Source organism: Colius striatus, chromosome 1, assembly GCF_028858725.1.
Source record: "Colius striatus isolate bColStr4 chromosome 1, bColStr4.1.hap1, whole genome shotgun sequence".
In the NCBI taxonomy this organism is placed as follows: Eukaryota; Metazoa; Chordata; class Aves; order Coliiformes; family Coliidae; genus Colius; species Colius striatus.
Genome location: NC_084759.1, coordinates 184,096,179 through 184,168,267, shown reverse-complemented (window position 1 = coordinate 184,168,267; position 72,089 = coordinate 184,096,179). Strand labels below are relative to the sequence as shown.

At 39.5% G+C, this 72,089-nt stretch overlaps 1 protein-coding gene across 1 annotated transcript; it reads left to right on the top strand.

The window, feature by feature from the left end:
* Positions 1 to 16,860: 16,860 nt before the first annotated feature.
* WASL (WASP like actin nucleation promoting factor) lies at positions 16,861 to 68,024 on the top strand. Its single transcript, XM_062017983.1, has 12 exons — positions 16,861 to 17,353; positions 43,006 to 43,140; positions 45,065 to 45,151; positions 45,700 to 45,796; positions 50,835 to 50,858; positions 55,409 to 55,577; positions 57,907 to 57,949; positions 58,941 to 59,094; positions 62,252 to 62,772; positions 63,822 to 63,930; positions 65,304 to 65,395; positions 66,481 to 68,024. The coding sequence occupies exons 1-11, from the start codon at positions 17,234 to 17,236 to the stop codon at positions 65,363 to 65,365; spliced, it is 1,521 nt and encodes a 506-aa protein (XP_061873967.1). The 5' UTR covers positions 16,861 to 17,233; the 3' UTR covers positions 65,366 to 65,395; positions 66,481 to 68,024.
* The last annotated feature ends 4,065 nt before the right edge of the window (positions 68,025 to 72,089 follow it).

Genomic DNA, 72,089 nt, shown 5'->3' with positions numbered 1-72,089 from the left:
AAAATAAGAGCAAAGAGGCAAATGTTTTTCCTGGCCCAAAGAACACAGTCTGGGTCATGTGCTCCAAAAGCTACCCAGATACGGAAACTATATTTTCCTGCCTTTGCTATTCCTTCCTCATTCCCCTTCCTACCAGAGGGCTTTGTTTTGCTTTACAAGGAAATAGGATTTAGTTTTAATTGTGAAACACAAAAGCCACTGTCTGAAATCAATATTCCTTTTTTCCACAGAAGAAGCATTAATTGTGACTTTAGACTACCAAATAAGAGGGGTTTTTAATCTAAGAATATGGTATAATATAAAAGATATTATATCATAAAAGGGAACCATTTAGAAATGTGGTATAATAAGGTTTCTAATAAGATCTAACCTAAATTATATACACTTCTTTGAAAACCTTAACCTTAATTTTGAAGTCTTTCTGTTTTCTTTCTCTCTTCTCTCTATTAATCTTCTCTTTTTTTGGCATTTTAATAACACTTAAACGTATTTTTCCCTCCTTATATAACTAGCAAAAACCAAGGGCCTTTCAATAGAACATCAAATCCAGATTTTTGTGCAAATCAAAGAAGCAGCACAATCATTTTCTGTAGGAGATTGTGTCTCATCTTTAAGCTAATTTTCATTTTTCAAGCACAGGCTGCATATGCATATGGGGAACTCCCATAAGGAAACAGATTACTTAGGTATCGGGGAAACATCCTGGGTATCTTAGGTCGGGACACATCCGTAGGCCTGCACCTTGCCTAAACAAACTCAGTGTGGAGCTGTCATACTACCCTGAGTCATGCAAAATCCAATACTTACACAATTTGAAGTAAACAATCTGACACCCATTGGTACAGTAACGCATTTCGGGCGGTGAATAACCAGCCCCCTCCAGAGTCAGGGTTTATCATAGGGATGACACTGTATCACCTGGGCCAGGCAGTGTCTGAGTGGGAAGCTACCTTGAGACAATGGCTTGCTTCACTGTTGGGAGGCTAATTCGTGCTTTGTCATCTAGACACTTGTGTTAGGTTTTTGGTAATTCAGAAGAGTTTGCTGAAAAAAATACCACTTAAAATTGTTTCAGTCATTCACCCTGCTGTTTCTAACCATGTGCATATACTCTCAAATGAAACTCATAAGAGTGACTGAGAGATGTAGGAGCCTATATGTTTTGACTTTCAGTAGGAATCGGGAAGAAAATTAATCTGAACAATAGGTTGACTTTTCCACCTTAAATACAGATTAGGATTTCCATGATAAAATGCAAAATTATGCTGCCACTCTTAGTAAATTAAAACATACTCTCATCATGTGTTGAACTGGCAATGAAGCACATGGTCAGATTTGACCCAATGATTTTGCATCACTAGACACCATTTTCAGAGTCCTTGAATCCCAAATAAAAGCAGATAAACCCTCTGTAGAGAGGGGAAGCAATTAGGGAAGCAAGTAGGAGACACTGCAGTACAGACAGGAGAAGAGGTCAAAGGCCAGGGTGTCTAGAGGGACTAGAAAGGGAAGAGCAAAGGGCAGCTGAGGATGGGGACAGACAGCTGCCAAGAGCTGGCTCTTCTGCCATCTCCTGCTATTTAACTATTTGTCTTGAAGATCTTTTTACAGACAAAGAGTTGTACAAAGGTAACTATACATTTCGTTTGAAAGTTAGCAGTGTTTTGTCTTCTTTTTCTAGTTGCCAACTTTGTAAATCCAGTAGCAATCTAAAGGAAAGCTGGTAGCCTTTAACCAGAGTAATCATTCCCAGCAACAAAGGCTGGGATGTGTTCTCAGTCACACATTGGCAACCCTGCTCTTTAAATAGCGGGTTTAGCTGAGCCAGTTGCCCATCTTCAGTACATTAGGTACAATGTTTTGAAATTTGTGAAACTTTTATTTTTACAATGTGCAGGAAGAAACAGAAACACAGGCTGCAAATAGCTGATAATATACCCTAAAAGGCGATTTCTGTCATGCAGATTAGCAAATATCTCCCTGAATAAATGCAGGATATATCTTACCGTTGTGCCAAGGGCCAGCACAAGGACACTATGTCATTTAAATCCCATTTTAAAGGCACTAGTAGGACTTCTGCCCTCCATCTCTTTTTTAATGGGGATTCATTTGACAAGTGTTTTACATCGTTTCGAAGGAAAATTGTACTTTAAGTTGAGGAAGTGGCACCATCTTGTGGGTGAAAATGAAAGTGGTTTTTTTCGTTAGTAAATGCAATTGGCTATCTCCGTTCCACTCCCCCTTTTGTTTTTTTGATCTCATAATTTTACAGAATAGCCTTTTAAGTCTAAAAATTAATCCTTGTTTCAAGAGACTCTAGAGCAGAGCCGTGTTCTGTTATGCAAAACGTGGATCGTTTTAATAACTTACCATGTTACACAGGTTTCTGAGATACCAGCTGATGTCTGTGAATGATTTTTGAAACACCCTTTTGAGGTCAGCCACAAAAAATGTATTAAAAATATCAAAAAAGCAAGCTAAAATATGTTTATCAAGAAAATAATGGTTACATCTGCAGTGTAAATGTCTTGTTCCAAGAAGAGGGTCAAAATTGTTCAAATCCACACATTGAGGATTTCAGTTTGCTTAAGAGTTGAGACCTGTGCCTTCACTCTGAAAATTACCAATCCAAAAGATCAAAAAGACTAATTTTCCTCAGACTTTTTTTTTTTTATTTATACCTCCATTTCTTCTGCTTTTAAAAGACTAGATAGATTTGTCAGGAACATACTGTGGAGACAGAAAAGGGAAGATCATTAATATCATTGACAATAGAGCATTACCAGCTTGCTTAATATGCAAACATCTGTAGGGCTAAGAGTAAAACGTGTAGTGTTTGAGGTAGTTTATTTGAAGACATGCCCATAATTAGTTTGTCACCTCAGTGGGATTCATTTCTTTTTTGATATCATCAGTACAAATATCTGTTCCTGAACTGGTCACCAAAGCTCCTTTTGAAGTCACTAGGGAGTAATAGTTAGTTTTAAGGTGCAATTCATCTCATGGTATATCAGATATCTAAAATAGATCAACTGACTCATATCCTTAAAGTGCTTTTTTTCTCTTTGGTAATAAAGGGAAAATTATGCGATTAGCATAGATGTAGATAGCTCCTGGAGCGATCTGCACACAGTCAAATGAATCCCACCCCTTGTGCCTCATACAAATGACATTATCAAGATTTTTTGAGCCCCATGGATGATATTTAATTCAGCACTCCAAATGACTATCTTAAATATGGATTTCAAGAACAAGCTGTAAAGATCAAAACTGAATTAAAAACCGTTAAAATAGCTTAATACAGGGCTGCACATGCTGTATCGAGAGGCTGGTGTGATGCTTTGTGGGGAACCTATGAGAAGAACTATTTGTTATAGCACTGCTAGCTTTACGGTTAGAGGTGTTTTTAGTTCTTTTTGTCTGTTGTAAATGTACATATAAAGTGGCATTCACCAATGTGCATTCACAATAACTGCTCTTTTTAATCACTGAAATACAAATTAACCCTAGCATATTTCTTGTTAATTGCAGCTATTTTCCGAAGTGCCAGAAAATGAACTGGGCTGTAAAGCAAGTCTTACCAGGAGAGTATTCTCCTTCCAAAATCAAATACTTGTGCAAAGAATATGGTCCTTCATTGGCATTACGCCTTGTAAGCAAAGCTCAGAGGCTTTTTGAGTAAGATACACTGTCTAGAAGTTATATGTCCACTGTTCAAGTAAAGAGGACAATTTCTAGCCCAACAAAAAAGATTCTGGCAAATTCAGGAGTTTACCTAGGCTCGTTGGCTTAACATTTATAGTAAGCATTTACACAGACCAAAATTATTATGGAAATACTGCTTCAGGTAAGTCAAGAAGTTGGTAGACCCTCTGGCCATTTTTTTTTACTGAATCTCTTACGACATTAGAAGGAATATGGCTCATTTAAATGCTAGCCACTGCACCCACCTTTTCATCTCCTGCTGTATTTCTTGGTCTGAAAATGTCACTGAGAGTAGAAGCTCCTCCTGCAGCACCCCAAGCCTGACAGCAAGCCTGATGCAGATGGAACTTTTCCTCAGATCTCTTCTCCTGCCATATGCAGTCCATCATTGCACAGAGTAAAAACTTTGCCTCAGCTTGAACAAAACTTGGAGTGAGACTGGAAGAACTCAGAGCCGGTTTTGTATTTGTGGAAAGCATGATCACCATCATTTGTCGCACCGATTGCCATGTTAAATACATCCTAATACTGGATGAGTATTGGGATGGGAAACACCTGAGTATAGCTTGTCTTAGAATCATAGAATTGTTTCAGCTGGAAGAGATCTTTAAGATCATCAAGTCCAGTCTTTGTTAGCCCTATCAACCACCAGCCCATTTCTTTAAGTGCAACATCCAACAGTCTCTTAAACACCTCTGGGGATGGTGACTCCACCACCTCCCTGGGCAGGCTGTTCCAAAGCCTGACAATCCTTTCAGGCAAGTTCCTCCTCATATCCTGCCTGAACCTCCCCTGGTACAATTTGAGGCCACTTCCTCTTGTTCTCTTCTTTCTTACCAGCGAGAACAGATTAACCCTCACTTCGCTACAGCTTCCATTTGTGATGGGACACAATGAGGGAGCATTAGAATGGAAATAAATTCATAATTATGAATTGGAAATCATTGAAAGATTTATCCAGATTTATCATAATCAAAATTTATCAATCAAAAAAGATATAATATTCAGATGATAACAGAAGACAAAACAATTTTGGAATTTCTCCATTCAATAATAGTATACTTTAAAAATTAAGTATTTATTATCAGTTCTCTGTACCTTCACTGTCTTCAATTCAGCTCAAGAGGAGCAGTAGTCTTCTGTGCAATATATCAGAAAGGGCTTTGATAGAAATAGTTTAGGATTTTACATCTTAAAACAAGCAGTGGCAGAAAAGAGAGGGCTGAGCATCAAGCTATGGCTGTCTCGAGGTCCAGGACTGTTCAAACATCTTTAATTAGTAAAAATATCATTTCCTTCACTGCAGATAAGACTACATACTGGAGCACCAGGCAGGTTCATTGTGCATTTAAGTTCTCATATACCTATTGATCTCAATTTGCACCGACTAGAGACCTTTCTGACTCATTGTAAATGTTTACCGTAGGAGGTGGTTTGTTGCCACTACCGGCAACATCACCAGGCCACCCGTACGGATCACTCAGCCCACCCCCACTGAGGGGACAAGATCACTACCTACACAGTATGGATGATGCTTTATTCCAACTAATTGTTTACACCATGTGCTTTTATCTGCTAACACAAGGACCTCCTTTCACTCCACCCCATGCCCACCTCTTCTGTACCCTCCACCTCTCGCATTACAACCCGAGATCTTCCAGATGCCTACAACAGTGGTTTACATGTTTACATTTACATGCCACACGTTTACAAAACCCACAAACACACCAGCACTTTGAGAGCAGGGTTTTTCATGTGATTTTTGTATTCAAACTGTCTTGGATCACCAGTAGCAACTTCAAAAATCCATGTGAGAAAGCAGAGCTATTCAAGGCTTTCTAAGAAAAAACTCTACCATCTTGGAACCTCTACTAGGGCTTTAGGGCTATAAAACCTCATCCAAACAACACATATATATTAAAGGTTCAGTTACAGCCTTAGCTGCTGCAAATGTTCAAGTATAACAGGCATTTGTGAGACCATTGAACACAAATGGTGCCTCTGTGGGAAAAGTTTTCTTCACTCAAGCGTCCCGGATGCGTCCCTGTTGGAACAGCAGTGCAGGACAAGAAAAATCAGCCATGATATATGCACTAATACATATACATACATATACACACACAAATGCTTTCAACTCTGCAATACATGGCAATTTTATTGACACCAATTCTGAATGAGCATTCTGCTTTCTGGACCATGGGCTATCATGAGATATGAAGTACTGATGCATTACAGACTTGTGATGCAGCCTGTTTTGCTTGAGGGAGAGGTGTTATCCCCTAGTGCAAAAGTACTGCTCTGTAGAGAATATGTTATGGCTGATTTACTTTATGGACTGCATTGGTTAATGGACAATTTTGTTTCCAAATATTTTAAATCTCTGATTGCTGGCTCAGAAGCATGTGTTGACACCCCTCACTTGTGTGGGCTGTTTACTGGGTTTTGTTTGTTTGCTTGTTAAAAATTTTGGCATAACTTTAGTTATTCAGTTTCACCAAGAGAAAAACAAGCAAAGCACAAACTTTGAAATCTTATTAGTAACTGTGTTTTTGAGGGAGAAGGGAAAGTAGGACCAACTAACCATTAACAGTAAGGAACTGTTTGCTTTAAATTAGCAAAGAAATAACACATAGATGTGAAGATGGTGAACAAAATCATTGCTAAAAGTCAGAAAGTGTCATTAATGGTACTCTAACAGCAGCAGGGCCTCACTACATTTCTCTTTTGGCATTTCTCTCTTCTGAAAAGCACAATGCTGAGCTGAAAAGGGTTTTAATCCACATATAAACCTCACAGTCACCCTGAGACGCCCTTCCCCGGGAAGTTAATACCAGTAACATATCTTAATCAATCTAGAGGTTGAGATGGGGAAGGGTGAAAACAATAAAAGACTTGCACAGCATTGTGTGTGTGACCAGCAGAAGGGATTATTGTTGGGAGTGGTGGGTTTTATGCTGTGGGTGTAGGCTTTGAGAATAGTACCGAGAATTGCAGGCCACCAGGGAGGGTCTGTGTCCAAAGACTTCACCACAGGCCCAGCCTAGCAACTAGGGGCAGCTTCACACAAGTAAGACTGTGCATTGGCACTTGTGTGTGCTGGGATTCAGTCACAACAGGAATCTCAATCATTCACAGCCTGCTTGTGTTGTCTTCTATGCTGTTCCAGAAAGATGGGTCCAACATCTATCTTCACATGTCCTTTCTTCAGCATTTTTCCTTTCCATCAGTACAACAGTGATCTCTCCGTTTGTCTCCTCAGTGTGTATACTCAGCATCCTGTGTGGGCTCACTGCCCTTACATTCACCAAACTATTCTTTTTAATATTAGAATTTTTAATATTTTAATCATTTTTAGCACATTTCCTTTTTTCACTTATAGGTTAGCCAGAGTTTATAGAGGTAAAACCTATGGCCAAATTTAGCAGTTGCATGACAGTGAACTCAAAGCCAAATTCACAGTTATAAGAGATGGAGCAAATGTTGATGAATACACAAATAAGTTTAGAGGAAAATTATCTTTCTAAATTTTGTATGCTTAAAATACATGCCAGGAAGTATTGCAATAGCCGTTTGCATTTTATTGATATACTTGTTTGAAATGATGCTTGCAAAAGCAATATCCAGCTCTAATGGGACACTGAAAGAAAACCCAGCTTCTTTTTTCTTTATGTGGCTTTTGCTTTATTGCTGTGGGCAAACACCATTTAGATAATTGCAGCTGGCTGGTGGGTCCTGTACCATTAGACCATTAGATAGCCTGTATTCCTGATAGGATCTTAGAGGTGTTCTAGCCTGGCAGTCCCTGGCATTACTGGTTTTGCATAGCTACACAAATTCTCTACAAGCTGTTCTCTCAGATACTGCAGCTTAGTGCCCCCGCAATCAGTGAAAGAAGTCTGTCCTTCAGCATTTACAGAAGTGTATTGTCTAATAGTATTGCATTTAAATTTCTATAAAGGCTGTCAATCCAATGCTCATAACTCAGAATGGAAACTTCCTCCTAGAGAGACTTTATTTAACCACTGACTTGTAGATACGGAGAGTGAGCAGTATACTGTAAACAGGAGTTATAAACTTTTTGTTTGTTTGCTTTAAACTGACCAGCAATTAAGTTCTGGCTTCAGCAGTTTTATGACTTTTTTATTAAATGAAGCAGAGATTGTCTATTATTGGAAAATGCTAAGCAGAATGAAAAAGCTTTCTGACATTAGACATATTTTATCAGATATTTTCTATTCGTAGCAATTTCACTGCTGCAGACTAAACAAGAGACTTAAATTAAGATTTGACAGATTTGTTTAGAAGCTACAGTTCTCCAACAGACCCCAAATAATTTCTTATTTTTAAACAACTTAAGACAGAAGGACTCTGAATTCCTTCCACAGCAGTAACTGGTTTTATTATTACTTTATTATTACTTTAGACAAATATGGACAGAAAAACTAAAGAGATTTTTTTAATTGCTGAGTCTTGTCTTTCGGTGTTAAAAGCAACACTTTATCACTTTGATAAATGGCTGAGCTCGAGCTTAAAAACAGTTCAATTTTTTGCACCCACTTAATTCTGATTGAGACATGTCACAGACTATCCTCACAACTAGGAACCTGTAAATTTCTGTCTAAATATATCCATAATTGATTTCTAAACAGTTTTCTTGGACCAATGTTGCCTTTTCCTTTAAAAAAAAAACTCTTCTCTGATGCGTTCCTCATAAAGTCCCTCATCACCTGACAAAAGAGGATGCAGTCACTGTGGCTTCTTTAGAAATTGCAAATAGGCAAAGAAATTATATCTATTCAACTGAACTTGTACCTGTTTAATGTTTAGGAAGTACAGTATATTTAAACAGTTACATCTTCTCAGGTCTTCTGTCACTGTGTTTTGCCTTGATACCTCACCTCTTCTTTCCTCTTTTCCCAGACATGTTCTCTTTCCTCTGAACCTGTTCCAATCTAAATTAATCTTCTAGAACGCTGGCAGAGAGAATCATACCCATTATTTCTGATGAAGTGCATTGCACAACAGCACTAATACCTCCCTGACTTTCGCAGGAAACATCTCTCTTGAAGCCCACGGGACTTGCATTCACCATTCCAAGGCCACATTGCCAGGGCAGCTCCCAGCCATTCTCAGGCCTCCCCTCAGTTGTTCTCAATGAGGACATATCAGCACAGGGCTTTTTACTACTGAATTTAATCTCATTCCTATGACTCATCTTTAAAGCCACTATGCACTTTCTGTCTAATGTTCTGATTCTCCTCATATTCAAATACAATAAATAATGGATAAAGACAGCTCATATTGCAAAATTAAGCAGGCTGCAGGTTATGGATTGCATCATATTTGAAATAAACCACAGAGGGTTATAGAGACTTTGGCAAACATTCTGTATATTCAAGAATGACATAAAAAACTGAGTGGGTTATTTTTAAAAGAAAACATTTTTTTCAGTGTAAATATAAATTGCTTTTTGTGTTCCCTTTTGAAAGTTCAGAGTTCGTGCATTTATTCCAGTTCATCTGCTTACCATTCCTTAGGCAACCAGCAATTCTGGAAGTCTCCATATGACACAAGCCCATGTAGTACTCTGTTTCAGCCTTGACCTAGCACAGCGAGATAGCCAGAGAAAGGAGAAGTATAGATAAAGCACAGCAGCTGAACACACTTAAACCTGCTTTGGAGATTGGAACTATGATTTGGTTAGAGATTTTGTAAGACCATGCACATTTTCGCAGTTATTCCATGGTTATAATCATGAGCAATCTAGAAAAGAAAGTGAATTTATTTCTTACAGTTACAGATTGTTGGCAATCTAGACAGCATTCACAAGCAGCAGAACATAGTAACTAAAGGCTGTCTCTTCTCCCACCAAGAACAGTTCTCGTGTTTTCCTGTTCTGAATTGATCACTGTAGCTAGTAGAAAACACACCACCTATACAAAATAATTGTCAGAATGTATCATTATAGGCATAATCATCTTTTGCCTATATATACTGGAATATATCTCATGTTATTTAAATGTGTAGGTAGTATCAAATTAGTACAAAAATCATTCTGAACCTTATTCAATCTGATTTGAACAAACTACTTTCTACCACAGTTAAAAATGGCTTAGCTTTTACCAAGTTTTAGTGAAAAATTAACCCCTCCTTAAGCAAACACTCTACAGGCTATGCTTATGGAAAATTATTCTCACAGTAATCAGCTGTACATGCTGACAAACTTGTTCTTTTCTGGTTGCCTTGCTGTCTACCAACCTCCTCTGGCTCCCCGCCATGACCTCTGTGAGAAAGCTGCTAGAGCAGTAGCAAACATTTTTCCCAGAAAGCTGTATTAACTGTGCTGTAGGTTTCTAGTTTTTTAATAGCAGCTCATCGTACTGTATTTATTGTGAGAAGAGTTTAAATTGAGATGTTTGGGTTTATCTTTTAAATAGACACAAGAATATTCAAGGCCAAGAAAACTAAGTGGACAAAGCAAGTCACCGTTATATGTTATGCCATTGCAGCAAACACTGCAAAATGAAGTCTAGAGTTCAAATACATCCAGATCTGGCTCTCTTAAATTCCACAAAAATATCATAGAATGGTAGGGTTGGAAGGGACCTTTAGAGATCATCTAGTCCAACTCCCCTGCAGAAGCAGGTCAGCCTAGATCAGGTCACACAGGAACATGTCCAGGTGGGTCTTGAAGACCTCCAAGGAAGGAGATTCCACAACCCCTCTGGGCAGCCTGTGCCAGGGCTCCGTCACCCTCACAGTGAAATAGTTTTTTCTTATGTTTAAATGGAACTTTTTGTGTTCCAGCTTCATCCCATTACCCCTTGTTCTCTTGCTAGGTAAATATCGTATCAGCTGAAAAATGTTAGGCCTGAAGCTGAGATATATATTGATATATATTTAATACATGGCTTGAAGAACCATGACATCTACAAAAAAAAAAAAACACCACATCTTGCAAAATTTGTCACAAGGAAGTATACATACAAAATTGACCATAGGAACTTAACAAAATTTCTCTACTTGAGATTGCAGCACTCAGGATCAATATTTATTCAAGGACAGTTAGTTTTAGGATATAGACTCCTGTGGATGTTCTGCAAATGTGACATTGCCTTCCTCTGGATCAGCCTCTGGGTTCTCACGTTTACAAGGCACCTGGGCACCAAACCTGTGTCGGGCTTTAGGCACTGCTGTGCCTAAAGTAGAGCTGTATTTTAGTTAGAAAATGAAATTAGAAAATGAAAAAAGAAAAAAAAAACAACCACATTGGTTTTCATAGGATGACTTCTTCTCCTTCAGGTTAAGTTGATGAACACGAGCAAAGCAGATATCCATATAAATGCAGTGAAACCATTTGTATGTGTCAACTTCACATACCATGGGAAGAGTCCTTAATTGAAAGTAATAATAGGGTGGCCAGGAATATATCAATTACAATAACTTGGCTGGCTGTGCTAAATTCTAGATATTCCTTAAGGAAATTTGATTATCTTTACTCACTAGGATGAAATAAAAATCAAAAGTTGGCTTTTAAACTTACTTATCTCTGAGGTGAAACAACTGGACAGACTGATTTGCATATGGAAGAATCGATTCACTGCACATATAGTTTTGAAAAAAAAAAAATAGATGGCTTACATCAATCTTCTCAAGCCAGTTTGCAACATGTTCCATTTCATTTTGTCTATATTTCAGCTCCTAGATTTGTTAAGCATATTCTCTTCTTCCTGTAAAAATGACATAGTTCACATAGTTCACCGCACCAATGGCTCTAGTTAGCCTGGAGCTAATATAAGTAAACTCTCTCAACATAAAAATCAGGCTGATCAAGATATGCATGTTCTCAATCTTGCTTTATGAGGTGGAGCCATATGCCTTCAAGAACACTGATGCATAAAGACTGTTCTTTTTATTCTTTTTCCCCTAAATATTTGCATCAACTACCAAAACCACACAGAAGCAAGATGATTAAAGAAATACTAAGACACCAGAGACAGTCTGACGCAACAGAGAAGCCCCAGGTCTGGACCCATCTGGCCAGATGAAGGCTGACCTCTGATGGAATCTCTCTCTTTGGCCTCCTGGAGGGCAGCAGCAGCAGCAGAACAGGACTGGCAGGACACAGCCAGCCCTAACACACCACAGGCCTTATGTAAGCATGAGTTCCAGCACAACCCCAACAAGAACCAAGGTGCAGTTCATGCCTGTTTCTTAGGGTTTCTATTTGCTGAACACAGAATTTAAAAAGGGGGAAAAAAAAAACAACAAAAGGAAGAAAGATTACATGAAAGTTATGAAGTCATCCATCGGGATCCAAATGGCAATAATTGCTGAGTTGCATTACATATTTGCCAGCTGTTCCCTGACCTATTGGGAGTAAACCTGATCTCAAGTCTGCTCTTTGCGGGTAAGCATGTACCTCATAATTAGTGCCTACATTACAGCAAAAAGGGGCATTTTGAATACACTTGCCTGTGCTCCCCTCTGCTCAGTAAAGATGAGGGTTCCTGGTCAGGACCAAGCTGAGCAGGGTAGAGGTCAGTCACGCTGCAAACAAGAACTGTCGTTTCAAAGCCAGAGCAAGATTTCTGTTGTTAAGGAAATGTGCTCTAACAACAGATTTGCAGACTGTAGTAAGGAAAGAACATGGGTTTATTTTTATCTTTTTTTTTTTTTAAACTGGTAAAGTTCTTGAGCTTTACAGTGGCTGATTAATGGCTGAAGGGAGATTTCATTACATTGAATTTAAAAACTGTCAGGAAACAGATGAAGGAATAAACATTCCTTTTAATATCTGTCAATAAATAAAAATGAACTTAATTACTCCATTTGTGGGTATTGCTGGGTGTACAATTCAGATGTCACACCTCTGCTGAAGTATAAATCAAGCAAAGAAAATAAAAATAATTTCAATAAACTCTGTTATACAACTTTGAAGACAAATTTTTACTCTAGATGCCAGCTGAGCTAGGAAAAGAAAAACGTTCTCCTGTAATTTGCAGAGCAGCTACAGAACTGTTCCACAGTTGCTGCAGGCAAGGACCACCACCAACAACAAAAAAGCAGTAAGAGAGAGGATGCCTTAAACTCCAGTATGTTGTTTCGTTCCTCTTCTCCACAGCCCTGAAGAGTGATATAGTCTGATGCTTCAGGCCACAAAGGAATTGTAGAGGAGCTCTTGAAAAGAGCTAGATCCCATTGTAAGTGATTCCAAAGCTAGAACAGAATTACTCCTATCTTACCCCAGCATACTAAAAGTACAATTCTGCATACAAAGCAAAATCAATGTTATCCTTTGCTGAGAAAAATGGAAGGAGACAGATTATTTTCTTTAAAGTAAACAGCCTGAGGTCAAAAATGAGAGCTAGAAAAGATACAGCAAACAGAAAGACATGCATAACAGGCACTACAGGGACAGAAAATGTGCTAGCTGGCACCCAAGACGGCATTCGTGCAGGAAATGAAAGAACTTATTGTCCCACAGCACTGGTTCTCAGGCTCCAGCCTGCTCACTCTCTTAGCGAGGACGCTCTGCTATGCGGCCAGCCCACAAAAGGGGAGCATTCTTCCTGCTGACACTATCCACACTTCCACATCCATATGGAATTAGCAGAGGCTTTCCTGACTAATTAAAATAAAACTTCATTGTCAACTTTGCATCTTCTGTGGCTACTTCATTTCTTTTGTAACTGAAATCTACAGGACATAAATTCAATACAGAGGGGAAAAAAAAAAAACACCATAGGCTCTAGATCTTTTCTTCCAGGCTATTAGCTACCTTAAACAGACAATATAAAATGTCTGTGAGAAAGGAAATGCAGTGGCTGAATCTGAAATAAGCCATAACCTAACAGATGATTCAGTTACCTTCAGAGTGGGTTGGGATTCCTAAATGTTTAAAAGTTCAATGCACAGAGTAGAAATGAATGAATCTCAACATTGAAATAACCAATACGTTGTTTATCATAGATTCAAGTAATGACACAAACCCAGTCCTCTTCAATGCGGTCTCTCTTGAGAAAAACAATGTGGTTTAATCAAAAAGAGGAACTTTTGTCTTCACAGATCAAAACCCATCTCCAGCCACAAAGACAGTTCCTTTTTCCAGGAAGGAAAAACCGCAAGTGGGTTTGCTGCAAGTTTTCTGCAGGCCCAAGCAAAAAGGGTGGTGAGGGAAACAAGCCCTTCATCCCTTTTGTTCATTCCTGGGCCACTCCGTTGATGTTCCCCGCCCATGTGGTGACAGTAATCACAGGCTCTCACTCTTCATCTCTCCCAGCCATGTTGATGTGGTTGCTGCAGCAAGATCTGCACTTGTCCCAGGCTGCTCTACTTGTCACCGAGAACAACATGAGATGGAGACAGTAGGAAAATTTCTGCCAGAGAGAACAGCATTCTCCTTTGAGCCTGTTTGTTCTTTGGTGTAATCAAGTGTCTCTTCATTTTACGGAAAACAAGAAAACCACACCATGTGACCTACATTCAGCACTGGGATAAAATCAAGATTTGGAAAATGCAGTGTGACACCACTGAAAAAAAAAAAACAAAACAGCCAACCCAAAATGAAATCTTTTGAGAACTAACTTCTTCTTGCATTTAGATTATTCAGAATTTGGTAAAATCTTAAAAAAACATTATGATTCAGAGATACAGATGTTCTGTCAAAGCTGTCTGACAAGCACAACAAAAACTGTTTATTAAATAAGCATTTATAAGATATAACTTTAAAATGATTACACTTACTGATATTGATACGTTACATAATTTCCAATGTATTTCAGTACCTTGGTGCTACAAGTTGGTACACTGAAATGGAAAAATACAAAAAAGCAGCTTCCTGTAAAGTTGACAAACATCAACAGTGGGTAACACAGCTGGAACCCTGAGCACTAGAGTGAGAAACTCAGAGGAAAGCCTCAGATAACCAATAACGGCAATTTCCCTAAAAGAGGTCAGAAAGGGCACTGTAATTTCTTGAAAATATAGACAGGTAATTCTAGCTGGCACCTTTCCATGAGAGAACTTTGCTTGGGCATTTTATGCTGGAATAGCAGCTCTTTGGTGGTTTTACTGCAAACATAAGTATCAAAAGCAAAAATCTACTTTTCAGTAGGCTTCTTGGACTTATTACTAAATAGATAAAACTCTTTCCCTTCAGGACTCACTGCTTTGCCATGATACAAAACCAGAAAAAGCTTTTGCATAATTAATAAAACGCAGGGTCTGAAAATAGTCCTTTTTTAATTTCCCTTCCTGCCTATCCCTACTAAAAAAAGCAAACAAAATCCTAACAATAGAACCTGCAGGTTTAAAGGACCCTTATGAACAGCCACCAGCCAGCTGGTCTGAGAAGAACGGTATGAAGTAACATGTATTACCCTTAACACCCTGAACTCTATTTGAATGGCAAGAACTACACATTAAGCAGCAAACAGGGAAAGTCAACAGAAATGAGAAGAAAAAAAAGTTAAGAAGCAGAGAGATGAGGTCAGAGAGGTGAGGACAATACCAGCAAGTACCCACTGAAGGTGTACTCTATTTTTAGCTATTTACACTAAAATAATCAACAGGGGTATGCAGAGTTCCTTGAAATGGCTTTGGCTATAAAATGATTGACTGTTTTATGAAATAAAAACCAAAATATCAAGTGTCTTGTAACATGCTTCCACATGTTTTATCTCTGTGCATTTATTTTCAATGAGTGAAATGCTGCCAATATTCTTTCACTAGAACTGTTCCCGTTCCACTAAAACACAGACATATTTACTTAAGGAATGAAAATGGAAGGACCAAGGATTGGTGGAAAGTACTTTGGAAGCATTGCTACCTACTGTTTTTCTTTTCCAACAAAGGCCGAAGCCACTTCTGTGAAATCTGCAGGTTGAGGAGTCCTATATATGCATGTATTTTGAAATCTTTTTATACTGAAAGCTCAGGATTTTCCACCATGTTCTCTCTTTACACTTTTGGACGCAGTTACAGGCTCTTAAGTACAGGGAAGAGGGCCTATGAGCAGAGCAGAAGGGGTTGCCATCTGTTCCAGCCTGATCTGTTGGAAGCTACAGATGAGAAATCAGTACAGCTTTGTACAAAGACTTGTGTTCACAGGTTTTCTTTGTGCACTTCTTTGGTTCTTTCATACAAGACAAAGATAAGTCACTATGGGGGGAACTGCTTTTAGCACCTTCCAAGCGGACAATGAATTTATCAGAGGATGTGAAGCCAACGTGTCCTTCACCTAAAACCACTGAGAAAACCAGCAACCTGATAAAAATTTTTGACACCTGATTTCCACACGACAAGCACCTCTTCCGGGCAGGTGAAAGCAAAGCTGGGCATAAGGCAGCTGTGCTCTGAATCTTAACGCTCTGAAAGGTCTTCAACCTCCATCTAGTTGCTGCCACACCAGGGAGTGAACCAGGAGCAAGAGAAACGTAGCTGACAAAGGCTGCAATTTCTCCTCAGCAGCTGACACCCCAGAGAGTCTTAAGTACCTTTACCTCCAGCCGCTGCAGCCCGCGCTCGACAGCCTGAGGGCTGACACCCCGCTCCCGCGCCCCGCCGGGCAACCCTCGCCCCCGTAACCCGGCAGGGAGCGCGTCATTTGTACGGCAAACCACGAAGAGAGATTTTCCTTTCTGTCACAAAAGGCGAAAAGATTTCTGAGTTACCAATTAAACTGGGTTTCGCTAAAGGGCTTCCAACCCACCCCCGCTCCCTCGAGGGTCCCTGAGCCACAGGCGTGGCCACCCGCGCACCCCTACGAACGCGCTTCGGTTCAGACAACAGCGCCGTCTGATGCCTTTCACGTCCTCCCGCGCTCCCGGTGATTTTCCCCACGGACGCGGGCCCTCCCCTCCCGGGCCAGCGCGGCTCCACAGCCCCTGCCCGCGGCGCCCCCGACACCCTGCCGCACACGGAGCAAGTGGCGGCGGAGACGGGCGCCAGCCGTTCCTTCCTCTTCTTCTTCCTCCTCCGCCTTGCCGCTGTTGCTTGCTTCGCCCTCAGCCGCTGGGCCGGCCCGGCAGGTATTGAGCGGGAGGGTGCGGGCAGCGCGCCTGTCGAGGCGCTGCCCGGCCCGGCGGGGCGGGAGCGGAAGGCGGCGCCCCCCCAACCCCCCCGCACAGCGCATGGTCGCGGCGGCAGCGCGCTCGCCGTCCTCCCCTCTGGCTGCCGCGCGCTGTGGTCTCGCCCGCCCCCGCTGCCATGTTGGATCGTGCGGCCGCCGGAGCCGGGCCGGAGTTGGAAGTTTAGTACCGCTCGGAGGGGCGGGCGCGATCGGCCGTCAGCGCGGAGCGGCACCGGCGCGGCAGTCGCTCTCCCCGGCGCCCCGTCTGCGGGCGCCCGGCCGGCAGCCGGCCGAGGCCCCGCCGCCCCTCTCCAACCTCCCTCCTTCCTTGGCCCCGAGAGGGAGGCTTCGCGATGCGGCTGTTGTGAGGCCGCGGCGGCGGCGGAGGAGGAGGGGGCCGCGGGCGCCAGCGGTCGCAGGGCGACGAGGGCAGCGCCTGGGCGGCCGGCCCCGGCCATGAGCGGCAACCCGCAGCAGCAGCCCCCGCAGCCGCGGCGGGTCACCAATGTGGGCTCTCTGCTGCTCACTCCGCAGGAGAATGAGAGCCTCTTCAGCTTCCTCGGCAAGAAATGTGTGGTGAGTCCTGGACCGGGTGGGGAGAGGGGGAGGGAGAGGGCAGCCCGCGGGGGTCGGGGACCCCGAGCCCATGCCAGCCCGGGCGCGGAGGGCTGGGGCCCGGGGCAGGCGAGGGGCGTGTGAGGACAGGCCAGTCTAGGCGCCGGGAAGTTGAGGGCTGCGGAAGTTTCATCCGGCCCGGCCCAGCCCTCCCGCGCTGCTGCCCCGTTCCGACGCCCGGGAAGGCGATGGAGGGGCGGCCTTCACAGGCCTCACTCACAGACCGCCGCGGCCGCGGCACCTCGGGCACCTCGGGAGCGGAGAGGGGGTGCTGGCGGCAATGAATGGCGTCGGCCGCGGCCCGCAGCGCCGGTGACGGGGCAGCTCGGACAGCCCAGCCCGGCGGGGCTGCCTGCCGCGAGCACCGGTCTCAGCCTCGTCCCTTCCGCCGGACCAGCTCCGCCGGGCCCTTGCGCACCGGGGCAGCCCCGAGACCGTGGCTTCTACGCCGATGTCGGCTTCGTCCTGTCGCTCTCTCCTGTCTATTGGCACTGAACTGCCGAGGGGCAGGCGGTGAGGCTCCCCACTGCCCAGCAGCAGATCCGTGCTCGGACGGGGGAACTGGCCAGCAAGGGAGCAGCCGCAGGGCCGGCTCGGTGGCAAGAATTCAGTTGCTTGACAAGACAGAGATGAGCCCCAGGTGCACCTGCGGTACAACAAAGCAGTGGGAACGAAGTTGTAGAAAGGCTCATGTCAGTGCTAGGCCTGCCTTGGATTTAGTCTGTGCTTCTCCTAGCATAACAGTGGGTTCATGTGCTCAAATGGGACTCTGTTAGTGCATATTTTCCTGTTTTTATGTGCCTATGTATACAAAGGGCATGTAATGGTTACAGGAGAAGCTTTATAATATATGTGTTAAGAAGTAGATCAGTAAGTTCTTCATTTTCAGAATACCTTCTTTCATGTTAATATGAAACTCTATAGAAACTCTTCCTATCTCTATTAAAAGTCTATTAAAGAAGACCTTTCAAGAATGAAAGCTTCAAAAGTTAACCACTTTCTTTAGAAAACAGCTTATAGAGAAATCTTATTTTTTGAAAAAATAAACCCACTTCTTGTAAAAATGTGAATAAATTACTGTTTGGAAGCCTTAGAAGATGGGTTACCTGCCTGACTGATGCTTGGTGTCCAACACCTATCATACTAATGCTAGGCACTCTGCATCTTGTAACACTATGAAGAGTATTTCATGATCTTAAAGTTGTGATTTAAAGCAGGATATCCTTGCAGTCATTGTTTCCACATAATTCTTTGGACTTTGAAATGGTATTGTTGATCAGTCTGACTGTTGCAAAGAAAGCATAAGATGTAGTAACTAAACGGGAAGTAGGTGATATTTACATTGGGGTGGGTTAAATAAGATGCTGTCAGAGGAATTTAAGTTAAATGGGTCAGAAGGTGTGACTATAATGCATGTTTTTTGAGATGTAACAGATTTGTAAAAACCGTCTTCAATTAATTGTACTGCTTTCAAACACACGTTTCTTATGTTTATCTCCTTTGCAAAAAGAACCCCCTTTTATCTGAATTTTAAAAATTGTGCATGAATTTGTGAAAGTTGATTTCCAGTTTGTTTTTGTACAACTTGGATTTTCTTGTCAAGGGAACGCACTTTTCATTTTTGTTACGCTCAGCTGTAACACTCACCTACTCAAGTTCTCAGCTTTTTTGCATAAATAGCGTGTTGAAAGCAGACTTCGGAGGTAAATATCTTCACAGTATCTGGGTGTCATGCGATTTGTGACAGGTTCATAGCTCCATAGACATGACTTGCCTTGTATTTTTCTCCAAATTACACTTTGTTGTGGTTTACACTGAGTCCTGAATGACATTCCAGTTGAGATTCTTCTGTGACCCATTCTCTTTACCTTCTCCCCAATCCCTACATACTCTAAAGGTTAAGCATAAGCTCATCTTCAATCTCTTACTGTCCATGTTTGATTTATTCATTAGTGAAACTTCAGACTGTAAATGCTACTTTTTAAGAAAGGGGAATCTTCTGAGTTTCCTAGGATGCTATGGGCTTGGTTTCCCCTCAGCTGTATTGTCTGTGCTACCAGGCTGCTACAGGTGGTATTTCTGTTTGCGTGGGGCATGGTTATACTACTGGCTGTGATGTGTATCTAACATATCAACATAATTTTACGTTATGTTTGGTTTGACCTTGTGTTTAGGTTACTAGTGAAAAGAATGCTAGAGGACCAGTTGAGACATTAAACATTGATCATCTCTTTTTAGTAATAATTTATAGTGTTCTTATTAGGGCATAGTGCGGTCTCAGTCCTGAGGGGCTTGATTAAGAAAGCATGTGGCACTCTGAACCTCATTTATTTCAACAGTCTTTCCTTGGACTCTTTTTGACTGATAGCAAGGCAACTACTTTGAAATAATATTGAGGATTCAGATACTTGATTTTTATTTTATGGAAAAGCAAAGAAATTTCTCAAATACCTTAGTTTTGATTGAGTACTTGCAACTTCCAAACTCAATTACAGACATAATTTCAATGGTATCTTAAGTAATGATGACTGGTGAACACAGAAATTACCTGGGAGTGGGGGAAGTGGTGAAGAACTATTTCTCTCTTTGTGTGTTACTGAGACTGGTATAGTTTTCTGGACTACTACTGATATTTTGCAAGTCTCATTGACTAGTAGGGAAATGTACATAAGAAGGTTGCTGGTTTGTCTTTTTTACTCTTTTTTTTTTCTTTTCCCCCCTGCTTGCTGAGCTGTAAAATGCTTATGTGAATCTATAACCAATGAAAACACCTTTGTCCATGACAGATCAGGTTTTCAAAACCAAGCCACTGGCTAATAGTCAAAGCTGCATCTATAGTAAACTTGGTTGAAATATAAATCCAAATGTAGAACTACTTGCAGTAAGTATCCAGCGTAAGGTAGTCCTTCAGGACTTTTGCTGTTGCTTAGGCATGTTAACTAATTTTCAGTCAAGTACATGACATTTCTCATCTAAGTCGGGTGTAAAATTCACTGTCTGTAGACAATTTTCAATAACTGTATTTTTTATCATAATTTAGAAAGAAAATCTATGTAATGCAGAGACATTACATTTTTTGCCTATTTTTGAAAAATTTTTATGGGTATGCCAAACTTGGAAGTTTTTGCATAAATCTGTTTAGTTACAAATAATTTTATTTTGTCCTAAGGAATAATAATGAGTTTTGTAAGGAAAAAACAAATGCTAGAGTCTCATTAATATTTTTTAATGAAGGTACTTTTATAATTTGCATGATTAATATTCATCAGTAATGTCACTAATGAAGAACTAGTTTATTCTGTAGAAATAATTTTATATGTGCAAGCAGCCTTAGGAAAGAAAACATGAGAAGTATGTACTTGATAACATTAGAAGCAGGTAATGAAGTATGGATATTTTATACTGCTTAGAATCGAGACTCAACAGTTGGCTAACATGTAATGAGTAGGGCTAGGAATAGGTTGTTATTTGTAAGATCTTGCCATGGTTGACATGGTAAACAGGAACTGGTAAAGAATGCAAAAAGAGAAGTGATACAGCAATAAACTAAGAAAACTGGTTTTTGGCTGCTTTTAAAGTGCATGTGACCAGAAAAAGATTGTATGTGAGAGCCAAAGGAAAAATTACGGTAATAGTTGAGTCAAAATAAAAACCTGAGTGGCAGTTATAGCTCTTTTCATAATTTGTAAACATTAAAGATTTCCTCAAGAAAGGACTTGTAAGATTATTCGAACATATGAAAACTATGCACTAAGGCTGGAAAATGTAAGGTCTGAATAATGGGCAACTTCGTGTCGCTGAGAAGTGTTGGGACACTTCAGTTGGAGTTCTTGCTGCAGACTGTAGGTCAAAAAAAGGTTGAGATTGTAGTTTGTAAAGGAGTTGTCTCCTGCAAAGATAGAAAGAACTGAATTGTCAGTTTAGTAGTGGTTATCTAATATTTGCATGTGTTTTTAAATGAAACACAGGGAGAAGACAAAGTGTAAAGGCTAGAATCTTGTGAAACAGAGAGTTATGCCTGGATTTATTTGGAGATCTGTCCCGATCTATCAGAGACATATAATATCATCATATGCTTCAATAGTATCCATTGGAGTCAATTTCCTAAACAACTTGTCAGCAATAATCTTCCCTTCTAAAGGGATTTACGTTGGTTTTTGACAGTTCATCTGAACCAAACCTGTGCATATAAAACTGATTTTCACAGGAACAGGTCAGATCAGACTCTTCAAAACACGTGGCTTAGCCATCATCTTCTAACTGCCTCTATCTATCTACAGCAGGGGTATTTATCATAACATGTTTCTCATGCTTGTTTTCCTCACAGCTTGTTATTAAACTAAGGTAGTGATCTGTGCTGTAAAGAGATTATTTACTTGTGGATGAGGAATGTTTTGAGACCACATGTGAGCGCTCTGCAAGGCATTGCATCTCATAGCTGAGTGTATTTGAGATAAAGCATCAGTTCACAAAGTGTGGTATTCAGTTCAGGAAAGACAGAAATTTAGGCGTTAAAATCCCATCATTGTCAGTAGACATCACTGACGGTTCTCTAAATCTCTTGTTCAACTTTGCTTAAGACAGAAACTTAAAATTATCATCTTGAATGTGTCTTGCTTCAGTAAATGTAGTGATTACGTCTCTTGTAACCATGCTTGTAACAAGCTGAAGTGCTAGAAACATAAATTTGTTTTTTGACAGATAAGGTGAATCCTTTTACAAATTTCTTTTACTCTGTATCTCTGTTATGAAATGTTTGTGTCAATAAACAGAAGAAGGTGATCTCATAACAGAGATCAGAGATTGGGGCAAGTACCTCAATGTATCAAGGCTTTAGTGCTCCTGTATTCTCTTCTGAGCTACTTTGGAGATCCTGTTTTGGAGGTAGTCCATTGCCAGTGTCTTAGCATCTCTGTGGTGAATCATCTGGTCAAGTGTACCAGTCATGCTCCTGATAAAATGCTCTGGAATCTTGTAGTATATAGACACAGCAGGATGAAAACAATTTGTAGTCCGAGCTATTGTGTTGTAACTTACGAGTTCTTCACAGCTAAGAATCAGGTAGAGGTATTTAGATGAGAGCAGATTCAGAGGAACAGTCATGTTTTGACCACAAGGTTTCTACCAGAATGCCCAAATACCACTTGTTTAGGAGAACGTCTAAGGAAGAGGTAGTTTCTTGTTAGAAGATAAAGGCTGAGTTTACTATTTCTCGCAAATATGTAAATGAAAATATTTTACTTCTTTCTTCCTTTAATGAAGAACTGATGTGATTTCTCTGCATTATCTGATCTTAAATATTAATTTGATTCAGTTATCACTAGACTATTTCCTCTGTGAACATTTCTTCCAGTGTTCCCAAGATTTTAATATAAGCCAAATTTGTAGCAAGTAGAGTGTGTAAAATACTTCTTATATCACGTAATTTCAGGGTGAAAAGATGATTGTGGAGGATGTTACAACTTTAGATCTAGAATCTCTTCTTTTGGAGAGTTCTGGTACTTCTGCCTGAAAAAACTTTCCTGTCTTTTCTGTAGAGCTTCTTATGACTCTTATTGCTGTACTGTTAGTGTCTCCAGTAGTGCTGGAGTTAACTTGTTTACTGCTGTCATTGCAGTGGTGGCTGCAGGTGCCAGCAGTGACAGCAATGGTAATGAGCAGCTCTTTACTGGAATGGATGCCCTTCCAACCCTTGTGATTCTATGTGTGTGACTGAAGCTTTCAAGTGTCTTATATACAAGGAATGTAATCTTAGAACTTTGCATTAACCAACATGACAAACATTTGGTTCTTTCATTGACCATCTTGTAGGCAGAGCTCTTTGCAATGGAGATGGTGCCTCATGAGCTTTTAAGTGCTCAGTTTGTCAGAGAAAGTTTGCTATTCACTTCAAGCTGTGGGGTAAAATTTATGGTGTCCTGTCTTCCAGTGTGAGTGTGTTTCATAAGCTCATCTCTTGAGGAATCTTTGTAGTACAGAAATAAAACTTAGAATAGTGCAGGAGGCTTATGATTTCATGACCTACTACCCAGATGATAAAATATAGGAATTAACAAAAATGTGTCATAGGCACTAGACAGAATTGATTTTTGGTAGTTTAGGGTACAGTTTCCTCAATAAATGTTGGAGTTATATGTTACTTGGGCACAGAGGGATTTTTTTTAATTTATTGTTTTCCTTGTAACTGTAGATAATAAAAGTGGATTTAGTGGAACTAGAAGTGTATCTTCTCGGATGGTTTTGAACAGCCCACTCTACCAGGACATGACTCAGATGCTGTACAAGATAGTTTTGTTTTTCAGGATGTTTGCCTGGGTACACTGCCACACACACTTCTGTGGCTTCCAGGCATGTTGTTTATGTTTGAATAACCAATAAAATGGGTACAGTAGGTGTGCACTCACAGGGACAGTTGCAGTTGAATTTGAAGATCTTGAGGTGTGCTGTGATCTTCACATGACAGGAGCAATGTACTAGAGGGGCGAGATGGAGTAAGAAGAGATGTAACTCAGACAGTCATAGGGATATTTTCTTAGAAATCTGGTCTCGCTTAATTCTTCAAATTCAGTCATGTATTTTCAGCTACCTTTTAGTTAAAGGTAGACAATTTTCGTGATACTTCTTTGTTTATGCAGTGAATGACACTTTAGACATCTTAGACTAGAAAGTGTGCATTAAGTATAATTCTGGAAGAAGTTCATTAAATAAATTACTCAGTTCCTGTAGACAATGTTCTCTGGAGAAGATCATTGCTGGCAAGGAAACTGTTGCTGCAGAACTCCAGGACATACTGGCAGATATGCAGATTGCAGCTCACCTTAGGCACTTGCTTTCATACATGCATGTCTGCTGTGGTGAGACTGTTTTCCCTATGCTATTTATTTGGCTGCCCTTAAAATTCTCACTCCAAGGCAGCTTTTTTTTTTTTTAAGTGTTCTGAGAAACAATGTTAATGCATTTTCCAGTTCTTCAGCCTGTCTAGCTTTAAGCTGAAAGGTCATATTAAGGCTTGCTAATCAAGGTTGTGTTTCCACTTCTGTAAGATGGTTTCATTTTCCCCTTTAAGAACTTTGTGTAAATCAGAATTCCACTGCATTCATCTCGCTTCCCTTCAAAGTGAATATGTTAGTTTGCCTTTATCTCCCCTTGTTAATTAGCCACTGCAGCATCGGAGTGGTAATAGGTATACTGGAAGATATCTGTGCTCAGCAAGCATATTATGTATGCAAGGGTACTGTACTGTACCAATGACCTAATCAAGTAAAATGTGGTTTTCTCCTCTTTGAAAAGCTAAGAAAGCTGTTTCATTATTTGAACTCTTGCCTCAAAGATTGCAAACACTTAAATGTTTACTTCAAATGTTATCAATGATGGTGTTCCTGAAAGTTAGTCAGCACTCAGTGAGATTATTTACAAGAAAGATTAAGTTAAAATATGGATTCCTAAATAACATTCTCTAAGTATGAAGTAACAAGGCCTAGTACTTGTCTTGGTGTCTAGGCTGAAGAACAACAAGAATATTTGAATGTGGGAATTTGGCACTAAATTGTTAATGCTTTCTCCCCCCTCAAGGTGACAGCCAAGAGATTTATTTACCTGTATGTGATTTCTGGATAAGAAAAGAGATAAGTATTAATATCTTTTTATGTTAGGGGAAAAAGTAAGAGATATTCTACAGCTTTCGTGATACACTTTGTAACAGAAGCAGTAATTTATTGACTTTAAAAGAACCTTGGTTTCTATGTAGAAAATAAAGCTTTCAGATTGTTATACAGCAGATTATTATAACATTGGTAGTGATATTTTAGGAGTCAATTTAACCACTATTTCTTTGGTAAGCCTCATTTTGATTATTTGAAGTCCTGCAAAGTGACCTCTGTCCTCTGCATCTTGTGTCTCCTCACAGTCTCCGTGCACTCTCTTTATCTCACACACAATTCTTTTAAAACAAATTTCTGCCCTTCTTTCTCAGCAAAAAAGTTTCCTCCATTTTTTTCATCTTTCCCCTTTGTATGTCAAGTGCTTCCAGGATCTTCCTTTTTCCCTACATCCATAATCTGCAAAAATATCTTCAGGCAGAAGGGTCTCTCTTCCTCACCATTCTTCCTTCCCTTACCCGCCCCCCCCCCCCTTCTCAATTCTACAAGTACTTTTTTTCTTGTTGATGAACTTTGTGTCTTATCAGATATGTAGTCCTGCCCATACCTAGTGTTGGATAGACATGGATTATATTCTTCTAACTCAGCAGAGCATTGCATAAGGAAAGAAATGAGAGGAGATAGTCTGTGTAATAGCCAGTTTCATATGTAAAGTGTACTTCAGCCCAAGATATGGCCATTAGACATTTCTCTCCCATTTCATCTTCACTGACTCAAAGTTATTATTAAAGTTGCTATAGGAAAGAGAACTTTTGGTGGCTAAGAGAAGGGGAAGCAAAAAACCAGTATGATATTCCTCAGGCTTTTTGCACTGTTCTACCCTCCACTGCTGCTTCACCAGGGAGGACCAGACTCTCTAGTTTGTAAGCTGCTATATTAAGAAACTATACACTGGAAGATACAGCTTCAGCAACTCTACAGACTCAGATTTGAAACCACAGAATTGCTTAGTCCTGCTTTGAGTGAACTGTAAGTTATTTCCTGCTCCTTTAACCATGTGACAACTCTTCCTCAGCACAGCTAAGATGTGGTCATTCTTTCTAAGTAGACATTTTTTTCCTTTACTCCCCCTCAGTCAGCCAAAGCAAATAGAAACATCACTTGGCTTATGACACTAAATATACACAAAGGCATCCAAATAGACTTCTCTCTGTAAAACTGTGCTTGATTTTTGTGGTTAACTGAAAAGAGGAAGAAAACTATGAACATCCTGTAGTGGTATGTGTTCAGTGCAATACCACAGGCAAAAGCTTCCCCTTGCATTTGCAAAGGAGGAAGCAGGAGCTTCTAATTATTTGCCTCTAAACTGCAGATAAGACTGTTTCAGGTACAAAAGTCATTGTGTGACTGAGCAGAATTATTTATGTTTGTATTTTTAGTAACCTGTCAATTAACAGTTTCAAAAAGACAGATTCAGGGCTTAATTTTACTGTGATTAAAAACTGCATAATTTCTAGCCATACAATAGGTGTTGTCATTTTGACCTTTCTTGAATAGTATTGACTTCTTAAGTGTTACAATGCACTAGTAGCACTGTTATCAATTTGTGTAGCTGCAACTTTATGTTTAAAAACTATACAAGGTTTTAAGTCTTACTGCAACAGAAAACGCTGGTTGCACTTGATCTCTAGAACTCGGTAATGAGTCAACAAATCACTTGCCTGTTTAAAAAAGAAAATAGTTTTGTCTTTGAGAGATTTGTCCATATCATGTTCAGGTGCCAGTATTTCTATACTTGGGAAAGTCTGTATCTCTGCACAGCATGTTCTTCCTTGCCTTAGTTTTAGCATGTACAAGACACAACATACCTAATTGCATTATCATTTTTGTTTGATAGGATGAAGGGACAGGGATTTGGTGCTAAATATTTCTCTAGGAGATGTAGATCTTATTCTGTGCAGTGTTTTTCACATCATCTTTTAAAGTCATTTTGGAGGTCTCTCTGTGCTTCAGTTCTTCATTGAGACTTTTCCCTAACAGTCTCTTTGAACATCCATGGTCTTTGCTGCTTGTAAACAACAAATCCTGTCTGTTCCTCTGCCCTCTGTTTGTATTATTTAGATGAGTGTTGCATATTGAAGAAGTGTTACTGCTGCTCCAGGCTTCACACTATGTAACCAAGGGGTCCATCCCTCACACTAGCCATACCTGTCTGGACCATATTGTCACCAGTAACCAGAACTGACAAGTCAAGACATGAGATACCCGGCCAGGGTGCATTGAAGCTTAGTGGCAGAAGGATGCATCTTGTCCTTTCTCTCACCTCTGCTGTCAGCCAGCTGTGCTAACATATTGATGCTAACATACTTAAGTAAGGTGACAGCATGAACTCGGGCACTGTTCTGTGACTGTCTACAGTGTTTAATTTGTTGGCACGCTTCCTGGCACAGCTTTGAGTAATGCTAGCTAGTACTCTCCTAAATTAATGAACATGGTTTTGAGAACAGCAGCATGTAAATACGGTTCCTAATAGACAGTATATGTAGGGCTGTCCTTGTGTTGGGAGGAGAGAGAGTTCCTCTGTGCAGATGTGCATCGTGCTGTACCACTTGCCATCGGATCTGGAAACTGGCCCTGGTCCCAGTTACTAATATTTGCACAACCAGTGAAAGCTACCAGGAGGCAAAAGCATCTGTAGTGCTGGGGATGGGGAGACCAAAGTGAACTGTCTGTTCTAGCTTTGTCAGTAGCATGTACATCACAAAATATGGGTCAGCTCTGCCGCTGGTCTCATAACTGTCCTCTTTGATGTCAAGACAGAGTCAAACCTTGTTTTCCTGCCAGAAACAAAATTCAATCGTGTGTCTCTACTCCTAGAAATTGCTTTGGGAAACCTGAGAAAATGCAGGTGACTAGAAGTTTCTGGCAGATAGAAGTATGCCTGTGCATGTAACAACCTACTACAGTGGACAAATTATCAAGTGCATCTGACATATTGCAAACATAAGCTCATAAGGTTCCTGAGTCCTCTTCTCCAATTTCATGAGAACAAATAAAATAAAATTTTGCATTCTGGTAAAGAGATCTGGCTAGCATGTAACCTTGCTTCTAGAGACTGCGTTAGGTAGAACAGGGCTGACCTGAAGGGCTGCTGCTTTTCACTTGCTGTACTTCTTGATTACAGAGCACAGGCCTGCCAGGAAAATTCCCATCTAGAGCTTTCTTTTCCAATGAGTAGTTTGTAAGTAATTTAAGAAAAGTTCTATGTATCTTCAGAGACTCTAGGGATATGCTGAGGTCTCTTGGAATCTTCTTTGCAGATGCATTTTGGAGCATTCTAGCAGTTTTCTGTCAGTTCAGATGCAAGAATTTGTTTCCTACTTAAGTTCCAGAGGCAGTTGTAGAGCACGAAGTAGTGTCATTAGTGATAGCTTAATCACCAGATACTCTTGTCTATTCTGGTGTCTCACCTTAGTCATTGGTCCTGTCGAGGATGTAAAGATGTGAGCTCAGGAAGCTTTTTGGTTCTGTCTTCTACATCCAGTAGATCTGTTACATGGTGTTTAGATGTCTCAGTTCTGTAGATACTTACCTGAAGCTTTTATTTTATCTTTCTTTTTCCCCCTTTAGTGTCCTGTGATCTCCTGTTCCTCTAAAAGCAGTATTTTTTTCCCCAGTATCTTCTTTTATAAGTTGGCACTGGCAGGAACTGGGCCCCAGGTGATGCTTGGTACAGGCAGTTTTCCCCTAGCAGGTAGCCTTTGCTTCAGACCAGAAAGGAGATAACAATCCGTCATGGATTTAGAAGTCAAGTGCTTTTTAGTCTGAATTTCAGGATGGTGACTTGCATGTCAGTTCTGTCTGCAATAATTGCTCTAGCACTGGAATGACACAGTACCAATATCCATATCACTGGAAATCTCAGAGATCACAACATACAGGCAGTATTGTTATGATACAAGTCTGAATTAGAAAAAGGTGTTTTGTAGTTGGCTTATTGCACATAGACAAACCAGCCAGAAATAAGGATGTCTGCCATACGTCACTAAGGCTGGTTTTCCACTTCAGATGCTTTGGGCACTTCAAATGCAGCATGGTGTCTTGGTTTGTCAGAGTAACCTGGTCCTGAAGTGCAGTGGCTGACATTTTACTTATTTGGCTCAGAGAGTCTTCAGAGGATTGTAGTATTTGTCATGAACTGCCAGTCCCCACATAAAATTTTCATATTTAAGAGATCTTAGCTCCATATCAGCTAATACAAAACTCTCAAGTTCTGTGTCATATTGCACATCATACAATGAATGGCAGAGGCCTTCTTCTGGAGGATGCACTTTTGAATAACAGGTGTTCTACAGGACACTTTCATTGGTAAAGCTGGCTACCCTTTCAATCTGTTCTGTAAATCTGCTTCATCTGTAGTTAGTCCCTAGGCCCAGGAGTGGATTCTGGACTACCAAGAAATCAATCTTTGGGTTTTTTTTTTTCCCCTAGACTTGCTCAAGGTCTAGCTATGTGGCTGGCACACTCCCATCACCATTTTCCTGTAGGAAGATCACCAGTGTTGAAGTTTCTGTCAAGCCATTAAATGACTAGATCTTTTGAGGACCTAGTTGTACAGACGTTAATCTGATATTCATTAAATTTACCATAATAAACCTCTAGCAGCCTATAAATGCATTGCTATTAGGCAGGTCCCACTCCTGTAAGTATTTCTTCCAAGAGACTGGAAGAGATACCCTATTTCTGTACTCATCTTTAGAGTCTTTTTGAGGAGGATGTCATTCTTCTTGAACTCTGTCTTAATCAGGTAATCACCTTATTTTCTCTAAACTCTATATTCCTGGGTCTGATAACTATCTTTTGTATACTCGATATCAAGAGCTTTCTGTTTCTATGCTAAGAGATTGAGGCTGGTCAAGCCCTCAGAGCAATTGATGTTGTTGGGTGATCACAAAGGAAGGGGATATCCATAAGAAAAACTAGAAATGCAGCAGCTGCTTTGACAAGGGGTACCTTCATTCACTTATCAGGGTTTAAGTTGCATCAGTCTCCTTGTGGAGGAATATCTCATTTCCAAATGTATTTACACACCTGAAAAAAAAAATCAGTATGTCATTAATAACCTTTTTGAATGAATGAACATTTTTATTCAGTGAGTGGGCTGTAACAGTATACTGTTTTTATATTGTCATAAAGGCCTTCTAAGTTATTATTGTATAGTGGAGGAGGTTTTCAGAAAAGTGACAAACAACTTGAGTGTCAATAAGACTGTCACCAGTTCTCCCAAGCCATGAGAACCAATGACAATGAGCATGGTAGCCTCACTGTCAGCTCCAGAACAGACTCAGAGACTTCCAGAAAAAAGTAGTTCAGAAGCTGCTGAAGCATGTAATGATTCAAATCTGATACTTGATTATTGTAATGATTTTGGCTGATTGGACTGCGAGTGCAATACATATTGATTGTTTTCAGTATTTTGTTTGCACTGGGATCAAAAGCAAAGGTATCTTAAGATCTTCTTCACTGTTTTGCTTCAACTTGCTATATTTCATTAATTCCAATAATACTCAATGAAAAGATTAAAGGTCAGTTTCAGAGCTAATGTTTCTTCTAAGTGTTCTCAGAAACAAATATTTTCTGTTCTAAGTTTTTTAAAATTACTGTGTTCATGTTAAAATTATATTGATATGACTTTGTGGATTCTAAACTCTTGTTTTCATGTAATAAATATTGATTTTCTTTATTGTAAGCTTTGTTTCTCACATAGAATCTAATGCTACTTCAGTACGGTTGTAAGTAGAGTGAAATAACTTTTATATTATCTGTAAATTCAGGCTGGTATATACTTTAACTTGTCATGTAGCATATTTCTTATTGCTGCTGAACAGTGTTCACAAGTTATGAACAGGAATACAGCAGTACTGGAGAGCTAATTATCTTCTGTTTTTTTTTTTTTAATGGGGATGCTTTCATTCTGACCCATCCAAATATATGAATATTTAAGAATAGAAGATTCAGAACAGTATCACTGCCTCTATTCCTCAATTCTGCCTGTTAGAACTGCTCTGTGAAGTTGTACTACCAACTCTGCACCAAAGGAAAAAATAAGTATTGTATGATTTATAATGGAAAATGGTCACTAGTCAGGGACATCAAAGTGTTGAGTGCAGAGGAGAAATACATCCTGCTGTGCTCTTTCTACAGTTTTGTTGGATAAATAAAGACTTTAACATTAACTGTAAATGAGTAGATTCTGTACAGATTTTGCTGTTCTGATTGTGTCCAACAGAGCAGGCAGCCTTGCGGTAACATTTTATCACCCTACAGAGTTACTGAGGAAGAATTTTGGCTTCAGGGAAGGAGCTTTCCCATTCAGCCGCCCTCTATGCATTTATTTTTGGGTAGTAAGTTCAGAAAGGAAATTTGTCAAATATGTTGTTAATATCTGAGTTTCAAAGTTGCTCTTCATCTGAACTTTTTAAAGTCCTAGCTTGGCAAAAGTGGGTTGTATCCATTTTCAGTTTGATCTTTTTCTATTGTATGTTACAAATTTCTCAATCCTTATGTACTAAGACTTCAAGGAGTCTTGTTGCTCAAGGGTCAGGGTTATCATGGAAGAGACCACTGAAAAATGCCAGGTAGGTGGGAAATTCCTTTTTTTCCATAAAAATAATTCCAATTTTACTATTAAGTTTTGACTCATGTACCTTGTGCTCTTTATTCTTTCATCCTGAGAATCAAGCATTAAATACCCTGTGTAAAATATAAGTGTGATGATGCCTTACAAAAGCATTAGTAATTTTGTTACAAAGAATTTACAGCTGTGGTCCATCTAAAATGGAAATAAGTTACTTACCTGACATTTGCATAGAGTTGTCCACATGAGACCACCATTCTGTGACACTGCTTCCAAACTACTGAAGTTTGTTTACTCACAGGTGATTTTGTGCCTTTTAGCCTCTGCAGTGCTTTGGATTTTCAGGAACCCATACAGGCATGACAATTTTAACTGTTAGCTGTCATAAATGCCACTTTACTTACAGGGATATCCCTTGTGGTGAAAGAATATCTCCATTTCCTTATCCAAAACAGCCAACAGTGACCAGGCTATCAGGTGTTAATTAATGTTCATGCATTGAGGAGAAAACAGACTCTGGTGATGTGGAAATTAAGCTGTCTTAACCTTTGTTATTAGTACAGAAGATAATGTAGACACACACACACCACCCCCTTAAAAAGAATGGATTTCTGTCTGTGGCAGCATAGTCTTTTGGTTTTTTTTTTTTTTTATGGTATTTCTCAAGGGACTTTACAGAGACAGAGATCTGTTTCTCCATATTACAAATAAAGAAACTGAAGCATGGGGAGAAGTAAATGTAAACATCATGCAACAGGCTGTTGCCAGAAATAATTGAAAAATAGCCATCTCTCATACATTTAGCTGATACTGTCATTATTAGGTGTATCTGCTGCTCTGAAAGAGCTTTTAGCATTACATCTCTGGAATGAATTTTGAACATGGCCAGGGATCATAGAACTACATCTTAATGCTATTTTTTCCCACAATATATCTACTTTTTAAGACCTATAACTGGGAATAATTTTATTCATATCAGATTCAATTGCTGGTATTAAAAAATATACAATTATGAATTTTGTAATTTCAGTTTTGACTTATCAAAACTGTTTTGTTCAAACATAAACTGCTGAAGGAGGAATTTAAACATGTGATAGTGCGTGAGGGGGTTGCATCTCTAAGTACCTTTATGTAAGTGGATTGAGTCTGCTTTACAGGACAGGACACAAGTTGTATACACAATTGCAAGACCAGTTGCTGGCTATTATTCAAAGAGGTTTTACTTTTAATAGCCTTTTCTCAAATTTGTTAATGTTTTGAAAGGAGTTCTTTGTTTGATGTTGGCATGAAGTTAATGTTTTCTTATAAAAGAGCTTTTTCTTTTAAAACAACTTAAGCAGTTTTATTTCAGTATTCTTTAAGTATACGAAGTCAAAATTCCTTTTTCTTCTCTGTCCTTAAATAAAAAGATCACCTAAAAGTTCACCTAAACTTAACCTATGCAAAGCAAATTTTCATTTTTTTGATTTCTCTTAAATCTGGATCTGGAAGTACCAGTAGCTGCTAAATAGCATTTTCAACGGCTCATTAATGACTGTTCCAGAGCTTTTTCCTGAGACTTATGTTGCACATCCATTCTTAAATCAATTTAACTGTTGTTCTGAAGATACATATACCATTAAGTGGGTCTGTAAATTACTAGAGTGGGTCTAACTAAAAAGCCTAAACAACTAAACCTGCTTTGTTTTTTTATGGATGGTAACAGTCTGAATCATAACATATTTTCCTACAGTATTCTCATATGTTCTAAATTGATGTTAGGATCTGTTTATAAAAGAACCTGCATTAAATATGGAACTGGTATGTAACACCTGGAAAAACGTAATTACATAGAAAATGAAAGGGTTGGATGAAGAAAGAGGATGAAGACAATGGATCGCTGATAGAAGAAAACAGAACATTGAGTAAAAGGAGCTGGTTTCCCTTATAGCTGAATAGGCAGTGGAACAGGACTAAACAGATTCAGGCTCCAGTTTTATCCCATGAGTTGCTTGAAACTCACAATTCCTGCCTTGAATATGTATGGCTTGAAACACCTATCTGCAATTTCTCTATATGACTATGAAACATAGTTTTGAGAACCAGTTATCTACAAATCTAGAAAGTGCTCTATTTGTTAAGGCTCATCCTAGTCTTGGGAATCTTGATTAATATAAATGACTAAAAATCCAAAGGTAGACTCAAACATTTTATCTAAAAATTCTCTGAGCTTTGGAAAGGAACAGTCTTACATGGCATAATTCTGAGATTTTTGGGAGGCTGGGGGTGGGAGTGGAACTGAACTGCAAGACAAAATGTCTTCTGTAGTAAGAATTTTTGCTACACAGCAGTAGGACAGTGACAGATTTGAGGCCGATCTCTGCACAGCACACTTTTTGTTGTTCTGAAAATAACTAAATTTGTAACTTTAACAACAGAACAGAAATAACTGTGTTTTGTCATGGGTCTGTTTCTGGCCAGCCAAGATTTCAGGAGCGTTAAACAGCAAAGCACAGCAGAGTAGGCCACAGGTAAACAGGAAGTGACAGCACTCAGCTTGCTCATCAGTGACAACCCCAGGTTGTCATGTGGCAAATGATCTGCTAAGCTGAGATAGCTTGAAGTGTTATTATCTGGAGCATGCCAGTGGTTATGGTTATGTCATATCTCTGGAAGGCTGAGGTCTTGCATGTGTTGTCAGAACTGAGGTTCTAGGATTTAAAAAAATCTTTGTCCTGCGTCTGATAAAAGCATGTCTCTCAATCATGTGCTATTTGATTTAGTTTTATGTGGTATGCTGTTTATCCACATCTTAATTGTTGGCCTTCTGTGATTCACAGTTGAGCAACAAGTGTTTGAAAAGGAGTTGGCCTGTTCTAGCTGAACTGGGAGGTTGTGGAGGGTGCTGGAAATGTGAATGGACTTGCATCTGAAGATGCTCAGAGAAGTGTGCACTGTCTGTAACTGGCTGACCAAGGGTTAAGAATTAAGGATCACTTTGCTAGACAACTGCAGACTTAAGGCTTAACTTTTATAGGTTGTATTTGTTAAATGGCAATCTTGTGTTTAATCTCTTTTTTGTTGTAACATCAGTTAGGGATCAGTGGTACCTTCTCCACATCAGTAAAGGACCTTCAGTGAGGACATTGCAGCTGATTTGTGTGCTGATCAGAACAAGGCAGGAAATCTATTCTTGGGTATTAATGTGTTTTTAAAAAAAAAAAGGGGGGAGTTGATCTCCTGATCCTTTAAATGTTTTGCGTTATGTGTTGTGTGGACCAGCCTTTTAACTTAGATTAAGAACCTCTTGTTTCAGAAATGATTGGAAATACATGCAGCAGCTTTTTGCTATCTCAGGAAAACTTCCTCTCTCCCTTCAAGAATGAAAAAGACAGCATCTCTTATGAAATGATTTTGTTTTTAACATGACTAACTTTGTTTATAGGTGAAAAAAAGATACTAGTTTATCAGTGTCTATGCATAGTCCATTTTTAAATCTGTGGGCAGTTATGGGAAATCAATAAATGAAAAGTAAGCATTAAGCTTAAAATTGGACACTTGTGATTGTAGCACATAAGTGCACAAACTGTAGATCTGGTGAGTCCTCTCTGTCTTCAGCTGAGTAATTTTTCGACTTGAACCAAAAAGTTTTTCTTATGTTTTTGGGTATTTACAAAAGGCTCTCTGATGTCAATTTTGTCACATAATGTGAAATCTTGCTTTAGTTTTCCTGTCTGTGGAGAAATTCTGAAAGTCTGTCTTCTGAAAATAATGTCCTGTAAATGGCATTAAAATTTGAAGACTGTTTCCAGTTGCTTAACTTGCTGAAATCTGCCAGCAAAGTTCTGAAGTTCTGTATTCTTCCTTTCTATGGGAAACTAGTTTAAAATTGTGGCTGGAGTATCTGAAGGTAACCTTTTTGCAATACATAGTTGTCATAGGTTACTAGTAATTTGTTAAATGTATCTTTAACAGCTATAATAGCTTTAAAAATTGAAGGAATCTCAGTTATCTGAATTGCAAATAAAGAAGTTTCCAGATCCTCAGTGGACAAACACTGTTGTCACATGAGACTCATTTGTGAACATTCTGGAGGCAACCTTATGCAAAGACATAAATTATAAACCAGTCTGAGAGTTGCAAAAACTTACTAAATCTAATTTTGTAGTCAAAATATTGTGGAAACCTTGAAAAGTATCTACAGAAAAGTGTGTGTGCTGTCAAGACAGTATCATCACATTCTTTTTGTACAAGATGCAGTAACCATAAATAGCCTGATCCACTGTTCTTAAGGGGATAAAGGCTAAAGGAGACAGTTGGATGCATCTATTGTGCTGCCACTTCCGTCGTCTCAGGCCATAATCCTTGTGGTCATTCGAATGAAGCTGTCAGCAAGAAGCAGAAGCAGCCTACCTGTAGGCTCAAAGGGGATGTTTAGCCTAGAGAAGAGGAGGCTGCAAGGAGACTTCATCACTCTCTAGAAATACCTCGAGGGGGAGTTCTAGTGAGTTTGGGATTTATCTCTCAAGTGGGGGTTCAAGCTGCACAAGGGTGGTTAAGATTGGACATTAGGAAGAACTTTTTCACGGAGAGAGGTATTAAGCATTGGAACAGGCTTCCCAGGACGGTGGTGGAGTCACCATCCCTAGAGATACTCAAAAGACACATAGATGAGGTGCTGAGGGAGGGATATGGTTTAGTTTAGTGATGGGCTTGGCAGTGTCAGGTTAGTGGACCTAATGATCTTGATTGAACTTGATCTTAAAGGTCTTTACAAGTGTAATAATGATTGTATGACTTTTCTCCCTCCATATGCTGTTTCCTTCTAGTTCTATACCTTCCTGTCTAAAACTACAAAAGTAAGTAATTACAAGCTGACACTTGTAAATACTTACCAAGACCTTTAACAGTTGGTAAGTACCTTGATTTGTGTTTGTATTTATTGCTGTTATGCCTGAATTGCATCTAAACCATCATAGTAGACACCCACACTTAGGAAGGCTGGATTACCTGCTGTTCAGGACTAATAAATATTGTAGGATTCTGAAGCTAATTAACCTCAAATTGTCCAAGTTTCTGTGAAAGTGCTAAGAATTTTTTTTTTGTCTACTCAAGCAAGTGCCTCTGTTGCTTACAATGTGGAAATTGTTGGGGACGCAGCCTTGCCTGTTGTTTCTGTGGCCTAATTAGTTAGGGATCATCTGAATAGTGGCAGGCTTATTCAGTTCATTTAAAAGCACCGTTGGAGGAGATTGCAGTGCATGCCTTCTGTAGGATTGCGTGGTGATGAGAACATTCACCCTGAAAGCGGGTTATCAGTCCTTCCTAGCAGGAAGGGAACACACTGTTCCCACTTGGCAGAAGACATCCTCAATGCCAAGAACATAGCTGCATTTTCCCTTGAAACAGGACCAATGTGCAGAAGGGAAATGGAACTGTCAGAGCAAGCAGAGTTTGGTTGTGTAGGCCACCAAAGGCCTTCCCTTGAGAAGGGATGGAGGTTCCAGCACCCTGAAGTAGGTTTTGTTTATATTTCTGTATTAAGTGTGATGAGATAAAATGCATAGCTGTGTTGAGCACTGCAGAAATGTTTTTGGAAGCTCCATATGTTTGTGACACTGAACACAAGGTAATTGGAGAACAACAGGAAGGTATTATCACTAACTCCAATTTTATTTGCTTTGAATAAGGTGAATTTAATAAATTCAATAATAAGAAATGTATCATTGCTTAAACATAAGCTTTTTTGAGATAAACTTAGATTTCAAGTAATACTTCTGCAACATTCTGGTTATTTTCATGTGGAATACTTGTAATCTAGAGAATGAAATGTCAGCCACCGGTGTTTTTCTCATTGATGAGTCTTAAATGAATTTCCACATCTTCTTCAATGACTCAGATAATGCTAGGCTATTAGATGTTGCCTAGCTTCCTGTCCATGTTGTGGTCAAGATTAGAGTCACCCCTCACTGAGTGGTTTCCACAGTGAAGTGTTATTTGACATTAGCATGTGTCTATTCCAGAACCCTGCTGTATGAGAAAAGACTCTTCCCACAGTTTTGATGTCAATGAATAGCAACAGTGCTTTATTCTTGAACAGCCACCCTAGGAGCAAACTGCTGGCTACCTGGTCTTGGATCAAAGAAGAAACAAGTGACCCAGGAGCACTCAGCATCATCACCTGGTCAGGCTTCAGCATGTCAGCTTAGCCATAATCCACTGTAGCAGGTCTTAAGAAAATGCCTGCCACAGGTACCTTCTCACCAGCTGCAGTATTTACCAGGACAACTTTTCCAGATACTTTTCTTTAAGGAAAAGACATCAGAAATATTGATCTCTAGTCTTACAGGATTTCTTTTACATACAACTATTCACTATAGGCTTATTCACAGAAGTCCTGAAGTAGTTAATTGTGTTCACTGTGACTTTCAGACCAAAAATCTTCCAACTGACTTTGTGAAGAAGCTACAGTCATTGTATCAGCATGTTGGGTTTATTTGGGGTTTTTTTCCAAGAGATTTCTCTGCTTAGAAACAACTGCTGCTACTTGTATTGTTACATTACAGGGCAAGGTCATTTTTTTTTCCCCAGTTTTATTTGTAAGATACTTCCAGGGGGTGGGAAGGATAACTAAGAAAAGCAAGCCTGTCATGTGCAATTAAGTTACATATGTTCAGGGTTCTGCACCTTTATTGGAAAAATGAGACTCGTAATATTGGGAAAAGAATGTAAAATGCTGCTAAGGTGTCTTCAGGAGTGCTGTGAACATGTAACGTGTAACAATAGTGAACTATTGGAAGAATACGTTAAACTTAGTTGCATTTTTACAATGACTAAAATGGCAGTGATTAAACACCGAACAGGTTCCCCAGAGGTGACTTGCAGCCTTTAAGCTTAACTGGACAGGACCTTGAGCAACTTAAACTCTCTTTTAATTACCCTTGCTGTGAGCAGGAGGTTGGTCTGGAAGACTTCCAGAGGTCACATCCAACCAAATTCATTTTATGAGTGTTTGGTCTTTGCACAATAAGCAGTTGTCAGCTGTACGTGAATACTACAAAAACCATCCTGATGAGTCTTGAAATGCTTTCTGTTGTGGTGTATACTGAGGTGGCTGAACATCCCCTTACAGCCTTAATCTGGCTCCCTCTTTTTGTTGTGACCTTTGACCCACTATGTTTTAATGTCTATAGTTCTGTGTAATTCCTTAGCTTTTCACAATCCATGTCAACCATAAAAAAATCTAGTGTGATTACACTTTCTTGTAATGAGATGTTCCAGTCTATGTTGGCATGCTTTACTGTTTTTGAGAAACCAGAGTTACAGCAAGTCATCAACTGGACAGACTACTACAGCAAATGTTCATGCCAGAAGCTAACCAAAGTACACAGCTATCTTCCTGAGCAGTTGGAAGCTATCGGTGGCTCCTGTGATCACATTCTACAAATGTGCAATGACTAGTTGTGGCTACCATTCATTTGCACGCAGAAGGGATTTTCATGGATTATTTTTTTCATATTTGTTGATCCCACATATCCTGTTAGTATGGTCTGTCCAAGGATGAGACTAGATCTGCCAGTCAGGCAGACAGAATATAACTGACACCACGAGACTTACTACTTCATAGTTCATCAGTTTTAGAGGTGTGACATACCCTGGAATCCATGGCATGTCCTCCAGCCGGAGGTTGACTGTGTTAAAGAGAACTCAGGGCTGATTCTCATCTCTGTGGCATGTCAGTTTTTGGTGAGCTACCTTATTTCTTTCCCTCATTTAATCTTTTCCAAATATATAGATATATATAAAAAGAACAAGGTCCTTGCCAAAACTCTGAAGCGAAGCAGTGGTGCCAACTTGAAAACCCTCCTTCTGAGAACACAGTAATAACTTGAAGAAACAAATCAACTTACTACATCTCAGAAAAAAATGCACTAATTAACATTGTTTAATGGCAGTCTTGTTCAATTCTGTCTGTAAAATCAATGACGTGACCTCTGTGAAGAAATACTTACATATAGTTTTAAAGCAGCCATACCTTTAAATGCAGTGCTTTCTTCAAGAGTACTGTGAGAACCTGAGCTGAGTAAATTAGTTGACTTCAAAACAGGCAAAGTGAATGTTGACATGCAGTAGAATATTGTAATTATTATGTTTGGGTAATGTTCTCAGATGCTGCAATTCCACAATTAAAATTGAAATTTTTAATTTCATTTATGTGGCTAGAATTCATAATGAATAGCAGTAGATTAAGTGTATGGTTCATACATTTTCTCAAGTTTTAAATTTTGCTAATAAGTTTTTAAGTTTCCAGAGGCTGTGGAAAAAATATTTTTTGCTACCTGTTTTCCAGAAGCTGAATAACATAAAGTATGGCACCACTGCTGTGCATGATGAAAATGGACAGTGGCTGAAGTAGAAGGAATTGGATTGTATTGTTTTCTCTCCCACAAAACTACACCTTGTGTTTTTTTCCTCCGTTGTCTTTTTAGTAAAAAAAAAGTTACAGAAGTGCAACAGTGGAATTTGTAATTACATGTTCTGACATATGAATGCCTACTTGTAAGTCTGTGAACACTAGAAATTCATGCAATGCTATGAGTAAGCTAAAATGTAATTGAACTCTAATCTTGGTAGGCCTCAAAACACCTACTTTAGATTCGGCTAAATTGTTCTCTTAACTTGTAAATTATGCTCTTGTTTGTAAGGTGTCCAAATGTACTTAAAAGTTATTGTAATTATGCAGAATGAGGATTCATTCTTTATATATTCTATTCTACTTGTTGTATAGATCCTGGTTCAAGCTTTATATGCAGTCATCATTGAATTACGTCAGTTACTGGTTTGTCCAGATAAAGCAGTTAGTGCTTTTGCTGCTAATATGATAGGAATCGAAACAGAGAGAGTCCTTTCTTGACACAGATCTCGGTCTTCTGTGCCTTGAATTTAAGTCACATAGATCCTGCTAAGACCACCCGTTTTGCACATATAGTCCTGTTTGGGAAGGTTAATGGAGCTGGACTTGTTTTGGAGTGTTGAGAAGACTTCTTGCACAGATAGTAGAATATTTGCTGTAGTTGCATGTGATGCCTTCATTACAAGAGTTGAATGGTCTGTGCTCATTTTTGTTGTCTTTGTGTCTACAAGTTTATCATGTTAACAATGAAATTATATTGGAGAAATTAAAGAAAAAGTTATCCAAAGTTTTGAACAAAAAACTAGCCAGTTGTGCCCAACATGAAATAGTTTCTTTTTGTGACATATGGGGAAAATTGGCATCTCTTATACCTGCAACTTAAATATTAGCTAACTGTTCTGTTGTGATCCTATGGCTAATTCAGGGGTTCTTTTTTTACTCATCTGCCAAGTGCAGATATGATTAAATTATTCATATTATTCTGTAGGTTATAGGGAGAGAAGTTTTACTGTACATTTAGTTGTAGGGCATTTAAGGAGATAACTGCAAAGCTTTTTTTTTTAACAGTCAGTCATGCTTTAACTTTTTCTGTAGGATACCAGGAAGCTTAGTAGTCAGTCTGACAACTTCTGAAGAGGTGGTTGTAAAGAGGAACAGAATTATAACTTGACTTGTGAAAGTTACATCACAGTTCTTGGGCAAAGATTACTTCTCCGAGGAGCAGCTGTCAGTCTGGTTGAAATTTGAAAGTTTTTTGATTAAAAAAAATGTCCCATGAAGCTTAGGAATTTCTTTTTGGTTATTTTAAACCAGCTGAAAAAAGTGACATAGTGATATTGATACTTATTAGATAATCCCATCATGCAACAAGACATATTTGCATTCCAGATGTCAACTGTTTTGGCAAGTAGTCAGTGTTGATGAAGGCAACATAATGCTTCTAGAATGGGTGGGGGAAACCTAATATGGAGCTAGTTGCTCAGACTAGGTAGGATCTCTCCAGAAGGATCTTGCAATTGTAACAGATCTGTGAAAATACCTGCTTAATGGTCTATATTTAAGAAGGAAATTAAAACTCATTGACTTCCAGGGAAAGAAATAGAGAACAAAACAGAAAAAAGTATTGTGCCCCTATTTTCAGATGGCTAACAAACTGGATTCATACAGGGTTAAGTTTCATCCCCAATTTGAGATGGATGTTGTAGGGCTAGGTAAGATCCATGTGAGAGTGGCAAGGCTAATTAAAGTGTAGGATGATGCAGGGGTTTTTTTCTTGATACAAGAATGACTTAAAACTAGTAGCACTTCCTGAACAGCAGAGAACTTAAAAGGCAAAGAAGCGTGACAAATATCTATAAAAGCATGGGCAGCGTGGAGAGGCAACTGTGACACCATTAACACCGTCTCCTAGTTTAAGAACAAGGAAGGACAGCCAACTGAAGGTAGCAGGTAGCAAACTTTCAGATGAAAGCAGGTAACTATTCACACAGTACATTAGTGACCTGTGAAATGCAGTCCTCCCCAGTGTTGTGGTGCCCAGAAGTTCAAATGAGTCTGAAGAGTGATTAGATGAATTCACAAAGGAAAAATCCAACACGCGCTGTAAAACACATCTGCTGGCTCAGGGGACTCCTGAGCTCCCACCTGCTAGTTGTTGGGGGTAAACTCCCATAGCATCATGGTATGCTCTTGTATTTTTACCTGGGCTTCTGGTGCTGTAGGAGAGTAGAACCTGTGTTAGATTGCCTTTGGTTTTTCCCATTACAGTGCTTTTGTGCTTTGTGTCTTTGACTTGGCTGCTAAATGAATATTCTTCAAAGGTACCAATTTTCATTCCCTCATGGGACTCTTAAGGTAGGACACATAAAAATATCCTGAGGAACATTCCCAGTGACTGAAGCAATCTGATGTGGAATAATCTTCATCTCTTAAAATCTCTCAATTTGAAAACAGAATGATTTAAAGCTGCCAACTGGGAACAAGCCTGACTCATGTGAATTCTCAAACCACGCGCAAGAATTTTAGGAGTTTTCTCGTTGGCATAGGCAGAAGTCATGCCAGAGACCATTTGAACAATTAAGCAATGAAGACAATTGCATTCCTGTACCCGGGAGTGTTTCCAGACACTGTGTAATTTCTAGTTCTAGCCTGAGTATTGTATTTCTGTCCAGTTTGAAATACCAAACAGAAAGTAATTTAGCTACACAGTAGGTCTTCTCTGTATGGCTGCCATAGTCTCGTTGCTGATTTTTATGAGCAAAACCAAAAAGCAAGCTGTCTAAATCTTGCCACTTGACCACGCAGAAGTGAAAATCTGAAGTGTCAAAGGGATTTGGAGTCGTTTGAACTTTACTGTCTTACCAGCCGGGAAATCTTCAAAGTTGCTGTCTAGAACGAGGAGCAAAATTAATGGTGCTTTGGTAAAAGGTGAAACGTAGAATTTGTTATTTTTGCCTTAAAAGTAATAGCTACCTTTTCTTTTTAGACGATGGCTTCAGCAGTAGTTCAGATATATGCAGCAGATCGCAATGCCATGTGGTCAAAGAAATGCTGTGGTGTAGCTTGCCTTGTAAAGGACAATCCGCAGAGGTCATATTTTATCAGAATATTTGACATTAAGGTAAGCATCTTTTTTTCTTTTTCAGACTCTTTAAACTTGATTGTATCAGTTCTCCATTTTGAATGAGTGTAGGTTGTAGTAGCTACAAACTCAGAAATTCTCAAGTAAATGGTTGTGCTCAAGCAGTGTAATTACAGTGTTTATTAATAGGCAAATGCAACTTTAAAGTTCTAAATTTATATTATTTCGTAGGTGTCAGCTTTGATGTGTCCAGTAGTCAAACCAGTGAAAAGTAGAGTAGTGTCACTGATATTGATAGCTGTCAAAACTCTAATGGGTGTCACTACTTTGGATGATATTAACAAAATAGATGCCATCTTCTGTACGGGTGGAAACAATCCTTTTGATTAGCATCATGGTGCATGTGAAAAATTGCAGGACAAACAAGTTGGGGTTGTTTTTTTTTTCCTCTCCACACTAAATATGTTCATACTGACAATCTTTGTCCTATTACAATATTTCACTCAAGACAATGGGAACTAAGAGATAAAGTCTCCAAAATATGTTTTCATAACAAAAGTGATACTGAGAAGCATAAGTCCCAGTCCCTTTGCTGAGACGTTGGAAAGCTTCCCATTAGCTCTGCAGCCAGGAACAGCTTGTTACCTGTCAGCATTCAGCACTTGAAATCTCACAGATTGGTTCAGGATTGACAGTTGGTGCTAACATTTAACTTGACTTGACTAGTCACTTGACTGTTAGATTTAGTGAGAAGCCTTTCCTTGGGTTCTGAACCATAATGCCATTTAAATGTATCAAACTGCTTTAAAAGGTGAGGTTTCTGTTCCCTTTTCACTGCTTTCAAGTTGTCCTGGGTTTGGCAGGGATGGGGTTAGCTGTGCGCAGACGCCGCAGGGGGGCGTGGCCCCGCGGTTCCCTGCCCTGGTGACCTCACACGCAGTGGGGGGGTGCCGCGGCGCTCTTCAGGGGGCGCGCCCGCAACACCGCGCGGCCGCCGGCGTTCTGGCTGCTGCAGGGCGCTATGGCGGGCGGGCGCCGCGCCACGGCCCGCACCCACGCCGTGAGTCCCCAAAAGACCGTGAGGGTTTAACCTTGGCTGGGTTCCAGGTGCCCACCCACTCGTTCTGTCACTCCTCTCCATCAACTGAACACGGGAGAGAGAAGTATAACGAAGGGCTCACAAGTGACAGTATCAACAGGAAGATCACTCAGCAATTACAGTCACAGGCAAAACAGACTCAACTTCGGGAGAAATAAATGGGCAGGAGCAGGGCCTGCTATGCCATAGGCTGCACCACAGGCAGCAGGGGAATCTCTCTTCCAGTGACCGAGCACTTCCTCCCTCTCCTTCAACATTGACCTTGGTGTCTGCAGAGATGTTCTCACGTCCTCAGTCCATTCTGCTGCTGCTGCCATTTAGCATCTGCACACCAACTTCATTATTCACAGAGGTCACTTTCATCGCTAATTGGTTCAGGCTTGGTCAGCAATGGGTCCATCTTAGAGCCAACTGGCTGTATCAGATACAGGGGAAGCTTCAAGTAACTCCTTTTTAAAGAAGCTACTCCTGTAGCCTCCTACTGCCAGAGCCTGGCTACACAAAACCACTATATAAGTCAATCCTGAAATACTGAGAGGAGACTGCAAGTTTATTGCTATTGCTGTTATCACTGGTCACTGTTACTGCTCCCAATATGACTATTGTAGGATTGAGGAACTTGAAGGATGGTTTTTTTGAAAACATCTAGGAATTTGAACAGAGAATAGTGATCTGATGTAAGAGTTTTCCACAACTCATTCACAGGTCTATTTTGATTTTGATTGAGCTCATTCATTGAGTCAGTAATGAGGTAGATGCATAACACCATGCAGCTTCCAACTCTTAATAGGTTGTATTGTGAAAGAAGTTAAACTCTGCAATTTGTCTTAAGTTTTCCAAAATATTTTTTTTTCTTCTTTTCAGGATGGGAAATTATTGTGGGAGCAGGAGCTGTACAATAACTTTGTATATAATAGTCCTAGAGGATATTTTCATACCTTTGCTGGAGATGTGAGTCTCAATGTCTTTGAATACCTATTATAAAATACCTTTGCTCAGAACATTAGCTTCTTTTAATATAAATGAGGTTTTTATTTTATTCTTCAAATGATTTATAGAAGTACAGTATTACCTGTGTTCCTTGAAGCTTTCTAAGCATATTTATAAACAGACTTTTTTGATTTCAACTAGAAAACTTAATCTATAGGACAGAAGCATAAAACGCAATTATTTATTTTCAACTCTGTTTAATGAAATTAAATTTGACTTGCAGATAATGTTTGCGAAGTGACATATATTCTTAAAGCATATATTCTTAAAATTTTACTCTGTGACTTTTGATTTCAAGCTACAGGATTTTCCTCAAATTTGTTAGCCATAATCTTTAGAAACTTGATTGGTAGGCAGACATTCCTAAGATAGAGTGTTTCACTAAGACTGGGTTCCAACTCTGTAGTAATGGCTTTTTCTGATTATACCTTCAGAAGGTGTAAGACGACAATTAAGAGTCTTTGAAACATTTTCTTAGTCATGGGTGGGGGAATATTAATGTTTTTCAGACATGTCAAGTTGGTCTTAATTTTGCTAACGAAGAAGAAGCTAAACTATTCCGCAAAACAGTAACAGATTTACTTGGACGACGGCAAAGAAAATCTGGTAAATATACAAGTTAATCTTAAATTCAGGCTTCATAATGTTGTTTTGGGGGGAGGCAGGAAGTTACTTCTATATCTGAAAGCTATTGGAGGCACAACTGCCATACCTATATTTAGAAGTAATTGTGTTATTAAAGTGTACTTTCTCTATTGTGCAAAATAATATTCTTCTGAAATAACTTCATGCTCCTTGCTGTAAGTTTCCTTGTAAGCTGAGACTTCACAGTTGTGGTGTTTGAAAATATAGCTCAGGAGGAAGCAAAAATGGTAAGCTCTCAGTGGGAAAACTAGACATCTTTCTGTAAGCTGTTTTCACATTTGACTAAACTCTATTTTAGCTCTGGGCTGTTGTTTATAACTGATTTGTTTAAATTCAGCACAAGTGGGTTGTAACAAATATTTTACCATCTGGTATGTTCAGTAGTTCATGTGAATGAATTTTTGGCACTAGGCCAGCATTTAGTAGCAAAATATCTTTTATTCAAAATTAGTATTCTTGGTGGAGGACAAGAACAGGAAGACATAATGTGTCTATAGTGTCCTTACCAGCACAGGATAGCCGGAAGCACAGTGTACTTTTTGCTAGCTTCAAGATTCCGTAAAAACGTGGTCAGTGTTTTAAAGGGAGCTCAGGCTTTCTACAGATCTTCTCCTGGCCCTTTTCCAGGGAGCTCAGAAAAAACTTGCCTGACAGCCAGATGTCCATAAAGAATAAGGTGATAGAAAACATAGACTGGGAGCACGTGGATGTGCCTGGACTTGCTGTAAGTTGTAGTGCAAACTTGTGTCCAAGCTGCAGGATGTGTTTTTGTAGTCCACTCTGGAAGTGAACTGCTCTAGCAGTGCAGTGTAGGCTAATGTACAGGGAAAAAGCCTTTGTCTTGGAGTGCCATCCTTGCAAGTATTCTTGGGAACCTCCACGTTCTGTATGTGTTCTGTTGGATTTCATCCAGGTAGGGTGACTCAAGTGCAGGACATTTGTTCCAGAACCTTAAATAGCTTCTTTAAGTTTTCCTCTGCTCAGAATTAGAATAAGTTTATAGGGTTTTATGAGAAACAGGGTAATGGAGAAGTGAAACTAGTAATGTTTCTCATGTTTGTTGTATAAAGGTAATCTTTCATTGACTTGCATAGCTTGAATATTATCAGACGTATGTTGTAGTTGTACTCAATGACCCATGTGGTTGGTCTCTTCCAATCTAAACGATTCTGTGATTCTATCACCTGTTCTTGAAGTTTCACTCTTAATATGTGTCTATAACAGTGCTATGGTGCACAGGTGTGACTTGGGAGGAGATATGTTTGCCACAGCAAAATTTATTTCAAAGTAGTGATTCAGTCAAACACTCCTGTTCACTGGACAAATGTTCACCACAGACCTTCCAAAGAAAGCTATTTTTTACAGGACCATATAAACTTTTTGTGTTTACTATTTGAGCTAGTATCTTTGTGTCCTCAAACTCATGTTGTGTGATGAGCTTACTCCATCATACATTGTATTTTAACAAACAGCTCCCCCTCCCTGAACACTTAAAACTTGAAGACAATTTCAATTAGACAAAAAAAACCCCAAAAAACCTCCTTCCTTGGAGGTCTTCAGGATCCATCTGGACATATTCCTTTGTGACCTGATCTGTGTTGACCTGCTTCTGCAGAGAAGTTGGACTAGATAATCTCTAAAGGTCCCTTCCAAGCCCTACCATTCTATGATTCTATGATTTCTTTTCTTGTTAACAGCTGCAAAACGAGAATTAAAAGCAACCATGAGATTCCTCAGTCAGGCCACTAGATGGAGTTCTGGATGTCATTGTGCCAATCTAATTCTGCTTCTTATATTACAGGCTTTGCACTTGCCCAGCTCACAGCTGATTTGCTGTTGGTGTACATTTATATACTTATATATTTTTTTAATATAAAAGATGTATTTATATTATATACATCTCTATTATATACATCTGTGTGTAAAAATTGTGTATTATAAATGTGTATATATATGTGAGTATTATCATGCATCTTCTCAAGCACAGAGGTAGTAATCTGGTCTTCATGCTCTTCTGTTTTAATGGGATTTTTACTCCTGTGCCTTCCAAAATATGTTTCATTTCATAGTAATGCAATCCTGACGTGCTTTCAACTGAAATGAGGACTCCATGGCATCACTTAGCAGCCTGTTACACTGTTCAGACCTTGCAGAGAGACTTTTTCAGGAGTCTTATGTAAAGCTTACGTTGTTGGAAGGTAGCAAGAACAGCAGTTTTGACTCATGAAACTGTGTCTTGGTGCTGAGACTAGTACACAAAATACTGTCTAACAGCTGCAAGCAAGAAGAGGCAACAGTATTCTGCTTTTCCTCACTGGGTATGAAATACACTTGATTATACAGAGTCCCTGGAGTTCCAGGGAGGTGAAAGTTTTCCAAATAGAGAATGTACAAAAGCTTGCAAATGCACAAAATACCTGATAGAGAACAGAATGAAAGATAAAGGCAGAGAAAGAATTACTGATGTGTTCTTTTGATCTTTCTAATATAAGTCTGGTTTTCATCTATCTAAAGTGTGATTTGTTTATTTAGTTATGTAGTTATTTTTTAAGTTGAATTAACTATTAGCCTTAGCTTAGGAAGAAATTACTCTTAATTAGTTAATTTCTCTGATAGCTGACTTCAACTTCTACATTTACTTCTTAAACAGATCCCAAACAGTTCCCCTGGTAACAAGGGTGAACACAGTGTTTCTCTTCTCAGTGCTTGTCAGAGAAGCACATTTTCACTTCGGGTATTATTGCACATAGGTACCATTAGTTTTTATTATCTTGCCTCAGAAATGTTCATGTGTGTGCACACACATATCCCCTCCACATGCTGAACACTCAGCCATAAAAGGACAGCAGAGGCTTGTAGAACAGAGCCTTGCTTTTAACTGCCTTTCTGATGTAGGAGGCTTCTTGACTGATTTTTATGGACCACTTGTAGCCCATGGGTGCAAGCAGTTAGCCCTTTCTGCAGCTGTCTTTTTTTCTCCACAGTCTTTTTAGCTTCCGTTGCCATTCCTAACCCACTTTGGGTCTTGATTTGAGGATTTTTTTTCTGTCTTTTTTTTCCAACTTTTATTTTTGCTACCTGGGAGGTAAGGGAATCTCCTAAGTGCTCAGCTTGCATTATATTAAAGTCTCAGCAGAAGTCATTCTTGTTTCCAGGATTACTTACTGAAGGGAACTGTGTTTCTTAGAGGTAGGCAGCTAGTGACATTGATTTGTTTTGAATAATTAGACTCCTTCATCTTCAAAAAAGAGGTCTGCCATTCTCCATTCAGATGACCTGCACATAGATCAGGAGTTCATATTTTCTAGTCAGTAGTGGGAACCACAAAAACACAGAACTAGTATCTTTGGGCCAGAAATTAATCTTTTATGTCCCGAGCAAAAAATTACAAGAATTGTTTAAAATGTCTTGCTTTGGTTTCCTTTGTCTTATCTCTTATACTCTTCTAATAAAAATTGTAATGAATTTCCATTATTTGGCACAAGGCCACTTAACGCTTCCTATGAATACTTATTCTTTTTGCCAACTTCCCATCCTGCGCCCAATGACTTGCAGTCAGTTCTGTACTCTCCTTTGCTGTTTTTGAGTTGTTGGTTAGAGCTCTCATTGTGTTCCAAAAGTTGTTTGGTGGGGTTTTTTTGAGTTTTGTTTGGTTTTGACTACAACATTGTCTGCAGTGTGGTTTCTTAATATTGTGGGAGGAGAGAACACAGTATTTGGCAAAGTCTTTTTTTTAATTCATCCCCTCAGATCTGATACTTTTTTCTGAAGCACCCTTGCAGAGGTTCTCCACCTCTCTGCCTAAAACTTAACCTCCATGAGCTAAGAGGCAACTATCTTTTAGAAGACTTGCTCATCAAAAGTTGATTCTCAAGGGGATTTTTTCACCTTCCTCTGAAGATACCTGCTGATACAAGTAACTCACTGGTATGATAGCCCACTGATACAAGGCTGACTTCCCTTGGGCACTTAGGATTGTTCATTTTTAAAAACATTGCAATTACAAGGTCAACATTGTCTCTGGAAGCACCTTCTCCTTTCCTCTTATGTTTGTGTCTTTTTTTCTGAGACTTGCTAAAAAGTAATAATCTGTTACAAATTCTTATTACAAAATCCTTGGAAGTCCGGTTAGATCTCAGATACTTCCTGCAGAGGTGGGAGGGACGTACAGCCTGCCTTACAGAGCTGTGTGTGGTGATTTGACAAATTGCCCATGTGGGTACTGCTAAATCTGTAGTTTATTTTAGAGTGTGTGTAGGTACACAAATAACTGTGTGTTAGGGGTTTTGAAAGATGTTTGCAGGATAGGTGAATGTAACTTGTGATGGATAGGAATTACTAGTAAGTGAAGGAAGTCTCCTTTAAAGGAGATTTTAATGTTACAGGCTGATAAAGTCTTGATATCTGTGAAACAGTTTGGCATTGTGAATTCATATCAGTACTAAGGAGATTCTAGTTCTGTTCCATAGTGTTCTGTCACCCATCAGATAACACAGGTAAAGTGTCTTGGCCCTCTTTGTCTTATTTTTTTTGCATAAAACTAAATGTAGTATGTATATATGTATTTTAGGTTCTGTGGGAGAACAATAATGTCTAAAAGGGTTAATTATATTTCAAATAAAGGTGAAGGAACAGTGACATTTGGTGGAAGTCAGAAAATGTAAAGATCTTGCTTTGATAGGTTGTACCGAAATAGCTGCTGCATTTAATGTTTCATCTTCAGAGTTAAAATGTCTGATACCAACTCAGTGGCTATTTCCTTACACTTATACTCAGTTTGCTCACTTGAAATAAATGCTCATTATCTAATATTGGGGGAGGAGGGGGAGGTAATTTTTCTGAAATGCTTTGTTTCAACTGTGTAATAAATAGGCTTTAATATTAATAGATTCTTCAGTTTGCATTCAAGGTCATTGAAAGCTTCACTAGAAACTAAAACTTAGAACTATTTTTTTCCTGCAATACCTATGAATAAATAGCTCTCTTTCTTTTTCAACAGAAAAAAGACGAGACCCACCAAATGGTAAGCGTTTTGCATAAATCGCTGCTTTTTACTTTTTCTTACTGCTGTCACTTGCTGTTTATGTATAGCTTTCTTTTGGACTTGTTCAGGATTGCCATGTGGTGGCAAAAGCAGTAAACTCTTGTTCTGGAAGTTAGTATGTTTATTTTGTTTCTTTTCTTTGGTATTTGTTTAGCTGTGGCTTGAAAGACTTGCAGCATAGCTGGCATTCATAAAGAATGTTTTCAGAGGAGCATGTTTTGTTGCAAATAGGACAGAGGCCCTTTAGCTTAAACTGAGAAGAAAACTTTTTACCTTGCATTTGCTACTTAGTCTTCAGAATATGCATATATAGAATTGCTATACAAGAACCTTGCTGAAATTAAAAGTTAGTCTATTTATCTAAAGGCGGGGATAATGACAACAGATTTCATAAACCATCTCTAACATTGCCATTGAGTGTATCCATCTGGCTAACCATATAACACAGCCTTTTGGTCACCTGTCATATATTTGTCAGTATTAAACTTTTTTTCCAGGAAGGATTATTGAATCTATTTGCCTCTCAGTAATATCTCTCACTGGCGTGATATCATGCTCCTCAGGAAATTCTCTAATTAAATTGGTGGAAGGAGTGAAAACTATATGTCAATTTGATCCTAAAGTTTGTTATCATCTGTTATTAAGTGAAAAATGCATCTCAGTGGATATCAAGTTTGGAGTCTTTGGGGTTCTGAGCTCACAATGAAGTTAAAAAGTGATTTCTCCTGTGTTATATCTGTTGATGATCCAGATCATAGGTCATATCATTGTATCTGTTATCCTTGCTGAAGCAGCAAACTGTAGTCAGCTGGATCACCTCAGGTGCCCTGGTGGCCCAAGGAGATAGTCTTAAATTTGTACCAACCAAGACATCCACGCATCTCAGTAGGTCACCAAAATAGATAATCCTTAACTAATTCTGAATTATGGGAACTACTGATCTCTTTAATATCCAAATGAAGCTTCTCTCACGTGGAATACTTCTCAACGTTACTCTTTCAGGCAGTCATCAGTTTAGGTCAGACATTTTTAGTTTCAATTCCTTCAGCTGGGACTGAGTTTAGTTATCAAACAATCATAGTAACACCATCCCTGATCGTATTATCAGCTTTTCCAGGCTTTCAGAAGGTTTTAACTGTTATGCCTTTTGAGCAGCATTTGCTTCTGCTCACGTAAACAGCACATCCCTGATAGCAATGTCTGCAGAGCAGATGGGAATTAAAACAGCAGTGGTGACTGTGTAGTGCCACCTGCCACAAAAAGTTTAGCTTTTGTCTCTACTGTAAATGTTACCAGCAGTAACACAAACAATTTGCTTGTCTAGTTTGATACCTTCTATTTGGAATGAAATTTAAGAAAACTAAATCTGCAAAAACTTCTGTGCTTAAAATACTCTTATAATTAAACCTGTAAGACATCAAGCAACAACTTCTTTAGAAGAAAATACTACATTACTAAACTTACATTCACTGATCCTATGCCTTGGCTATTCTGTGGAATACGTAGATTTATGCCCAGTGTTCGAGGTTTATAATCACTATCTAAAGCTCTGAGCACACTCTAGTCACAGGTGAGACGTGCTCAAGGCATGAGTTATAGCCTCTGCCTTTCAGTGTCTGGAATTCAGACTAGAGCAGATATAACTCAGCATGTAACTGGGGGGAAAAATGGTGTAGTATCAGCTGGTTTTTTGCTTACTCTCCATATGCAATAAAATTCTATTGGGGGGAGAAAGAAGGAACACCTGTTTTCTTGTACTGAGTAACAATACATAATTACCTTTAAAACTTAAGAACAGTCACATTTCTGTATTCATGTGATTCATGCTTGAAATACTATGGGGAATTTTGTTTTAGTGCAGCTTGTTTGTCAGGATTTTCTGCATATATTGAAGCTGCATGGAAAAAGCACTCTGTCTTTTCATGTGACGTTTTCGATGGTACGGATTTAAGTGGGGATTTTTTGTAGAAGTGCAGGATTAAAATCAAATTGGCATTAACAGTTATGTAAAATGTATCAGTCTGTAATTTCCTGAGATTTATGTTCTACTCATTTGCAATAGCTGGGTCTCGTTATGCAAATGCAGATGAGTTACGGTAGTTGAACTGACCGCTTAGTGAAGTTCTGGATGAAACACAGATTTGCCAGAGAATTAGGTTTAGAGAGAATCTTTAAAAACCATGTGGCAGAATTTTGTTTCAGCTGTTAACTAGAACAGTTGGCATTTATTGTAGGGCTGCCTGTGGTCTGGGACAGATGCCTAGAGAGGCTCTAAATAAAATACAGAGAATTTCATAGAATTAACATTTCAAAATGTTCTGTACGACGTTTTCTGGAGCCACTTCTGAAGATGTCACAGATATTGGCAACAGTGGATGCTTAAGGCCGCTGTACTGTCAGGTACTTCCTAATGATGAACTCTATATGCCTCTCTCATCTTCATTTATTGAGCTATCTACAACTGATGGGGAAGGTGCATGTCTTATGATGGGAAAAATTTTACTGGATATAAACATGGCAGTTCTAGAAGAATACAATTCTTTCCAAGGTTCTTTTATCCCTCGTGGACATTTAAGGTGTAAGCCTGACGGTAAGAAAAACATTCATCTTTAAGAGTTTGCTGTATGAATATTACTGGTATAAAAGTATCAGGCTATCAGTCCTAGGTGTGAGCTCAGATGAATAAAACTTTGATTTACATATGGCTGCTGCTTTACATGGCTAAAACCCTGTATGGTTAGCTTGGGATTTTACATGCAAAAAGCTGCATCTGCACAGACTGTTAGGAATTGTGAGAAGAATATCATGTACTTTGTAGCATTGCAAGGGTACATGTCTCTTTAGACATCAGTACAACTGTTGAAACTAGAAATGTCAGAATAGTAGGTGAAAATAGACTATAACAGGTTATTTAAGTGAAAATAAACTCCTACAATGGTTTGGGGTTTGTATCTAATGAAATTAAAATAGTAATTTTTCGATGCATTCTGAAGGTTTTGGTTAGCTCCACTTGTTACGTTTTGGGTTGGTAATGTTTGATGATTAGTGAATTCAATGCTGAATTTAGGTGGAACTTTAACAATGCAAATTGTTTTGCTTACTCGTATGTGCTCAGTTTGTGTTTCAGTATTCTCAAAGAGCAGTTGTCTAGATCAAAGCATTTCTGCTCATCAGAAAACACTTAAGTTCCTCTTGTTGAAGTTTCATTGCAGTTTTAAATATTGTCCTTTAAGACTCTTGCAGGAAAGTAGGAGTTGTCGTATGTTTTCAAATGAGTTTTGTCTAGCCCAGTGTCATGTTTCTGTTCTTGTTTCTCTTTCTGGCCAGTACTTGGTGCATCCCACTGAGGTGTTAAACTACAAATGTCAGCTATGTTATCCATTGTATTGTCTTCTTCTCCTTTCTGATTTGAACTTTGGTGAAACCTAATGCTTGTCGGTCCTTTTGGAATGCTTAGAGAACTTTGAATTATCCATAGAAAATGCAGTCATGAAAAATACCATCAAAGTAAGGTTCAGGTTTATCAAAGCCTAATTAGACCTTTTTTTTTAATAATCTACCCAGTAAAACTGGATGAATGAGTCTTAATTTATTTACTAACCATTAGGTAGTAACTCACGGGCAAGGATATTTTCAAACTCTTTCTGCCCAAACTGATCCTAAATTGACTGTTTAATCTCATTCTTCCAAAACTGAAATTACTTCTCCTTTTTTGCAGGTTTCTTTTAAAAATGCACACGTGTGTACACATATATATTTTTTAAAAATACATAAATTGACTCTTAGTATTTAAGTACTATCATTTGCCCTTGTCACAGCTAAAAAGACTGCATTGAAAACGTGCTAGGTATGCTTATTTACTGGTATTATGCAACTAAATACTAAAATGATAACATTTTCAGGAATGAAATTCAGATGCCTTTAAAAAATAACTAGAATAATAATTCAGAGCTGATTACAATGATATTTGATAACAGAGTTCATAATTTGTGTGCTTAATTTGTATTTCTGGTGCTGTTTTTACTGTCACTATTCTTCAAGCTCTGTTTCTTATAGTAGACTTCAGTTACTTTGCAAACTTGTCAAAAAGACATAAGAAATGCTGAATAGTTCATAGATACTGTCCTATATTTGAAGACAATGTTGTGTCCAGAGCAGCCTTCTGAAGTTCTTGTGGCGATCGGGTTCTGTGTGCAGTGGCAGAAAGCCTTCCCACTTGGCACTTAAGTGAAGACTCCTTCACCTTTACAACCAAATTACTGTGCCGCCAAAGGAATAGTGTGCTGTGTATTACTGTTCATGACACTCCCGTCGATCCTGTCTAGGACTGTAGCTATGCTGTACCTTAAAGTGTCTCATTCCACACGTTCTGTTCACATGAAGACTCTTTACTTTTACAATCATTGTATGTTCCAAACTTGGGGAAAAAAAAACCCCAAAACAAACTACAAATGAAAAACAAGTTTGTAGGTTAAATATTGGCTTTGTTGAAATAAAGTAGTAAAAACTACTGTACTTTCCCTTTGCAGGCCCAAATCTACCAATGGCAACTGTTGATATCAAAAACCCAGAAATTACAACTAACAGATTTTATACTCCACAAGTCAACAATATTTCATATACCAAAGAAAAGAAGAAAGGAAAAACTAAAAAGAGAAGATTGACAAAGGCAGATATTGGAACACCATCTAATTTCCAGTATGGACTTTTTTTGAGTTTGAGTTTGGTTTTTGGTGGGTGGTTTTCGTGGTTGGATTGTGGGTTTTTTGGTGTTGATTATACATGCAAACACTCAAGACTTGAATGTGTGACCATTGTGTGTAACCTGAACTGCAGTGAATGCTAGCTGGGATGCTGGGAAGTTTAAAAGCAAGTTAGCTTATGCACAAGTGAGGAATATACTGCAGCTGTAAACAGAAATTATCCCAAAAATAGCTTAGAAAATGATGTAACTGCAAAGAGATGCCTTATTGAAGTAGTCAGTTCAGTGCAGACTCAGCCTCAACTGTCCATTATTCATACAGCTGTGCCCACTCAGCTGTGGCTTGCGGTGCAAAACACACATGTGGGTCCTGACTTGTAACAGCAGAAATGACACAGCCACGTTTTTATCTCTGACTTTCTGTTTGCAAACTTATTTATTCTGATATGTATGTTCTTAGGAATGGGTTGGGTTTTTTGTAATAGTTTATGAAGTGTCTTCAGTCTTTTAAGATTGTTATAATGCATCATAACTGAATATACTATTCTGTAGTAGTTTCATATCTGTATCTTTTATATATGTGCTACTATTAAATATTATATTCAGTACATACTGAATTCACTGTTTTTTTCCTGAACTAGAATTTGGTGTTTTAATATTCTGATTTTTAAATAAGTGCACCTTATTTGCTAAAGCAACAGGAATTTACAGATCTTGAGTTAGCTACAGGAAATACCAGTTTCAGTGAGGTATTAGAAAACCATTGTAAGGTTTGCATTCCAAGTGAATGTCATGTTCTTTTGAACCATTATTTTGCATCATTTTCACTGATGTGCTTTCCCAAAATAAAACTCCTTAAAAGTAATGCAGTTACAGTAAGGTTACGGCACAGTGTTTTGAGAGAATGATGGATAGACAACAGACAGTAAAAAGAGAGATGGGCTAAAATGCTTCCTGAACCAGACTGTGCTTAGACAATTCAGATATCAACCATATTCTTTCTGATCTAAGGATTTGTAAAATGGAAGAGTGATTGGTAGCTGGTTACTGTTGTAGTTCTACAGACGCAGACTTTGCATGTACGGACAGATTTGCAAATAATGATTTGCATTAGTTTGTCTTACTTCTGACCACAATTTGTGAAAGAAATTGTGTAGCAGCATAGGTATAAGATGAATTTGAGACTTCTGTTTATAGTGCCTATCAGGTTCTGACCTAGAAAAGCTGGGAATAAGACAATAAAATAGTTAATGAGATTAAAACAGAAGATACAATCTAGTGTCACTAAATAGAACAGTAAACATTAAAGTGCTGAACCTTTGCGAAAGAAGATGGAAAGTCTATTTTGTTCAGATTAAGGTCTAGTTCAGTTTCCTGTAGAGTGCAGCTGTGTGTCGTCTTACTATGTAAGATCCTTTAATTGCTGGTTTTGTACAAAACATATGGAAACTGGTGTTTTGTATTGTTAGGCAAATATGCTCATAGGATAACTTGTATATAACTTGAGCTGTGATACTGGCAAAGACCAACACAGTCACTGTTTATGCCAGATCAAAGTTGCAATCAGTAAATAAAATTTTTAGATACCTTATGTTGGTCATTGTGGACTTCCAGAATTCTGGAGGGAAAAAAGAGAAATTCTATTTAATATACCTTCTTGTGTGCAACATAAGAGATGCAGTAACCTGGTAAGTATGCATTTTCATTGAAAAAAAAACCCTGAAAACAAATGTGTTGCAGTCAATGTGTACAAGTAACTTATTTTACTCTGAGATATTTATAGCATCACACAAATTAATACTTCAGTAGCCATGTGAAATGGCCACTAGAAGCCTAAGAAGATGGCAACTGAAAACAGTCCTGACTTTTATTTGAAGGAAGTAAAAGAAAGAAGGGTGATGAGAGAACAAACAGTGATGACAGGACAGAGGGGATTTTCTGGACTGAAACCTTGGCAATGCTCAAAGTCTAGTTACTGTATGGAGAGGCTAAACTCCTCCCTTGATCCCTGTGCAGTCCTTTCATCCCATCCATGCACACGGCCAGGTGGCATGGAGCCTGTGGGTTTGGCGACAGACCATAACCTGTGGAAGGGAAATGACATCTCGTGGTCTTTTCACACAAAGTCAGACAAAAAAGTGGGAGTAAAGGAAGTTTTACTATTCCATTCTAAAGTTAAGCACTGAGGAGTAAGAATTGCTTTGTATCTTAATGAGACTGGAGGTAGAAGCTGGTGGTAATCTCCAGTTGTCTTGGTGTCCTACTACTTTAGTTAACGAGGTTCTTTTTGAGCTGATTAAATGGACTCTTTTCTGTTTTTTTTAGACACATTGGACATGTTGGTTGGGATCCAAACACAGGTTTTGATGTAAGTAATTCAATAAGTTGTTCAAGACAGTGATTAAAAGCTTTTGATGCTTTTTAATGTAAGTAGCCTCTCTTAACACAGTCTGAAATGAGCTAGTCCTTGGCCTGGCCTGCAGCTGAGGCGCTGCAGCTCGGAGTCTAGCCCTGAGCTTGCTGCTGATGTTGGAGCTGCTGGGCTGTACTGTACTGTGTGCTGCTGCAGCTCAGTTCCCTGTACCTCAGTGAGGCAGAGTTCTCAGAGCCAGCTGTGACCGCAGCTGTGGCAGTGCAGGCCCAGCCCGAGGCAAGACGAGAGAGATAGCCTCATGAACCACTGAGGGGGTCTCCTTGGGCCTCATGTGAGGAAAGTAGTGCAACATCAGAAATTGAGCAACAACAGACAGGCAAAGGGAGCAGGTAGGCATTACTTAGGGCAAGCTAGAGTATGGATCTCCAGAAGGGCCTGTTTCAGGCACTTTGCAGCTGTTTCTGAGCAGTTTCATTCCAGTAACTCCAGAGAGATCCACTGAGGTAAGGAGAGGATGGAAGGGAGTTATTCCTGATCCTCTCTATTGGCAAGCTGTAATGCCCCATTTGTGGCAGCATCTCTGCAGCTGTTGTGAACTGGCAGCTCTGGTGGTGGCCCTGCTGGTGGTTCTATGATTCTAGTGAAGGACTGGTGTTAAACAAAAAGTTATTGGGATGTCAAAGTCATTATGAATTGTGGGGTTTTTTGTTTTTGTTTTTTTTTTTTTTTGGTAGTACAATGCAAACATGAGGTAATGTTGGGGTAGAAAGGAATAGAGATCTGGGATTGAGGGGAAAAACGTAACTTTTTTGTGTAAGGTACTTACCTCTCTTAAAATAGCCCTTTCTGACTGAAAAGTCAGCCCAGAGACACGTACTTGGCTTTGCTGTTCATTTTAACAACTTTGTGCACTTTTTCCTGTATGAATGATATTTTTAAGATCTTTTCTTTCCAGCTAATTAAAGCTAATGTGTCTAACCTGCAGGTGAATAACTTAGACCCAGAACTGAAAAACCTGTTTGACCTGTGTGGAATTTCAGAAGCTCAACTAAAAGACAAAGAAACTTCAAAGGTCATATACGATTTTATTGAAAAAACAGGAGGTGTGGAAGCAGTTAAAAATGAACTGCGCAGACAAGGTGGGATTCCTTTGTTTCCATGTAAAACTTAGCAGGGTATTTTTTTGCCTTAGGATTACAGTAGAAGCTGTTGATGATGAGCAACTTTTACTTGTCTTCTTTGGACTTGACATCACTGCAGTTGTGCTGCATTTCGTAGTGTTTCGGTACACCACACGTTACGTAAAAATGTTCACATGTGACGCATGAGAATATTTGTTCTTTAAACAATAAGGGGATCTTATCTATATCAAGTAACTTACAGTAGCAGTCTGACTGCAAAGCTCTGCAGCATGTTCAATATAGATTTTTCAAACTCTGTACATTATGTATTTATTTATAATCTCAGTCTTATAAATTAAAGCTTTCCAAGACAGTTGTAGTAGTAGCACTTGCCTGACAGGTGTATGTGTGGGGCCCATTTACCCCGGCAGCACTGTTGCCATGAGCATTGCAAAAGCTAAAGATCTGTTTTTTTAAAAATAAGTTGTTTTTTTCTGACAAGAAGTGCTAGCTTTGAGCAGGCTTCTGCTGCTGCAAAAAAAAACCAGCTCGAATCAGCCATTTCCTGCCTAACCTTTAAATGTGATCTCAGCTGATGCATTATCTAGTAGAACATGGCAAGTCAGCCTGAAAACTACACTGCTGATGTCAAACTTATAAAAATTCACTTGAAGCACTTCTCAAGAGGAATGGGATATAAATGCCATGGGAATTATAGCAGTTTGAAACTAGTGAGTAACTTCTTGGCATGACTGAAGAGATACGGATTGGGGTACAATGACTTGTTACATTTGTTCCTTAGGTCCCCCGCGGTGGAGCGGTATGTATCTGAGCTGGCATCTAAGCATATGCTTCAAACTATTCATGTTGCTGTGTGATTTCTCTCCTAGACCAGAAACCTTAGCCCACATCTGTGTGACTGCAGTACTAAAAATTATAGTCAAACTTGGTAGTTAAATTACAGGCAAAATTTCAGTTACCAGTATTTTTTTCTGTGTCAGTTTCTTTATATAATCTTAACTCTGTTTAAATGTTTACAGAGTTGTGGATCCTAGACTGCTGACCATAAAATTGGATCTACAAGACTTGCCTTGTAAAAAGGCAAGAGTCTTGTGACTAGTTTAAAATACTTTAAAAGTGCCTATTTTTCTGTTACGTATGTGTTAACTTCACGTTATGGCCACTTGCATGTATGCAAAAAAGCTGCCTCATCTTTAAAGTGCATGGTAATAATGTATCTCTGTGCATTCTGATAGAGGTAGATAAACTCACTGAAATGTGGGAATATTTTATCTGCAGTTACGTGACCTGATACGTAGGCTTGATTGCTGTTTGAAGTGTTGTTTCTCAACTGAAACACATTTTTCTGTGTTTATTGCAAGAATTTCTGTGCTTACATATTGACCTTGCTAGGATACTGAGTCTTCTGCTCAGACAGAAGTTACTTTCCTGGTTTTTTTCCTGCCCTTTCAGTAATTTTGTCACCATTGGTTGGGGTTTTTTAGTGACAATATAATCAGTGGAAGATTTTTACAATAAAAATACTAATAGTGATATTCAGATCAGTGTGCATTTGTAAAAAAGCTACACTATTTCCTTGCTTTGCTTGTACCATATATTTGAGGGGAAGGGAGAGGGGATGAAGTAATAGTATTGTCTCCTTGCTCGTCCTTTCTCATTTCACTTCTTGAGTGCAGACAGGCCTTATAAATCTCCTGAACTCTCTTTCCCCAGATTGGATGTGGCTTTGCTCTCTAGATACGATCCAATTTAATACCTTGCCCACAGGAAAACTTAAGCCTTGTGTTCAAAGTCTGTAAAGACTGGAGACCCTGCGGCATGACCATGTTATGTATCTTTTCAGTGATACTGAAAAACTGCCCGTAGAGCTTGCAGAGGAAGTTACATGTGAAAATAGTGGCCTCCAGTGTCCAATACGGAAACTACAGTCATGTCAGCCAAAAGTGGTGGGATTTTTTAAAATCAAGAATGTTGGCAGTCTCTTGAACAACATATGAAGTCTGAGAGAAAGATTCTCCTCGTGTTTTCTTTTGAAGAGATAAAAAAAACAGAGCAGTTTGCGGAACTGAAGAGTATAACACAAAATGTTGGGAGAAATATGTTTCTCTAAGCAGGGAGGGAGGTGGGGAAGGAGGCACTGAGGCACTCCTCCTTCCTCAAAATCTGTTTCTAGGGATGTCTTTTTTGTTCCCATGCTGACAGCCTGTTTGCTTAGCATGTAAGAGGGAGGAGATAATGGAAGAGTGTCTCCTGGAGTCTAGTACCCTTTTCATTGTTGAAGCATGCAAAATCAAATATAGATTTTCTCAGTTGTGGGATGGCACCTGGATTATTAGTTCTGTTGCAACCTAAAGTACCATAAGACATTAGATGCTTAATGGGAAGAGAGGAAATGAAACAGTGCTATTTAAAACGCCATTAGTGGAGCAAGTACATTGCAAGGCCACTTCATACAGAAACGATCCTATGCATTGAGGTAGCCCTGAAGTTATCCCTGTTCAACTGTCCTTGCCATGAAGATATTGTTGGAACTAATTCTCAGTAAAAGGTATTAAGAGTCAGTTTCTGCTGTATAGTAGTGCATTAGTAGGTTTTTTTCTGTTACTAGATGATGTTGCTTCAAAAAAATACTTGCTTCTTTAATTCCCCTGTAAAATAATGGATAGATTATAAAGTGGAAATTCTGTATTTCACTGTATTTTCTAAGACTTCTCTCTCTTGCCCTCTGTCCTAGCTCAAAAAAATTGAGAGGATTATTTGGATTTTTTCTTTCCTGCATTTTGTTGTGTGAAATTCTAACCCTGATTTAAGATGCACTTGGATTATGAAGAAAACTACAACCATAGGACCAAGTCCAAATTAATGACCAAGCTTGTTATGTGACTTTAATTAGGCCTTTTATGCATTGCACTTTTTTCCTGACTTGCTGCTTATTCTACAAAGTACACAACAGACATGGGGTATATTCAGCTTGGCTTGCATTTACATTTGCATATCTTATATTCAGCTGTATTCAGCTTCATCCAGAATTGGGAAGGATTGCATTGGCACAGAGATCCTTGCAAAAGGCAAGGCAAAGCCTTTTTTCCTGCTAGATTCTTAAAGACTTGAGTATTGAGTAGCATGTAATTATAATTGTTTTATGTCATTTCAGCTCCACCTCCACCACCACCCTGCAGAGGAGGACCCCCTCCACCTCCACCACCACCCCCCCACAGCTCGGGCCCTCCCCCTCCCCCTGCCCGGGGCCGAGGGGCTCCACCGCCACCTCCTTCAAGAGCTCCCACAGCAGCTCCTCCTCCCCCACCTCCCTCTAGACCTGGCGCTGGGGTGCCCCCTCCCCCCCCAAACAGGATGTATCCCCCGCCGCCGCCGGTGCATTCCTCATCCGCGCCTTCTGGCCCTCCGCCCCCGCCGCCACCACCGGCCAGTGGCTCAGCCGTTCCGCCGCCGCCCCCTCCTCCCCCACCCCCTCCTGGTCCTCCTCCACCGCCAGGCCTTCATTCAGAGGCTGATCACCAGCATCCAGTTCCCGCGGGAAACAAAGCAGCACTCTTGGATCAAATCAGAGAAGGAGCTCAGTTAAAGAAAGTAGAACAGAACAGTCGACCAGTGTCCTGCTCAGGAAGAGATGCACTGTTAGACCAGATACGACAGGGTATACAGCTAAAATCTGTGAGTAAAAGCTGTTTGTCATCTAGGTCCCCTTGGGACTTGTAAAGGGCTGCAGTATTGCAGTGTGAATGGTGAATTGTGGCTCTGGTTTGGGATAGATCATAACTTCTAGTGGGTTTGTAGTGATGCTTTAGACAGTGGCACTGAGAAAATGCTTAGAACACATATTTGAGTATTGGTGCATGAAATTGTCATTGTTTCAAACTCATTTCTCACTTTCACTGTAAAGCTTCAAGCATAAACCTTGCAGTGATGAGACCACAGTGTTGTGGCAAGAACTACAAAAGATCACTGGTCTCCTGAACACTTCAGTGAAATCATCTAAACAGTCTCAAGGGATGAGTTCAGCAGTTAGTGGTACTGAAAGGCAAACACTAGATTTATGAAGGTTTTGTTTTTCCATCTTAAATGTACTTGTACTCTGCAAATGTTGAGGTTTCTAAGAGAGTGGTTGCCAGTGTCCAGAGAAGTGCTGCCTGTGAGGGCTGCCTCTGCTGTTCCTGCTTCAGCTCAGGCTATTACTATTTCTTCTTGATGTCCCTGAATAGCTTCAAAATAACTTTACCTGAAGGTACTTTTTTTTCGCCACTCTTCCACATGTGAGGCTTCTGATATAAAAAATATGAGGGCATGTTACTATTTATTTGCAATATTCAAGCCTGTTACTTTCAGAAGGGATTATCAGCCCAAAGCTGACCTGGTTAATAAACCCAAACAAGAAAAATATTTTGTGGTATATACCAAGGATAAAGCAAATAGTGATTTTACAGCTACACAGGTTGTGCCTGTACAACCATATCAAGAAGCTTTTTTTTAGCTGAGTTCTCACTTCATGATAGTTAGAGCTGAAATATTTTACCTTAAATCTAGACTAACTTCGGTTGTGTTACATGTGTGGCAAAGGAGAAGAGATTGACTTTTTTATAAAATAAAAACTTTGCTGAGGAAACAAACTGGATGAAAGTAAACTCATCGATCTTATAAGGAGGTTTGTCTGGAAATACACAGGCTCTGTTTTTAAATCTTCCTGATATATCCTTTTTTCCAAGGTATCTGATGGTCAGGAGAGTGCACCACCTACACCTGCACCCACCTCAGGAATCGTGGGTGCCTTAATGGAAGTTATGCAGAAAAGGAGCAAAGCCATTCATTCTTCAGGTGAGCCTGGCAGGTTTCTGACCTCACTCTGTCAGGTTTTCAAGCATTAGCACTTTCATTCGACACAAAACATTGCTGGAAAAAAACATGGGTTCCAGCTTCTAGTCCAATATAGGATGCTTTAGGCAGACTCCCGGTGATGGCTGGATGGTTACTCCTTGCTACTTGGAGCTGTCAGCTGTGGTAGTTTGCAATAATGCCTAGTTAAAAATTTCTGATCAAAGTTCATCTCCTTACAAATATTACAACTTTTTTAACAACTGACAGCTGCTTTTTTCCAGCTTATTTTTATCCACTAGATACCTGATGAAGCAAGTTGTCAAAATATTTTGAAACGAAGGCTTCTAATGCTTTCTGTTTCTAGAAACCAAAGCTGTCCCAAGATTCATGTGCTGCCCGTGTGCTTTGGTTGCCACCTGCTGGATAATGATCACATAACTTGGGGTCACTTGTCTAATCCCATGCTAGCGCTGAATCGACTCTTGACACTTCAGTGCTTGGCTGCAGGAGGGTTTGCATTTCTCAAATACTGGCTTGTTAATAAATGCAGTTCAGTAGCTGCAGTGCAGCCTTTTGGTTACATATCATCAGTTTAAGCTTCGATATGTTGCCTTGATAGCACAACTGTACTTGCAGTCTGCAGACCATTTGATTAAGTGCAACATAGTTGTAAATTTGCTGCCCTGTGTAGTAATCTTCAATTTTGATACTTTACATAAATTAAATACCAGAAGGCTGCTAAATACAGTGTTGTCCTAGGGATGGAAATGATCTCGCCTAAGAAATAACCAGTTCAATTTTAACAGGCTACAGATTTTAGAATTATGGCACATACAAAAATAGTGGAAGGCTGCAAAAAGTTAACAGCAAACATTGATGTTGATGTGCATTACATAGCTTGGAATGTTCCAGTAACCACAACAGTCTTTAGCTTAACAGGGGGTTTTATTATCTGCTTGTACAGTAAACAGAAATCCCATTCTGTAGTAAACATGAGGAAGCAGTTGTTAACGTTTCAGAAAGAAATCTATCCTCAAAGTTTAAATTTGGAATAAGCCCACATTCTCTTAGAGAAAGAAAAAGTAATAAGTGTTAAATGAGAACTTCTGATTCTTTTTCTCCTGGCAGAAAACAAGATACATTTTTGCTACTTGGGGAGAGGAGAAAGGAGAGAAATCAGATTGAACTTTCAGCCAGTAGCTACCTAAACTGAACATCATGTCTAGCAATCTTAGAACAGAGTGTTACCAAACATGTGGTGTGACCTCCTGGCACTCACCGATTCCTTCTCGGAAAGTTGGGGGAGAAATGAGTAACGCTTTTGCCACGTGAATTTGGTGCTTGCAAGTGACTTGCCTTTTTTTGTCTTGCAGATGAAGATGAGGATGAGGATGATGAAGAAGACTTTGAAGATGATGACGAATGGGATGATTGATCATATATTATTATAAATATATTTTTTAAGGTGAATGATATACTAAACACTACTTTCTGTCTATGGATTCTGTAAAATTATCATGTAAATGTTCTACCAATTTGCTGTATATTTTTGTTGCCTTTTGCTTTTTTATTAATCTGTGCAATACCTCATTTAATCTGTAAAGGTTTGTCATAATCCTCTACAAAGCTACTCCCTGTTAATGTGTGCAAGTTTACACCTGGATGATCATGTACATGTGAATACTTTCCATTCCATCAATAAGGGAGTTTAAATGTAATATGTGAGACTGACGAAAACCTTAATGTAATTTAGTTATAATGCAAGAAGGAAAACACTATTTTCATACCCTACTTTTTCTGTATCTAAATTTTCTTATTAAAACCTAGTATAGCACTATGTTCTTTAAGTGATGCAGCTCTTAGTATACTTAGCCCCTTTCGTTTCAAACGCAACGCTACCTGAATGTTGAGGCTGGTTTATGCTATTGCATGGTTTCAACTACATCGCAACACTGCAGTTCAGCTCTTAGCAGTACGCTTTACGTAAAAGAAAATCACTGCAGAGGTGCACAGCTAGTTGTGAAGATTACCTTGCCCTAACTGTAGCAATACTGACTGCTCTTGAACAGTGGGCACAATTGAAGTCCTTTGATTAAGGAACTCTATCTGAAGTTAAACAGGGTGGCTTTACGTTGTAATGGTGGTAAAGGCATCTTTGATGCAGACAAGTTCAGCCTTTTCGGGTTTTTTTGGGGGGGGTATTGCCCAGCTCCTACTTTCAGAATGAAGAAGTGTAAATTACTGGGGGCTATAGTGGCAATTGCTACAGTTTGATTTATTTTTTTAAATCAACTTTCTGTGGTTTTCAGGCTGAAGGGCTGCATTTAATGCTTGCTTCAATAATGTTTAATTACTTTCTAAAATTTGTAGGACATTGGTGTACTAATAAAGTAAACATAAGTGGTATTACTTTGCAGTCTTTGCGTTATGGTACACAACAAATGGCTGAAACACCAATCCTACATTCATAAAGTTGGAAATCCATTAACTCAGAATATACACCTTGAATAAGTACTGAAGTTTATGGCAATATTCTGTCTTCATATGTAGGCTTGAAGACCAAGGGTTGTGATGAAGACCAAGAACCCGATTGACAAGAATAGTATTTTGAATAAGTGGACGGCAAATGGGATTCTCATTTCACAGCTTGCACATTTATCTAAGTTGTGCTTTGTAGTGCAGTAAACATTGGCATATCTGCCTATCACAAAATGCTAATCTATGCTACGTGGGTATTTAATATCTGCAGCATTAATTACTGTACTTACTGTAACTTTCAGGTAGAAAATCTCGTTTAAAGCCACATTTTATCTGACACGGAATGTTTAGTTAAGTCAGTCATATTTGGCGTGTAGTTAATGTCCTGGGTCTTTGACCGTAGTCAAACTATCCAAGTAAATTTAAGTTATCGGAACTGTATTGACTGAAACCCACTGTTGACCTGATCTTGACAGGCTGGACCTGCACGATACGGCTTGGATTTCTAACCCAGTTATAACCTAGTCTTTAGCGATTGCATTTAGTCATGTGACAAGAAAGGAAAGTTGCTGAGAAGTAGTGGGAGAGGTAAGGTTGTAGTTATATTATTCAGAGGATGCTAACTTCCTTCCGAGAGTAATTTAAGCATGTAACTTGAGGGGGGGGAAAAAAGTTTCCAAGTGGTCTGCATCCCTTTCTTGCAGCAACTTTCGCTCTACAACCTCTGCTGCTAAAAAACGCTTCCTCCCGGCTCTGCTGCGGCGACACGAGGCTGAGAGCACGGGACTGGGGCAGCGCAGCCCGGGGTGGCCAACGGCGGCCGAGTTAACAACTTGTGCATAAGGACAATATTTGTATGGCTTTCCTATAACTTCTGGCACTGCTCCCTTGTTTTTTATTGCATATAGGGCATCTTAAGCAGGTGAGGCCTAGAGGTTTTCCTAACATGCTGCTTACTAGATACATTTAGCTGTTATGTTCCAGAATTGGAATTTCCGTAACATAGTCAATAATTAAGCATCACAGTTCATTAATCAAACTTCTGTCCCAGGTTTTGGGAGCTCTGAAGTTACTTTATTGAATAAAACTTTGATTTGTAGATACTGGCCAAAGAAAGCTTTTTGGTTTTTTATTTCTTTGTACAGAAAGTACACTCGCTTTCTGTGGTGTCCAGGTTAATCTTTACTTCAAAGCAGTGTTTGTACATGATAAATTTCAGGCACAAGACTGCAAGGGCAGTTAAGTTAGACGTAACTGCATGCTTCAGCACTCCGCCACTGGCACTGTGAGCAGAAGACAGCGTTTCATGATACTGGTGCGTTGTTGCTCAACGTCGTAATGAAGGCCTCTCTTAATGTATTCTGGTGAAATGACTGTCCAGATAGCCTTAGCAATTAACAAACTCGCATGAGGCTTTTTTATCTCAACACTCTATGTGCATAGACAATATCAGCTGGCCACTTGTAGGTGTGAAATCCGTAAGAACTCCTCAATCATTCAGTTTTCCATTTATCGAACGGAAACTTTTAGTATGTGAATTTTTGCAATGTACAGTGAATAGGATGTTGCACTGGTGGCAATTCATCATGGAGCATAATAAAATTAATTTGACCCAACTAGCTCAAAACTGTGTGGTTTGGTTTGTAAGTGTGGACCTGCGGCACGGCTGTTGAAATAGGTCTGCGGATCCATTACACGCTTTAAAAGTGACTTTGGCCTCCAAGTTGACGGAGCAGTAAATAGCTGCTGTCAAATCCCCATCATTTCCTTGTCTTTGGAAAGTTGGATTGTGCTGGTGAGTAAACACAATGAGTAAGAATGTGACACCCCATGTGCTCCTGGCAGTGCTGGCGGCTGCTGAGCAACTTCTCTGGAAACAGCCACTGCTGCAGGCAAGTGCAATCCTCCAGCAACCCTTCAAGGTCAAACAAAGGGGCTTCTGTGGTGAACGCTCTAGGAGGAGCACTGAATACTTAACTCCTGTCAATGAATGCTCTGACCTAAGAGGCTTTCACAGTTGTAAATCTTTGGTTTGCATATTGTAAGGTTGGAGCTTGGGAGGCTTCAGAAGTCTGCTTTCCTCCTCTAAAGCAGCTGAGGAGGACAGCATTTTAAATGTTTGTCTGTCCCATGCACTTTCTTTTGACGTTCAGTACTTCAGTGGTTTTTAGGCCTGAAGTGCAGGGCACAGTTGGAACTGTCACTGCCAGATTGTTACATACAGATTGTGCTGAGGTATATCATTATTTTCTTTCCACTTACTGTGCAGAAGCTTGAAACACTTGAAAAGGAGGTGTTTCTTCTTGAATTTGCCAATGGTGGTTTTCCCAAGTAGGATTTATGTAAAGAGGATAAAAGGAGGGGAGATCCTTTGTTTGTAAGAGTGTTACGGATCCTTTGCCACAGCCTTTATCTAATCATTAGAGGAATTCCTGGTCTAATTAAAGTTCCTGAAGCTTAAGTACAGTGATAACCAGCTTTATTTATAGAAAAGTGAAAATAGTTTAGAGAAGCTTAGAAGATATCGAACCTCTGTCTCTCAAAGGACTAGTGTTATCCTCTAGCACTGCGGTAAGGACTCCTGTTGCTATGGATCTGTTTACTGCCTGGAGTTTTCCTGAGAGCGAGTAGGAAAGGCTATGATAGTACAAACTAGAACATGAGCTGTGGAGGTTCAATGTCCATGTTTAAGCCTGACTCTTCTCTCTGAGATGGTGCTCAGAAGTTTGAGGATACCCATACAGCTGTGGAAGAGACTTTTTAATCACCAAACAGCTGTGGTACATCTGCTATTTTGTGCTGGAAAAACTAAACCACGATCACAGATTTGAAATGACACACGTTTGAAATTAATGCAGATACACATTAAGAAGCAGAAGCGTTGCATCAGTATTGGAAAGTAAATAGTTGTTTCCCGACAGTTAATTTCATGCTGAACTGTACAGTATTTGTGCTGTAACCTGCTAAAATGAGCATGAAAAGCTACATTTTTCTCTAACGTAGTTTTGGGTAATATCTGCAGGATGTAACCATCTGTAAACAGCCTAATACACACCTGAAACTGCAAAGCTTGACGTGTGACATTGATCATGGCTTTTATCTGGTAGTACTTAAAAGCCTCTTTGCTAGTGCTCTAAAGAGTTTTTAGAGTCTTCGGAGTGAAATTCTTGAGCCATTACTTCATGTGTGTGGTGGTTTTCCCCTCCCTGAGGCTTAATCATCTTTTCTGTTACTTGGACAGTATGAATTTTAGACTTGCTTCTTGAGGATTAGACAGGGGGTGTAAGGTTTACTGAGGAAAAAACTTCAGAGAAGATAAAATAACCAGAACAGGCTCAAAACCCAGCCATAACCCACATTATGTTTTTGATTTGGTAGCTGGGAAACACAGTGTGATCTGGAGTTTAAAGCTGAAGAAATACGATAATGCTTGTATCATATATCGGACACGAAATATTTGCTTGAATGACATGGGCAAGCACACAGAACTGGGAGTTGGCTCTTCTGGATGTTGATGCCAAAATGCAGACAACTACCAGAGCAGTTGAGCTGGATTTGGAGCCCTTTGTTGGTAGGTGGGGCTTTCCAGATGCTCGGGACACAAGGAACACAGCCTGACGAGCTGTTGAGAAAGCCGCATCCTTTTTCTGAATTGACTGTATTTACCAGACGCTAGCATCGATTTTGTTTTTTCTGGATAGAATAGTGTTTTGGACCCAAAGGGTGTATGTTTCATCATTAAGGGATTAAATGATCCTCAGCACCTAGTCCTTTGTCAGGATTATGCCTGTTCAGCTGTTAGAAGAGAATCTGTATTTTAAAATTCAAAATGCAATGGCAGAAGTGGTGTAGATCCTGGCAGCAGAAAACGAGTTTTCCCGAGGGTAATGTGTGTAAGTGTGAGAGGCGGGTGGCTAAAGCAGAAGTCTGTGAGGTGACAGCATTCTCTTTCAAAGGTCCTACATCAAGAATTATGTTTTCACCAGTTGTAGCTTTGGTACCTAAACCTTAGAGAAGATATTACTGAAATTCACCTGCTGTCCCTGAGACAGGAAAGAGGAAGATGAGCTCTGGAGAGCAAGCGAGCCCCTTTGCTGTCAGCTGTGTCTAAACAGGGCTCAGGCCTGTGGGTTTTGGCCATGCTAATAGTGGCCTATCTGTTATGAAAACAAATGGCAAGCTCTTTGGATCTAAGTTGGTGCCAAGAGCACATGACAAAGATACAGACCATGATATTGCTGCTGGATTTGGTTTTGAAATGGGGATGTTACTGATCCCATCCAACTCCTATTTCAGTTCACTGCTGTTCTTTTCCTGTGCAAGTCAATATAATTCCTGGATGAAAAGCACAGTAGGATGGTGCCTGGACCTTTTAGTCTCTTTACCATGCCTACGCTCTGCCAAACTGAAATAATACATCTTTAGAAGTACTTCTAGACAACTTTTCCAAAACCTCTGTCTGAATAGCACACCATGGTTTGGAGAGGGAAACACTGATTTGTCTTGGCTGGGGCTCTCCCCACAAGACTCTGTGTTGTTAGAAAAGTATTTGAATGTGGCACATTGCTAATCTGCTCCTCAGCCAGGCAAACCATCACATGTAGGTTACTCCTTAAGGAGAAAATAGTTCTTAAAAACCTACATTGTATGTTCCTCATGAGTTACCCTAATTCTAATGCAAGCTATTGGATAGATCAGAATTGTTATCAGACTAGGAAAAAAGGAAGGCTGCTGACAAAATTTAAGACCTCAGCCAGCGAGATGCCTGGAAAGAAGGTACAGCCTTACCAAGGTTTTTTAGTGGCCAAAATAAATACATAACAAGAGTGCTAAGAGACCTTAAAAAAAATCATCTGATTACAAGTGTGCAGAAGGACCAATCACATCCAGCAAAGCAAGATGAAGAAAAGCTGTATGAAATCATTCTTCACTGCTGATGTCTTATTCCTGGACAGCTCTCCAAACCTCATGATAAAAAGACAGCACAATTGCCTAACAGATGCCTTCAGCAGCCCTCAGCACGCAGCTGTTGTGGAACACATGAGCCATTTCAAAGTGAACAGAAGTTGTCCTGATGGGCGTTGCTCTTTGGGTAAAAATTGGTCTTGCCTACATACTGAGCTGGAGAGTACTCAGAGATGATAAATAACCAATGGAGAAAGTTTGGCACTGATTGCTCTAACGAGCAATGTGAGAGTTGTGTGGCTTGTCAAAGGGTAGCTGTAATACAAGATGCATTCTTCAAGGAGTTGACCCAACATAGATCACTGTTGGCATAGAAAACAGAAAAATACTGGGATCTTTCTTTGCCGCTGGGCACATTGCCCGGCTCACCGTGTGTGCTGCCTCTCGAGGCTACAGACCTCAGGAAATCACGCCAGCATTGGGCAGCAACTGGTCAGGATGATCATCATTGTTCCATTATTTAATGTGAAGAGTCTGCCTCCTCAATCAAGCTGCCCGTCCGCTCTAGAGATACCTGGATTTGGAATGAGTTGAAAGCAGCATTCCTCGTACCTAGCACAGTGGGTGTTAGCTAACTTAGTTACCTTCAGCTACACAGCTGTACAGAGCACTTACTGAGCCCTGTGTATTCTCCCAGGTAGAAATGAATTGTTGCACTGTTACCTGCAGATGCAAAGTATCTCTGTTTCCTGAAGGGCTGTAGCTGCAACCCCCTG

Coding starts and splice junctions, on each gene's coding strand:
- WASL (XM_062017983.1), top strand. CDS start 17,234: ATGAGCGGCAACCCGCAGCAGCAGCCCCCGCAGCCGCGGCGGGTCACC. Junction 50,859..55,408: donor AAGACGAGACCCACCAAATG/GTAAGCGTTTTG, acceptor TTCCCTTTGCAG/GCCCAAATCTACCAATGGCA. Junction 57,950..58,940: donor ATCCAAACACAGGTTTTGAT/GTAAGTAATTCA, acceptor TCTAACCTGCAG/GTGAATAACTTAGACCCAGA.